The 72,089-nt window shown below is 50.4% G+C and overlaps 1 protein-coding gene and 1 long non-coding RNA gene across 4 annotated transcripts; both read left to right on the top strand.

Moving 5' to 3' along the window:
* Positions 1-30,681: 30,681 nt before the first annotated feature.
* LOC146059263 (uncharacterized) lies at positions 30,682-41,660 on the top strand. The gene is made up of 3 exons (XR_014470209.1): positions 30,682-31,046; positions 37,385-37,499; positions 41,319-41,660. It is a non-coding gene; the product is annotated as an uncharacterized LOC146059263 (long non-coding RNA).
* Positions 41,661-51,268: 9,608 nt separating this feature from the next.
* POLD3 (DNA polymerase delta 3, accessory subunit) lies at positions 51,269-65,969 on the top strand. 3 transcript variants are annotated; one of them, XR_014469845.1, is made up of 13 exons: positions 51,270-51,439; positions 53,114-53,169; positions 55,545-55,647; positions 57,462-57,501; positions 57,602-57,734; positions 57,834-58,080; positions 58,681-58,753; positions 61,024-61,168; positions 61,921-62,033; positions 64,091-64,179; positions 65,089-65,167; positions 65,250-65,540; positions 65,573-65,969. XR_014469845.1 is itself a non-coding variant. In XM_083170510.1 (12 exons), the coding sequence occupies exons 1-12, from the start codon at positions 51,383-51,385 to the stop codon at positions 65,441-65,443; spliced, it is 1,326 nt and encodes a 441-aa protein (XP_083026636.1). In that variant the 5' UTR covers positions 51,269-51,382; the 3' UTR covers positions 65,444-65,969. The 3 variants fall into 3 exon arrangements, 2 of the variants coding, with proteins under 2 accessions (XP_083026636.1, XP_083026635.1); XM_083170510.1 differs by having other exon boundaries at positions 51,269-51,439; positions 61,924-62,033; positions 65,250-65,969; XM_083170509.1 differs by having other exon boundaries at positions 65,250-65,969.
* Positions 65,970-72,089: the final 6,120 nt, after the last annotated feature.

The raw sequence follows: 72,089 nt of genomic DNA, 5'->3' as shown, positions 1-72,089 counted from the left end.
CAGCCAGCCACCGAGCCTTAAGCGCGGCGATCCCCGTGAGGGGACGCGGATTACTTCACGTGTTCCGTGTCCTCTCGCGGGGTGCACTGCGCTCGCCACGCTTCGGGCTCATGTGAGGCGCACGTTCTATTCATTTACTGAGACGCACCTGCGTCTCAGACCGCTGGAGCACCTCTCCGCTGGCGCCCGCATGATCCCCTCTCCACCGGCGTCTGCCAGCAAAGGGGATCTGGTGGTTACTGGCGATGTGTGAGAGGCACTCACTAGGACTCGGAGAACAGAGCTATGGACGCCGGGGACAGAGCCATGGACGTCGGGGACAGAGCCGGGCTGCGGCGGAGTCACTACACTAGGCAGCCGTTGGACTACGCAGACAGCGTAGCTCACCCTACGCCTGCGTACGTATGCTAATTGGGCACCCGGCTAATACACAAGTACCGGTTTTTCTCCTTGTCCCTGGTGCTTGCAGCGGCTGCGGAGCCCAGAACTCACTCTGCAGTTACGAGCAAACCAGCCACAACCATCGGCCAAATTCGGACCTGGCTGAATGGGTCTGAATCGACCCAATGGAAGAACACAGACAAAACACTAATACACCGTATGGAACCATCTAGGCTGGATGTAAAGATAGTGTCGTACTATTTCCCCGCCTGGCCTGCAGCGCGCGATGCTCTCAATGCGCTCGGCATGCTTTACCATTCCCAATTGCAGTCCATGCGTATGCTAAAGCATGAAAAAGCCCAAATAAATCATGAGAAAAGCATGTCGACTTTTTCATGTTAGCCCTTTCCTTGTGTCGAGCTTTTGTCAGTGGCGACCTAGGTCATACTAGGTGTAGTACCGTACTAGACCTAGATTTTAGCTAACTGCCAAGTTCTCACGCATACTTGGATGGGGATTTCTTCCACAGTGACAGCTCAGCAGAGCTCAGCCAATCAGGGGAGCACAACTACTTGCGCTGCCTGATTGGCTCCCGGGTCCTCTAAGTGGCAGAAGTCACCCAGGAACCTGGAACTCAGGGGAAGGGAAACCATGTGAATAAATGGGTTCCCTTAAGCCTGACATGTCCAAACTGTGGCCCTCCTGCTGTTGTGAAACTACACATCCCAGCATGCCTTGCTATAGTTTTAGCATTCTCTAATAGTAAAACTGTGGCAAGGCATGATGGGAGTTGTAGTTTCATAAACAGCTGGAGGGTCATAGTCTGGAAATGCAAGCCTTAAGCTCTGATAGACCAGGTCAGGAGCGGATTGTCCCACAGGGAAACCGGGCCATTTCCCGGGGAGCCGACCCAGATCTCTTAAAAAAGGGTCCGGCAGCGCTCGACCCTGGGCTGGCTGGGCCGCAGGAAGCGGCCGCAGCGCTTTGCCCAAATCAAACATGCGCGCACAGCACCTCCCGCTGCCTGATTCAAGATCCCCGCCGGAGCGGGACACTGGACATCGGGAGGAAGCCGTTCCAGGTGAGCCGACCCCCTGATCCTCCCCCCCCAGCGCTCATCACCATCTCCCCCGGGGCACGCATCGCTACCCCCGTCGCCACCCTCCCGCTCCCGGGCCGGTTTCGGGAGCCAATCCGCCCCTGGACCAGGTAATTTGTGGTTTTTACTTTAACCCCTTGGATGCCTACAGGGAATGGAGCGGACTACATTGGATTTAGGTGAGTATTTTTTTTTTACAGGTACCCTATAGATCTACTGGAGAAGGGAGCAAAGTGCTAGATGGGAATATAGTGGAGTCTATCTCAGTGTGAGTGGAGGGGGGTGCATGTATGTTTATTAAACTTTTACTTTCGTGTGTGTTTGTGTCTTTATTTGAATATTTGTTTGACTGTGGAACTACAGGTACCAGCAGGCCCTTTAATGCCACACATGCTGGTATCTGGACATCTCCAAGTAGCAGCGAGCGGGGGAGGCTTGCTGGGTCTTGTAGGTCATCAGTCAAAGACAACTTTGAATGTATTTTTTTCAACAATAAGCTCTCCACCCGGCACCCACCAACCAGGGGTGCCGGGGATAGCTCTACGCTTCAGCATAGGCCCTTGGGTGTCCCCTAGGGGACCTATATTTGGGGGTCCCCACTCTCATGGCTGACTAGTTGGGGGGTTAATACCATGGCCGCAAGGAAAGGTATAAACCAGGAATGCCGACTTGCACAAGATCCTCTCCGGGAGAAGCCCGGAGAGGAATCTTTCATTACGAGTTCGGGGGCGGGGCTTAACGGTGACGTCATTAAGCCCTGCCCCATTACAGCACATAGCCGAAATATCTGATCTCCATGGAGGGGGCGGGGCTAAAATGACACGATTGTGCCATTTTAGCTCCGCCCCCTCCTCTGAGACCCGCAGATTGCGGCATTTAAATGCCGCGATCGGGGGGGGCTCAGTAGGGGTCCCCTGATTCCGGGAGGGTTGCCCACCCTTCCGGGGGCCGGGAGGGGGGGACCCGATTTTCGGGAGACTCCCGCAAATTCCAGGAGGGTCGGCAACCCTGGTATAAACATGTCCCCCGACTGTGGCATTACCTTATTGACTAATGGGACCCGATGCTAGTTCAAAAAATACTGGGGAACCAATGTTTTTGTCCCCCGTACTTTCCTGTATTTTTAGAACCAGCACCAGCTCAAAGAGCCTGGGGCTAGTTATGCTTAGAAAGGGGGGCCCCACCGGTGGGCTGAGAGAGCCCATCCGCCCCCCACAGGAAGTCCCAGCTCCGGATGAACCCAGCAGCGCCCCCCCCCCAACGGGAAGAACCCCAGGGAAGTATGGCTCCTACATCAGGGGCAGCCAGGGCCGGTGCCACCACTAGGCAGCTTCAGGCATTTGCCTAGGGCGCCGGCCACTGGAGGGCAGTACTGAGCTGCAGCAGCACTCCTGCCTGAGGAGAGCAGAAAGCAGCTGCCAACTAAGGACCCTATTCTGGTTAAGGCGGCCGTGCGTACGTACGTTCCGTATCAGCGTATGTTTGCCGTACGCGGCCGTTGAGCGAAAGTCCACCCACAAAATCAGCCACATACGTACGGGCACAAACACCGACAAAGGGGAGTGGCGTACAATTGAGCATACGCCAACGTACACGGACGGATCACCCCTTAGACTCCGACAACTGGCGTACTACAGAGCGTACGCCACCGTTTACGGACGTCTCTCGTCCGTCTTCCCACTGACTTCTTGCGGCTATCTGGGCGTACGCCACCGTGCACGGACGGGTCTCTATTGTTTTCAATGGAAAACTCAGCGTATGTCACCGCTCGTGAGAGTGAGCGTACGTCCGTGCACGCTGGCATACCCTTCACATATATGGCCCTTATAATCTACCCTTTCAACTATGATTAAGACAATTAAAAGAATTATTCTATTTGTTAATCAATTATTGTTTTCTATTACCTCAATTGTCTACCTTAATGAACAGGCTAAAAATAATACATTTTAACCCCCTTACATGTAAATATTTTATGTTCTAATGTTGCATTTTTAACACTATCTATGTGTCCCCACATTGCAATTTACTTTTAAATAAAGTTATGTTGGTGTTGGTGTGTATGTACTAAATTATGTTCATAATTAGTGTGATCCGAATTTGTACTATGTATACCTACCCTGATGTTATGTGTGATGTTTTAATCTAACAACATTAAACATTCATGCATTTTCACTATGTGTTATTTAACTCAAAAACACACACATTCACACAGCAATCGTTACCCCTCACCTCAAATTAAAAAGTATAACTTACATTACACATCTGTATGTACCTACCCTTACAAACCTGCAAACATATTTTTGATTAACAACACAGGCAACTTTTTGTTAAAACTTAAATGCGGGCCTCCAGTTGGGCAAAAAGGATGTGCAAATACAGGAGGGTCAGGAAGATCTCCTGAATTATCGCTGCCACCTCCTCCTGGTGCTGTTCAGTGTCTGTAGTGAAGGGATAAAAAAAAATATATATATAATATACAGGGCCGTCTTTCCCATTGGGCTTAATGGGCAGTTGCCCAGGGGCCCAAGGATAGTAGGGGCCCACCACAATGGAGAAGATGGCACTGTCCTAGGGAAAGGCGGCAGGCGGTGTGTAGCGGGGATCCTGGCAGCGGCGGGTGGAGGGGACTCAGGCAGCGGGCAAAGTGTGCAGGGGACCTGGGCAGCGGGCGGCGTGTGCAGGGGACCCGGGCAGCGGGAGGCATGTGCAGGGGACCCAGGCAGCGGGCGGCGTGTGCAGGGGACCCAGGCAGCGGGCGGCGTGTGCAGGGGACCCGGGCAGCGGGAGGCATGTGCAGGGGACCCGGGCAGCGGGAGGCATGTGCAGGGGACCCAGGCAGCGGGCGAAGTGTGCAGGGGACCTGGCCAGCGGGCGGCGTGTGCAGGGGACCCGGGCAGCGGGCGGCGTGTGCAGGGGACCCGGGCAGCGGGCGGCGTGTGCAGGGGACCTGGGCAGCAGCGTGTGGCAGGGTCCGTCCAGGAAGCGGAGACCTTGATGTAGTGCCGTCTGCCGCCGGGCAGGAAGCGCTGCTGTGCTGATTTTGAAAAGACTGGCCATATGGTGATTGGCCGGACGCTCAGCCAATCAGCGCCCAGCCATTATTTCCAAAATCTGCAGCGCTTCCCGCACGGCGACAAAAAGCACTACATCAAGGTCTGAGTTGCCGCTTCCTGGACGGATCTTTCCACCCACCGCTGCCCGGATCCCCACCACCCGCTGCTGCTGCACATAGGTGAGGGGAGGGGGTTTGTGAGGGGAGGGGGGTTATGAAAGGAGGGGGGTTGTGAGGGGAGGGGGGCCCTCAAATTATTTTGCCCAGGGGCCCATTATATTCTTAAGACGGCCCTGATAATATACACAAATGTTTGTTGTATTTGTACATAATAAGAAGTTGTGAGTTATGTGTGAAGGCCACATACATTTTTTAACTACATTGAAGATGGGTCTGATGTAAACACAGTACTTAAAAATAATATGTTTACACACACATACTGTACATAGTAAATAACATTAATTCAATTACTCCTTCTTGGATGAATGTATGCTGTATCCCAATTGGTAGTTTTGTTTTGGGGGACTCACCTCTAACCTCACAATTAGGCTGTGCTATTTAAGGGTTCTGACATTGTTGCGGCTTAAGCACTCCTTACTATTTAAAACTTAGGACATTGCTGTTCAAATTATAGGTCTAAAGCTATGTTTGTAAAGCATGCATCCTCATGGCCTCACACACTATTAACAAAACAATCTATAAATTAATGTTGCACATCATGCTGGGAAGTGGAGTTACACAACACCTGGACCCACATAACTACAACACCACTAATGTCGGATATCTCATTGGATGTACTGTTATGTCAATTATTTAAGGGGTGAGGCATGGTCACACTCAAAAAAACCACCAAGGGGACCCTTGTTCGTGGAGAAGAACAGGCCACACCTCATGGTCGACCTGCAGTGATATATTGCAAATAATGATGATGTTGGATACACATATGTGGTTGTTGTGATTGTTTATGTGTAGAAATGTGTAGGTAAACATTAGTCACATTATTTACTTACGGCTAGATGAGACAGCCTGCTTGCCGCTGGTTGGGTGTCCGGTGGTTGGGGGGGTCAGGAGCAAGGGGGATGGGATTGGAGTTTGGATAGAGGTAGTGGGTTGGAGTGGGGATTGGAGAGGTTTGGGGGTGGGTGGTGGGGAGGTGTAGGGGGGTTGGAAATGGGGTGGGGAGGGGGTAGGGGTGTGGGTGGGGGTAGGGGAGTGGCTGGTGGAAGGGGAGGTTGATATGGGGTGGGCTCCAGCAGGCCCCAATGTTTCCTCCTCCTTATCATCATCTTCCTCCTCAGTGCCTTCCTCTGCCTCCTCTTCCTCCTCAGGCCCTTCCTCTGCCTCCTCTTCCTCCTCAGGCCCTTCCTCCGCCTCCACTTCCTCCTCCCGGGCTGCCTCCTCCCGGGCTTCCATGCGTGCCCTTGCGCGTGCTGAAATGTTCATGTTGATGCCATAGCAATGGAAGGTTGGGTTTCATAAATGCGGAGGATAGAAAAACTCACATTAGTCATGCTCATAACCTTACAAATTATCATTGCAGCTATATTTAATAAATGTAACAAGCTAACTAAATGATATGCTACACCGCTAAATGATATGCTATATGCCCGCCGCTTCTCCCTGTTGGAGACATATGGGCCCCTAGGCCCCAGGCGCCGGTCTATCACCTCAACCAAGGCCACCAGCTCCTGGATGGAAAAGGATTTAGCCCTGGTTGAAGACATATTGGCAATGGCGCAGTTATTAATTGCAGGTACATATATAACTTTTGGTGGTTGCTGATTGGTCTATAAACTTGTTTGTTTATTATTAACTTTATTAATCCTTCTTACATTAACAATATGTATGCGAATAGAAACTTACGCGGACCGTTCCGATATACACACCATAACAAACAGTATGCTTTGAATTTATAGAGAGACGTACTGTATATACAGTGTGCGAAAAATAATACATGCAACCATCTACTAATACATACGCTGATAAGGCACATACAACATGCTTTCAATGTAGAGACGTACTGTATATACAGTGTGCTGAAAATAATACACGCAAGCCATCTACTAATACATACGCTGATAACAAGGCACATACAACATGTTGGTGTATGACACATTTATCCTCATAACAAATGTAGGGAAAGCATTGTTATGTTGGTATGTTTATACATTTGTGTTAAAAAGCATACATGTACTCCCAACAGAGACCACCTGAAAACACTCATCATTGGAATAACATGTGCACACATTTCACCATGTAGCACACAATGGTCAACAACCTGTGCATGTGCATGTACAGGTGAATGCTCAGGTGCGTTGAGACTAGCGTAATTTCCGCGGTCATAAACGTGGAAATTATCGGCGGGAAAAACGGTGAAAATTAGCTACTACATTGCGGTAAAAATATACGCCCCCTTGATCCAGGCGGGAAATTACCATATAAATATTCAGTCAGATGCTGGCCATAATTGCTGCAAACATGTCTGATTCAGATGATTCCGCAGCTGAGGACGCCCTACAAAGAGCACAAGAAGAATCCCTGCTTCAAAGTTTGAGGCAGAGGGAGCAGGAGCGGAGAAGGAGGGCCCAAGACCAAGGGGGCCCCTCACTAACAACGCCACCAGCTCCACAAGGGCCAAGCAACCAGCCACAACAACAGGTAGCATCTCTCCTAACATGTGAGACCCAGCAGGTGCATGGTGAGAGAACTGGGGCCACCAGAAAATGACCTGCACCATCTAGGCCGAGTACTGAGCAGGATACCACCACCAAAAAAAAGAAACCCTGCATTTCTAGAGGCAGAATTGAGCATTTTAGTTCCCAGGGCATGAGAATGGATAGAATTGCCAACCAGGAAGCCGGGTGCCAGTGCAAGAAAAAACCTTTGGGAGAAGATCACAGAGGAAGTGAACCAGGTGTCAACAGTGGTCAGAGATATGGCATCAGTAAAGAAAAGGCAAGTGTGTTTCTCCACCTGATAATGTCATATGTGTGTACATATGTTACATGTATGTTTTGATAGTAATAGGAAGGTGTGTTTGTAGATATTGGTACACTTCAATGTCACATGTGAACACAACGATGTCTAATAACCCACATTTATATATGAAACATGCACCATTGGTGTGATGTGAGGTCATGGGCACACTTCTGCTCATGTGATGGGACAACAGAAAGTGTGTAGTTGTTAAAGAGTTGTAGTAACAAGTTCCAGATGATGCTACTGAAACAATGATGTTAAAACTGTGCACATGTAGCTGGTGTGAAACTACACATCCCAGCATGTCTTCCCATAGTTAAATAACTCCATATTATCCACACTGTCAAGCTATGGTGGGATGTGTAGTTTCACACCAGGTGGAGGTGCATAATTTGTCCAGGGATGATGTCATTTCTGCATAGTGATCTATGTATGTGCATTTAGTGGGCTAATGAATTAGATGAGACACTGAAATGCCTCATAATGGAGACATTAATGTGTGTGTGGGAAACATAAGCACCAAAAACATAAGGTCACCCACACTAGGAAATGTAACGTAGTCATGATGTTCACTAGCACAGTGGTGCACATATCTCATGGTGATATTTGTATGTTTTAACTTGTAGGTGGTCAGACTTTAAAACAACACTGAAGAGGAAGATGACTGACCGGTACAAGCGGGATGCAGTTAAGATCCCGGCGGTCGGGATCCCGGCGTTCAGAATCCCGACGCCGGAATCCCGACCGCCGAAATGCCGACACTTTCTCCCTCCTGGGGTGTCCACGACACCCCTGGAGGGAGAATAAAATAGCGTGCCGAGCGTAGCGAGGCACCGGGCCCGCTGCGTGGCGAGCGCAGCGAGCCCGCAAGGGGGGGTGATCCACGTCCCCCCCTTGTCGGCATTTCGGCTGTCGGGATTCCGGCGTCGGGATTCTGAACGCCGGGATCCCGACCGCCGGGATTCAATACTGAATCCGTACAACCACAGCATGTCCACCAGGAGGGGGCCTATCCCAGAGAACTTGGAATATACCCCCTGGAGGAGGAGGCCTTGGATGTAATTGATGTTGCCGACGTCAGGGGGATATCCAATATGGATAGTGAGCTCCCGGTGGAGGTTTTTGCTTCTTTTGTTGGTTAGTCACAGTAATGCATTGTATTTGGTTAGTGAGATTTTTTGTGTATGTGATGGTGACATTGTTTAAAATGGTACTTGTTTCCTAGCACGGCCACACCGATTTACATCGGGGTGGTCGTGTCGGAAAAATCGGGGTCGATCGCATCGCATGCGATTTGGTCGCATGCGATGCGACCGACCGATTTTTGACCCGATTTTTTTTTTTATGAAATGTAAATCGGGTCCCTGGGACCCGATTTTACATTGGATTCAATGTAAAATATTCCCAACCCCCCCAAATGTCACGGCGTACACCCCACCCCACGATAGACGCCATCCCGAAGCGTGGCGAGCGCAGCGAGCCCGCGAGGGGCGGCGGTGCGCGTCCTCCGACCTTTTCATTCCCCTACTATCCACGTCGGCGTGGAGTTGAGAATAGAATAGTGTGGCGAGCGCAGTGAGCCACCGAGCCCGAAGCGTGGCGAGCGCAGAGAGCCCCGCGAGGGGACGCGTATACCTGTGAAGTTATACGCGTCCGCTCGCCACGCTTCGGGCTCGGTGGCTCGCTGCGCTCGCCACACTATTCTATTCTCAACTCCACGCCAACGTGGATAGTAGGGGAATGAAAAGGTCGGAGGACGCGCACCGCCGCCCCTCGCGGGCTCGCTGCGCTCGCCACGCTTCGGGTTGGCGTCTATCGTGGGGTGACGACGGGGACATCTATAATGTGAAATGGGTCATATTGGCCCATTTCACATTTTTCACATTTTTTCACGATTTCAATGTTAAAAAATCTTTTAACATTGAAGCCTATGGAAAAATCGGGGCCATCGCGTCGGGACCATTGTTAATGGTCCCGACCGACGCGATTAACCCGATATTTTACCTTTCCCGACACGATTTCAATGTTAAAATATTTTTTAACATTGAAGCCTATGGGGAAATCGGGGGCATCGCGTCGGTCGCGTCGGGACCATTGTTAATGGTCCCGACCGACGCGATGCCCCCAATATTTTGTCTTAGCCGGCCAAATGGACCTGATTTCAAAAGAAATCGGGTCCATCGCGTTAATCGTGTACCTTAACTTAAGGTACACGATTACTCCCGATTGTGGCCGTGCTAGGAAACAAGTACCTTTAAAATTATTATCCTAATAGAAGCAGAACCAGCTGATCAACCGGCAGCATCTTCCTCTTCAGGGCCACAGGTGGAGCAAGTGGTCCAGCCTCCACCAACACGCCACCTCCCGCCACAGGCCACATCTGATGCCATGTGGATCGAGATGCTGGACCAGATCCAGCAGCAAGGGTTGGAGGCTGCAGGCCGTCACCAGCAGTGTGTGCAATTCATGGGGGATTGGAAGGAGAGCAACACCCAGCATATTGAGGCCATGCAACACCAGACTGACATTCTGGCGGCTGGCATGCAAAGCATTGCCCAACAACTCAGCCGCCAGAATGACATTCTGGCTGAGCTGCTGACCACCGCCAGGTCCCTAAGGGACAATCCCCCATCTGCTGGGCCACCCCAAGCTGCTCCCCAATCTTCCACCTCTGCTGACCCTCCTGTGTCCACTAGGGGAAGAGGCCGCAAGCCTTCAGTGCCAAAGGCCCCTGTCCCCAAGGCCCCATCCAAAAAGGGGAAAAAAGGGCCAAAAGAATGACACCTGGTTCACTTCCTTTGGGTTTGGATCCCAAATTTTTAAATTGCACTGGACATCCACTTCCTGAGTTGGCCATCTATCCATTTTCGTGCCATGGGCATTAAAGTCCTTATTTTGACCTCTAGAAATGCAGGTTTTATTTTTGGTGGTGTGTATCATGCTTAGTATTCACCCTGGTTGTTGCAGGTCATATTCTGGTGTCCACATTTCTTTCACCATTGCATTTGCAGGGTAACACATGTTTGGAGATATGCAACCTGTTGTTGTTGTTGATTGTTATTTTTGACAATATGTTATATTTTATTTTTGACAATATGTTATATTTAATTTTTCGTTCTGATTTTAAATTGTGAACTAAGCTGTGATGCTGAACAGCAAATAAATTTATTTTAAGAATGAAAACACAATTGTTGTATGTGTAATTTCTTGTGTGAAACAAATAATACATTTATGTGTACTTACTGAGCAGGGTATTTTTGAGCATTTCTTGCAGTGTGGTAGAAGTTTCCCATGTGTAACCCTCTTCATGGCCATTCCCATGTTCATATCCAACTTTTCCCAGCTAATTAGTTTGTGTCAGCACATGTGCAGAGCAACTTAATACAGTAGGTGGGAAAGCAGTTTCTGTGCAGGTGAGGTAACTCCTACATTAGTAGGTAAAAGCAGGTCCAGAACAATGATTTCCTCATGGAGTGGGTGAGGCAGACAAACAAGGGTCAAAAGGGACATTTGTGTAGGAATGCATATGTGTCCTCCCTAAAAAACCAGTCAGGTCTTGGTACAGGTATGTTAAGGATGTGTGAGTCGAACAAACATGATGAAATTGCTTGTGAACAAACATGTTAACACATTTTCATAAAAATGATTTCTCAGTGTCATAAGCAGATGTAGGAATCCTTTGTTAGAGAGATGTGAGTGCAATAATGTGATTGGTGGCATCTTACATCCAGAGTGTAGTAAAATTAAATTCATAGCAGAGCAGAAAGTGGTACAGTTCGGTATTTTGGGTGCTATACAAAGATTGTGTGCAAAATAGTGGGCATGGGCTGAAAACATTGCTGAAACATCCTTTGTAGCTGTTAGATGTGGTTTATGTATTTGTATCATAAATACAAAACATATGTTTGTATTAGAGTGAAAAGGTTGACACATGTCGACTTGTGTAGATTGAGTGTGCTGCTGTTTAAAGTATATGAAAATACTTTCTGAATGTGTGTAAATGGTTTCCAAATAACTACCTTGGCATATATAAGCAGGTCTTAAAAAGAATCTTAACTAAAATAAAACCAACCTTTACATGTAGAGAAGTATAGAAAGATAAGCTTCCAATGTGTTTGAGTGCTGTGTGTGGCTTGCATGTAGTGAAATAATGGTTTGGACTTAATAGGCTGCAGCATTGCTTATTACATTCAGGTGTATGTGTTTGAGTAGTAATCAGCGTTAATTAGCAGACACAGGCGTCCGCTCTCATGCGGTATCTGTAGGGGTGGTCTGAGGTGGCGGTTGGCGTCCGCCTGTTTTGTGTCCGAAATGAACGGTGCTTTCTCCGATCGAGCGGTAGTAGCAGCGTACATTTTTTGTGCACACCCCCGTGTACGCCCATGTTTACGCCCAGTTTCCCTCATTATTTTGGCCGCTCCCCTCAACACGCCCCTATGCCGCCCACAGTGACCGTACTCTTTTTCGACCCGTCCGTGAGCGTTGTGAAGTCGTCGCGCCTGCGCATTGAGGAAGGTACGCATGCGCAGATCAAAAAAAAACCAGGAACGTACGCTTACGGCCCAGCCGCACGAACCAGAATAACCTCCTAAGTACCAGCAGCTACTCCCAGCAGGGAACAGGTGAGTGCTGATGCTGGTGGCACCGCGCTGCTTCTTCCTCCTCCTCCAGTCAGCATGGGCTGCAGCCAGTCGTCCTTAGCGGGAGGTAAGGCAGCCGTCATGTTACCGCTGTAATGTGTGTCGGTCCCTATGGCGTATCAGACTCATGTGCCGGGTGTATGCAGGCGGACAGTTACTCAGTAACAGCCCTTGTGATGGGACAGCTGGGTGTGCATGGGACAGGAGCAGTACCCCAGCCTGGGGAAGGGAGGGCTAGATGCCGGATGTTCCCCTGGAGTAACTAGTGTAGTGCAGCGCTGTACCGCTCCGGCTGTGTCACCGGCTACTGCCCCTCATCCTCCTGTCCCTGCAGCCGCCGCTGTGTGACATGCCCACTGTAGTCTCACTGGTCACCTGAAGGAATATCGCAGGCAATGTATGAATGTACTATGCAGGTATGTAATGCACCCTGTGCTATCAGTATGAGCCAGCACCTAGTGGTCTCTTCGCTGCCTTCCCTCTGGCGCACAGTCCGGTGTATGTTTGTTCCATTAACCCTTCACCCCTCCATTGTCTATGGGTGCCCTCGCGGAATAAATAATTGGGGGGGGGGGTGTAGTTGGCAGAGGTTTTGCCTAGGGTGCCAAGGACCCTTGCACCAGCGCTGGGGGCAGCGAGAGTGGACCTCATCCCATTAAGGGCCAACTTCTGTCCCCGGCCTCACTGACTTTTACTGACTGTCTCCCCCCCTCACACAAAGTGCTGCTTTAGGGTCCCTGACACACACCCCTGTGAGATCAAGATGGCGCCGCTGATGGCTGCCAGTCTGAATATGTTCCCCATGTCTCCCCTGTCCTTTCCTTCACCCTCCCCAGGGTACATATCTGTAAGTGTTACATACATCTGTACTGTCACTGTTTACGTGTTCCTACCTGGCTGGCGCACAGCAATCCAAATCTAATTCCTAGTATACGCACATATACCTGGCCAAATAAAGCTGACTCTGATTCTGAGTTGAGATTCGTATTTCGAGCCGAATTATCATCGGACTTTGCCAGGGCCGGCGCCACCACTAGGCAGGTTTAGGCACTTGCCTAGGGCGCCGGCCACTAGAGGGTGGCAGCGCACGCTGCAGATTCATTTTAGTTTTACTACTCCCTGTCCCCGATAGCTCGGTTGAGCTTAATGGCATCCAAGTCAGGCTGGCCAGTTTAGAACTGCTATGTCCTGTGACTGTCACAGCACTCAGATCTGTGGATCAACGCTGAATACCATCAGCCAAACATAGCAGCAGTGGTGGCCGCGCCATGCCTGTGTGAAGCCCGCCCGCAGTCATGCTCGCCTGCCCGCCCGCAGACACGGTCGCCCACCCGCCCGCAGACACGCTCGCCCACCCGCCCACAGACACGGTCGCCCACAGCCATGCTCTGTATGTACACTGCTGGCTGCGGGAGGCACGCAGGCGCGGCCACCACTGCTGCTACGCTTGCTGATGGTATTCAGCAGGAGAGAGCAGTCCGGCCTCCTTACAGCGTTACAGTGAGGACTGGAGCATCCTGGTAGAGCCAGTGGCCACCGCAGCTAGCACATGGGGACAGAAAGTCGGGACTCTGGAGAGGACAGAGGAGCAAACCATGGCCCCTGCACTGTGAGCACTCTTGCCAGTGCAGTTGATGAAAAAAAGTTAGACAAACTTTAAATAATTAAATAGGCATGTGTATTTATTACACACACATTTGCAAATTTTTATGGGGGGGGGGGCGCAGTTGGCAGACTATTTGCCTAGGGTGTCACGAAACCTTGCACCGGCCCTGGACTTTGCTGATATGCAGAGTAAATGATCTGCGTTCTTCTGGTGCCCATGAAAAGTCCCGCTGAGTTTTGGTCTATTGATTTGTACTTTTATGTTCTACCGTGTAATGTCTGGGGGCAGATTGGCGGATTGGGGTATCTTTAAATTAGGATAAGAAATCATGAAATGTGAATAGGCCTCATTATACCCCTTGTACACCAGAAAATGCAGGGATTTACCTGGAATATTGTCCCCGGATCATGCAGGGACATTCCCAGGTTGGTCCCTTTCACACCAGACTAGTCCCTGCATTTTCTGGTGTGAGGGGGAACCCAGCAGTTCCGTGGCTCCAGCAATCAGGCAGCGGCGGAAGGGGGGGGGGCACCAGGTAGCTTCATCTCCAGGTCAGCAACGGTGGGCTGTGGTGGGAGGGGGGGGACGTCTGCTCTGTGCCCAAGTCCCCCCAACAACTGTAGCGGTGGGCTGCGGTGGGAGGGGTTGGCACCAGGCAGCTCTGTCCCCAGCAGTCCACGCAGAAATGGCAGCAGTGGGCTGTGGCGGGAGGGGGGGCGGCCGCACCATCCCCAGAAGTCCCCCCAGCGACAGCAGTGGTGGCATACTTGCCTACTTTTGAAAACTAGTTTCAGGGAGATCAAGGCCGTATTTCAGTGCCATACCGCCCATAGGCACCACATTTTTTGCCGCCCCCCCCCCCCCCCCCAACGAGAGAGAAAGAGAAGAGAAAAAGAAGAGAGAGATACCTTCAGCAGCGCTTCCCGGGTGTTCAGCCCCCTCTGCAGCATCTCCCCGGCGCCGGGTGTTCAGCCCCCACTGCAGCATCTCCCCGGCGCCGGGTGTTCAGCCCCCACTGCAGCACCTCCCCGGCGCCGGGTGTTCAGCCCCCACTGCAGCATTTCCCCGGCGCCGGGTGTTCAGCAGCAGCACTCACTCCCCAGCGCCGCAAGCGCTACGCTTCTGTCATGTCACTGACATGACAGGGCTGCCTCTTTCCGGTGCTGGGTGATCTCCGGCGCCGGTTCACAGAACAGACGCTGCAGGCACAGCTGGGGGAGGGGGCGGCACTTCCCGCACGGCGGAAAAGTATTTTTTTTTCAAGTGACAAAATAAAAAATCACGCCACTGCTTGCCGCATCCAGCAGGTGCCGCCCATAGGCCCGTGCCTCACAGGCCTAGTGGGAAATCTGGTCCTGAGGGAGATTATAGTTGGTAGTAGAATTTTGCACCACGCCCCATTCAGGAGGCATGTCATGCTCCACCCAAAGGGTGTGTTTACTTCCATATATGGGGAGATTGTGAAAAGAGATTGTGAATGTGGCAGCTAGAAGTGTGGGTGTGTACTGCTACATCTGAGAGGAATCTTGTAAAATTACTTATATCCAAATGTAGATGATCCCCAAAGCAGTTAGTAATAGCTACTATACTTGGTAATGTGCTGGGAAATGGTGCTGGTGATCCAATGTAAATGTATCTATCTCTCATTCCTTTTTCCCAAAAAATGTAACAGTGTAATGTAGAGATGTGCGGGCCCGGATTCCTCAGATCCGAGCCAGCACGGACGTCATCAATCCGGGCCCGGATACGAGCAGCGCTCGGCGCTTCCCGCCTGACTCGAATCCGGGCGCATGGGCAAAACGTCATCGCCCGGCGTTGGATTCTCGCGAGATCACGGAACCCTTAAATTCCGCAACCTCGCGCCGCCATCTTCACTCCAATCTCGGAGAAGGGTAGGGTAGGGTGTGCTGCTGCTGTGTGTGGTCTCTGCTGGGGCCCGTGCTGCTGTGTACTGTGTCTCTGCTCAGTGATCAAGACATCACCATTGCAAGGATGACTGGTGCTGTGTTCTGTCTCTCCTTTGTGCTGGGGCCTGCCTCTGCTGAGTCTGCTCCTGTATAGTCAGTCACAGTGTGATAGTCCACTGGTGCTGCTAGTGCCACTGCCTGCCCTGCACTGCCTAGTGTCTGCTGCAGTCTGCTCTCTGCTGTTGCCACTGGCTAGTGCCTACCAGTACCTATTGCAGTATATAATTCCAGTGTGCTGTTGCCCCTGGCTACCAGTACCTATTGCAGTATATAATTCCAGTGTGCTGTTGCCCCTGGCTATCAGTACCTATCACAGTATATAATTCCAGTTTGCTGTTGCCACTGGCAGTGGCTACCAGCTAGGGTTACCACCTCATCCCTTTAATTCCGGACCCATATTAATTACACAGGTTCTGTGGCTGGCTGACTTCAAGACTCCATTTCACCTGGTTCTAAACTGCCACAGAACCTGTGTAATTAATATGTGTCCGGAATTAAAGGCATGAGGTGGTAACCCTACTACCAGCATTTTATTTATTGCAGTATATAATTCTAGTCTGCTGTTGCCACTGGCTACCAGTATTTATCGCAGTATATAATTCCAGTCTGCTGTTGCCGCTGGCTACCAGTATTATTTATCACAGTATATAAATCCAGTCTGCTGTTTCCACTGGCTACCAGTATTTATCGCAGTATATAATTCCAGTCTGCTGTTGCCGCTGGCTACCAGTATTATTTATCACAGTATATAAAAATCCAGTCTGCTGTTTCCACTGGCTACCAGTATTTATCGCAGTATATAATTCTAGTCTTTTGCCACTGGCTACCAGTATTTATTGCAGTATATAATTCCAATCTGCTGTTTCCACTGGCTACCAGTACTATCAGTCCAGGGGTGCCCACATGTGTGCTGTATCCATCCAGGGGTGCCCACATGTGTGCTGTATTTGTCCAGGGGTGCCCCCCTGTGTCCTGTATCAGTCCTGGGGTGCCCGCATGTGTGCCGTATAATTCCAGGGGTGCCCCATGTGTCCCATATCAGACCAGGGGAGATGCCCTTTTTTTAATGAAAATAAAATTAAGGTGTTTTTTTTTTTTTTTACTGCAAGGGCTGTTAAATGCGCTGTAGTCCAGGGGTGAGCCAAGAGTGCTGTATAATTCATGGGGTGTTGCTAAGTTAGGTGTGCTGCTCTTTTTTATAATTAAAAGAATACACATTTTTATTTTTACTGCAGGAATTTGTCTGCCGTATAATTCCATGCCTGCCGCCATGTGTGCCGTAACAGTCCAGGGGTGCCGCCATCTGTGCGGTATAATTCCATGTGTGCTGTATCAGGTCAGGGGTGCCACCATCTGTGCCGTATAATTCCTGGGGTAAGCCAAGTCTGCCGTATAATTCATGGGGTGCTGCCAAGTGTGCTGTATTAGTCCAGGGGTGATGCTAAGCATGCCATATCAGTCCAGGGGTGATGCTAGGTGTGCCGTATCAGACTAGGGGGGATGCTAAGTGTGCCATATCAGTCCAGGGGTGATGCTAAATGTGCCGTATCAGTCCAGGGGTGATGCTACCTGTGCCATATCAGTCCAGGGGTAATTCTAGGTGTGCAGTATCAGCCTAGAGGGGATGCTAAGTGTGCCATATCAGTCTAGTGTTTGTGCCGCACACTTGTGTGGCTTATCATAGTTATTCAGCTACCTCGGTGCAACCTTTTGCCCTAAAAACAATATTGTAAGGTGTGAGCTGTTCAGAATAGACTGGAAATGAGTGGAAATGAATGTTATTGAGGTTAATATAGCGTAGGAGCAAAAATAAAAAAAAAAATTATGCGATTTTAGCAGTTTTATGCTTTTTTAACAAAAAAATCAGAACCCAAAACCCAATAAATCCAAACACAAAACACTTAGGAGGTGTTTTGGCAAAACCCATTAGAACCCAAAACCTCAAGGTAATCAGAACCCAAAACCCGAAAAGTGGCCGGTGCACATCTCTAGTGTAATGTGGGCTAGGTGACATGAGGGAGATTGCTAGTCTAATGAGGGAGAGAAGGAGATTGCTGCTATGTCAGGGAGTCTCCTGCAGAATGCAGGAGGGGTGGTAACTATGATGTAACAGTGTAATGTGGGCTATGTGACATGAGGGAGATTGCTAGACTAATAAGGGAGAGAGGGAGATTGCTGCTATGTCAGGGAGTCTCCTGCAGAATGCAGGAGGGGAGATAGCTGCTATTTCAGGGAGTCTCCTGCAGAATGCAGGAGGCATGTCATGCTCCACCCAAAGGGTGTGTTTACTTCCATATATGGGGAGATTGTGAAAAGAGATTGTGAATGTGGCAGCTAGAAGTGTGGGTGTGTACTGCTACATCTGAGAGGAATCTTGTAAAATTACTTATATCCAAATGTAGATGATCCCCAAAGCAGTTAGTAATAGCTACTATACTTGGTAATGTGCTGGGAAATGGTGCTGGTGATCCAATGTAAATGTATCTATCTCTCATTCCTTTTTCCCAAAAAATGTAACAGTGTAATGTAGAGATGTGCGGGCCCGGATTCCTCAGATCCGAGCCAGCACGGACGTCATCAATCCGGGCCCGGATACGAGCAGCGCTCGGCGCTTCCCGCCTGACTCGAATCCGGGCGCATGGGCAAAACGTCATCGCCCGGCGTTGGATTCTCGCGAGATCACGGAACCCTTAAATTCCGCAACCTCGCGCCGCCATCTTCACTCCAATCTCGGAGAAGGGTAGGGTAGGGTGTGCTGCTGCTGTGTGTGGTCTCTGCTGGGGCCCGTGCTGCTGTGTACTGTGTCTCTGCTCAGTGATCAAGACATCACCATTGCAAGGATGACTGGTGCTGTGTTCTGTCTCTCCTTTGTGCTGGGGCCTGCCTCTGCTGAGTCTGCTCCTGTATAGTCAGTCACAGTGTGATAGTCCACTGGTGCTGCTAGTGCCACTGCCTGCCCTGCACTGCCTAGTGTCTGCTGCAGTCTGCTCTCTGCTGTTGCCACTGGCTAGTGCCTACCAGTACCTATTGCAGTATATAATTCCAGTGTGCTGTTGCCCCTGGCTACCAGTACCTATTGCAGTATATAATTCCAGTGTGCTGTTGCCCCTGGCTATCAGTACCTATCACAGTATATAATTCCAGTTTGCTGTTGCCACTGGCAGTGGCTACCAGCTAGGGTTACCACCTCATCCCTTTAATTCCGGACCCATATTAATTACACAGGTTCTGTGGCTGGCTGACTTCAAGACTCCATTTCACCTGGTTCTAAACTGCCACAGAACCTGTGTAATTAATATGTGTCCGGAATTAAAGGCATGAGGTGGTAACCCTACTACCAGCATTTTATTTATTGCAGTATATAATTCTAGTCTGCTGTTGCCACTGGCTACCAGTATTTATCGCAGTATATAATTCCAGTCTGCTGTTGCCGCTGGCTACCAGTATTATTTATCACAGTATATAAATCCAGTCTGCTGTTTCCACTGGCTACCAGTATTTATCGCAGTATATAATTCCAGTCTGCTGTTGCCGCTGGCTACCAGTATTATTTATCACAGTATATAAAAATCCAGTCTGCTGTTTCCACTGGCTACCAGTATTTATCGCAGTATATAATTCTAGTCTTTTGCCACTGGCTACCAGTATTTATTGCAGTATATAATTCCAATCTGCTGTTTCCACTGGCTACCAGTACTATCAGTCCAGGGGTGCCCACATGTGTGCTGTATCCATCCAGGGGTGCCCACATGTGTGCTGTATTTGTCCAGGGGTGCCCCCCTGTGTCCTGTATCAGTCCTGGGGTGCCCGCATGTGTGCCGTATAATTCCAGGGGTGCCCCATGTGTCCCATATCAGACCAGGGGAGATGCCCTTTTTTTAATGAAAATAAAATTAAGGTGTTTTTTTTTTTTTTTACTGCAAGGGCTGTTAAATGCGCTGTAGTCCAGGGGTGAGCCAAGAGTGCTGTATAATTCATGGGGTGTTGCTAAGTTAGGTGTGCTGCTCTTTTTTATAATTAAAAGAATACACATTTTTATTTTTACTGCAGGAATTTGTCTGCCGTATAATTCCATGCCTGCCGCCATGTGTGCCGTAACAGTCCAGGGGTGCCGCCATCTGTGCGGTATAATTCCATGTGTGCTGTATCAGGTCAGGGGTGCCACCATCTGTGCCGTATAATTCCTGGGGTAAGCCAAGTCTGCCGTATAATTCATGGGGTGCTGCCAAGTGTGCTGTATTAGTCCAGGGGTGATGCTAAGCATGCCATATCAGTCCAGGGGTGATGCTAGGTGTGCCGTATCAGACTAGGGGGGATGCTAAGTGTGCCATATCAGTCCAGGGGTGATGCTAAATGTGCCGTATCAGTCCAGGGGTGATGCTACCTGTGCCATATCAGTCCAGGGGTAATTCTAGGTGTGCAGTATCAGCCTAGAGGGGATGCTAAGTGTGCCATATCAGTCTAGTGTTTGTGCCGCACACTTGTGTGGCTTATCATAGTTATTCAGCTACCTCGGTGCAACCTTTTGCCCTAAAAACAATATTGTAAGGTGTGAGCTGTTCAGAATAGACTGGAAATGAGTGGAAATGAATGTTATTGAGGTTAATATAGCGTAGGAGCAAAAATAAAAAAAAAAATTATGCGATTTTAGCAGTTTTATGCTTTTTTAACAAAAAAATCAGAACCCAAAACCCAATAAATCCAAACACAAAACACTTAGGAGGTGTTTTGGCAAAACCCATTAGAACCCAAAACCTCAAGGTAATCAGAACCCAAAACCCGAAAAGTGGCCGGTGCACATCTCTAGTGTAATGTGGGCTAGGTGACATGAGGGAGATTGCTAGTCTAATGAGGGAGAGAAGGAGATTGCTGCTATGTCAGGGAGTCTCCTGCAGAATGCAGGAGGGGTGGTAACTATGATGTAACAGTGTAATGTGGGCTATGTGACATGAGGGAGATTGCTAGACTAATAAGGGAGAGAGGGAGATTGCTGCTATGTCAGGGAGTCTCCTGCAGAATGCAGGAGGGGAGATAGCTGCTATTTCAGGGAGTCTCCTGCAGAATGCAGGAGGCATGTCATGCTCCACCCAAAGGGTGTGTTTACTTCCATATATGGGGAGATTGTGAAAAGAGATTGTGAATGTGGCAGCTAGAAGTGTGGGTGTGTACTGCTACATCTGAGAGGAATCTTGTAAAATTACTTATATCCAAATGTAGATGATCCCCAAAGCAGTTAGTAATAGCTACTATACTTGGTAATGTGCTGGGAAATGGTGCTGGTGATCCAATGTAAATGTATCTATCTCTCATTCCTTTTTCCCAAAAAATGTAACAGTGTAATGTAGAGATGTGCGGGCCCGGATTCCTCAGATCCGAGCCAGCACGGACGTCATCAATCCGGGCCCGGATACGAGCAGCGCTCGGCGCTTCCCGCCTGACTCGAATCCGGGCGCATGGGCAAAACGTCATCGCCCGGCGTTGGATTCTCGCGAGATCACGGAACCCTTAAATTCCGCAACCTCGCGCCGCCATCTTCACTCCAATCTCGGAGAAGGGTAGGGTAGGGTGTGCTGCTGCTGTGTGTGGTCTCTGCTGGGGCCCGTGCTGCTGTGTACTGTGTCTCTGCTCAGTGATCAAGACATCACCATTGCAAGGATGACTGGTGCTGTGTTCTGTCTCTCCTTTGTGCTGGGGCCTGCCTCTGCTGAGTCTGCTCCTGTATAGTCAGTCACAGTGTGATAGTCCACTGGTGCTGCTAGTGCCACTGCCTGCCCTGCACTGCCTAGTGTCTGCTGCAGTCTGCTCTCTGCTGTTGCCACTGGCTAGTGCCTACCAGTACCTATTGCAGTATATAATTCCAGTGTGCTGTTGCCCCTGGCTACCAGTACCTATTGCAGTATATAATTCCAGTGTGCTGTTGCCCCTGGCTATCAGTACCTATCACAGTATATAATTCCAGTTTGCTGTTGCCACTGGCAGTGGCTACCAGCTAGGGTTACCACCTCATCCCTTTAATTCCGGACCCATATTAATTACACAGGTTCTGTGGCTGGCTGACTTCAAGACTCCATTTCACCTGGTTCTAAACTGCCACAGAACCTGTGTAATTAATATGTGTCCGGAATTAAAGGCATGAGGTGGTAACCCTACTACCAGCATTTTATTTATTGCAGTATATAATTCTAGTCTGCTGTTGCCACTGGCTACCAGTATTTATCGCAGTATATAATTCCAGTCTGCTGTTGCCGCTGGCTACCAGTATTATTTATCACAGTATATAAATCCAGTCTGCTGTTTCCACTGGCTACCAGTATTTATCGCAGTATATAATTCCAGTCTGCTGTTGCCGCTGGCTACCAGTATTATTTATCACAGTATATAAAAATCCAGTCTGCTGTTTCCACTGGCTACCAGTATTTATCGCAGTATATAATTCTAGTCTTTTGCCACTGGCTACCAGTATTTATTGCAGTATATAATTCCAATCTGCTGTTTCCACTGGCTACCAGTACTATCAGTCCAGGGGTGCCCACATGTGTGCTGTATCCATCCAGGGGTGCCCACATGTGTGCTGTATTTGTCCAGGGGTGCCCCCCTGTGTCCTGTATCAGTCCTGGGGTGCCCGCATGTGTGCCGTATAATTCCAGGGGTGCCCCATGTGTCCCATATCAGACCAGGGGAGATGCCCTTTTTTTAATGAAAATAAAATTAAGGTGTTTTTTTTTTTTTTTACTGCAAGGGCTGTTAAATGCGCTGTAGTCCAGGGGTGAGCCAAGAGTGCTGTATAATTCATGGGGTGTTGCTAAGTTAGGTGTGCTGCTCTTTTTTATAATTAAAAGAATACACATTTTTATTTTTACTGCAGGAATTTGTCTGCCGTATAATTCCATGCCTGCCGCCATGTGTGCCGTAACAGTCCAGGGGTGCCGCCATCTGTGCGGTATAATTCCATGTGTGCTGTATCAGGTCAGGGGTGCCACCATCTGTGCCGTATAATTCCTGGGGTAAGCCAAGTCTGCCGTATAATTCATGGGGTGCTGCCAAGTGTGCTGTATTAGTCCAGGGGTGATGCTAAGCATGCCATATCAGTCCAGGGGTGATGCTAGGTGTGCCGTATCAGTCCAGGGGTGATGCTAAATGTGCCGTATCAGTCCAGGGGTGATGCTACCTGTGCCATATCAGTCCAGGGGTAATTCTAGGTGTGCAGTATCAGCCTAGAGGGGATGCTAAGTGTGCCATATCAGTCTAGTGTTTGTGCCGCACACTTGTGTGGCTTATCATAGTTATTCAGCTACCTCGGTGCAACCTTTTGCCCTAAAAACAATATTGTAAGGTGTGAGCTGTTCAGAATAGACTGGAAATGAGTGGAAATGAATGTTATTGAGGTTAATATAGCGTAGGAGCAAAAATAAAAAAAAAAATTATGCGATTTTAGCAGTTTTATGCTTTTTTAACAAAAAAATCAGAACCCAAAACCCAATAAATCCAAACACAAAACACTTAGGAGGTGTTTTGGCAAAACCCATTAGAACCCAAAACCTCAAGGTAATCAGAACCCAAAACCCGAAAAGTGGCCGGTGCACATCTCTAGTGTAATGTGGGCTAGGTGACATGAGGGAGATTGCTAGTCTAATGAGGGAGAGAAGGAGATTGCTGCTATGTCAGGGAGTCTCCTGCAGAATGCAGGAGGGGTGGTAACTATGATGTAACAGTGTAATGTGGGCTATGTGACATGAGGGAGATTGCTAGACTAATAAGGGAGAGAGGGAGATTGCTGCTATGTCAGGGAGTCTCCTGCAGAATGCAGGAGGGGAGATAGCTGCTATTTCAGGGAGTCTCCTGCAGAATGCAGGAGGGGAGGTAACTATGATGTAACAGTGTAATGTGGGCTAGGTGACATGAGGGAGATTGCTAGACTAATGAGGGAGAGAGGGAGATTGCTGTTGTTTCAGGGAGTCTCCTGCAGAATGCAGGAGGGGAGGTAACTATGATGTAACAGTGTAATGTGGGCTAGGTGACATGAGGGAGATTGCTAGACTAATGAGGGAGAGAGGGAGATTGCTGCTATGTCAGGGAGTCTCCTGCAGAATGCAGGAGGGGAGGTAACTATGATGTAACAGTGTAATGTGAGCTAGGAGAAATGAGGGAGATTGCTAGACTAATGAGGGAGAGAGGGAGATTGCTGCTATTTCAGGGAGTCTCCTGCAGAATCCAGGAGGGTAGGCAACTATGAGTGGTGGGCAGCAGCAGAAGGGTGGAGGGGCACCCAGCATTCAAGCCAGGAAGCTGGGTGAGTAGCTTTCACACCAGCCAGCAACCTGTGAAGGTCCCGGGAGCAACCCTGCTAGCTAGCAGGGTTGAAATCCCGGCACCTTGATCCTGGGATTTCGGCCTGGAAACTAGGGATGTGCACCGGCCACTTTTCGCGTTTTGGATTTTAGGTTGTGATTACCTTCTGGTTTTGGGTTCTAATAGGTTTTGGCAAAACACCCCCTCAAGGTTTTGGGTTCTGATTTTTTATTTTTTTTTAAAAAGCATTAAAAACGCTAAAATGGTATTATTTTGTGTTGACCTTAAGCATGTCGACCTATTTCCTGTGTCGACCTAACCCATGTTGACTGAACAACCGTACACCTTTTGAACATGTTTGACTGTCTGCCAATGCTTGTTGGTGTTTTGAATGTCGGAAGATGATTGTGAACCCGTGTAGCACAGCGTACACCAAGCGCGGACCCTTCCCGGAATTCCTGGTCTCACCACTATGTTCCCACTTGTCCTATCCTGAATTATTCCTTGTTGGAGAACAGAGTTGTCATTTAGCTCCACGTCATAGAGGCCTCCTCCGAGTACCAGTACTAGGCGAGGAGTATACCACCATGCATATATCCTGAGGAAGGTGTCGCTGTGTCCCACATTGATACTGACTGTATTTACTATCACTTACATGAGGGAAAGCAGTGTTTCACTCCTAGCAATGGCTATCCACAGGGCCGGACTGGGACCAAAAATTGGCCCTGGCATTTTGTGCACACAGGCCCACCTGCTTGTGACCTCCATTCATATATTGTGGCACATTGATGAGGCAGTGTGGGTAGTTACTGGTGAATCTAGAAACATTGTAATGTGTGGACCAAAATCCAACCACTGTAGGTGGTGGGACCCTTGCGTGGCGAAAGGGGGGAAAGGCCTCATGGAAAGGAGGCATGGCATTGCTAAAAGGGGACATGGTATTACACATTATACCACACACTGTAATGCCCATTACACATAAAGCCACACAGCGTAATGCCCATTACAGAATATGACAATATGTTATGCCCATTACACATTATGGCATTTGCATACACCGTAATGCCCATTACACATTATGACACATAATAGGCAACTAGAACTGACCCAAAGGGACAGAGCTGGGGGGCGCTCACCTAGAGTGGAATTTCCTGCAGCTGCTAAGTACTAGAGATAGTTAGCCCTGTGGAAAAATGCAAACAAATACAGGTGTGGCAGCGCAAAGTTTTGAGAATGAATGAAAAACTCGCAACCCTACCAAAGGTGGTAATTATCTCCACTTAAAATAATCCATTCCCAGGCCCATTACACATTATGACACATACCGTAATGCCCATTACATATAAGGCTACACAATCCGCTATGCCCATTACACATTGGTGGCACACACCGTAATGCATGCCCATTAAACCTTGTGCCTTTGTGCATCTACTTAGGGTAATAATTTCTGATTCATCATGGTTATATATCCTTAATACACATGTGGGTCCTCCCGAATAACACTTTAGGGGACCACAGTCACTCTAGAGAATTTAACATTTTTTATCCCACTGCAGAACTACAAGTCCCATCAGCAGGACCAGGGTCTGCCTGCCATTAGTTAAACCATAGTACCAGACTGGTTCTTACTGTGAATTTACCTAATTTGCTGAGGCCTCCTCTGCAGCAGCCACAGCCAGCCAGACAATAGGGGAAGTCACACTGCATTCAGTCCAGACTCCAGTCCAGGCTGTGCTGCACTTGATGGCGCCCACCCGGCCACTCAGCTCTTCCCATGCAGTTCGGGAACATTGGAAGGCTGGCGGCGGGCAGCGGCTTGCACCATGACGTCGGGGCGCAAATGCCTCTCAGCTCCACCTGCCCTTTCCCTTACACCAATCAGCTCTGCCCTCTGCCCCTCCCTACCCAAGCCGGCGCTGCTCAGTCTGGGAGGCGGAGAGTGGCTCAGTAGTGATCGCGCTATGACGCCATATGCAAATTAAGTGGCCGTCCCTCATCAGTCAGCTCACTGCTGCTGACATATATTATCTCTTCAAGGAAGGAGAAATCAGCCCAGCTGGTCATCAGCCCTTCTGGCATTTGCCAGAAGTGCCAGATGGCCAGTCCGGCCCTGGTCATCCACCTTCGATGATTTTAAATCAATGTTGATGGGGGAGAACCAGATGGTGTCCCTCCATCAATGGCACAGCAAAACCGATGTTTTTTTTCAAGGTACTGGGACACAGAGCATAGCCCTGCCCACGACAACTCTGAAGCACAGCCCCCACGTTCTGATTGGCCCACGGGTCAGTCAGTCAAAGAAAATGAATGACCATTGATAGGTAAAACTATCAATGGTCATCCATCACATAGGCCCTTATTCTGATCGGTTCGGTAACGGCCGCATGCGGCCGTTCCGCCGATGTTTTCGCTCTGCGCATGTGCAGAGGGCACTCTGCGCATGTGCAGGCGAAATCGCCGCACACTTTTTTTGACCGCCGCAAAGGGGGCGGATAGGGGCGTGAGGGGCTACTTAGCCTCATTTCCCTATGCATACGCCCCGCGTTTCATGGGCGTTCCCATGCAAACGCGGGGCGTATGCATGGTAATGAGGCCATGACGCGCGTGTAGGGGGCGGGCAGCTGACATCGCCAGATGTCAGCTGCCCGCCCCAATACAAGATTTCACACGGACAAGTGTCCGTGTGGTCTTGTGTTGCGGGACCTGGTGGAGCGTGCGGCCCTGCATTCGATGGTCTGCGACCATCGAATGCAGGGGCTGCTCCCAAGGTGGAGGAGGCGTATCCCCGTCCACTTTCATACGGATCGCCACATATCCGCGTACGGACGGAGGTGGCGATCCGTACGCAAGGCGGGGATTCGTCTGTGCGGTCGGAGCCGCATATGCGGCTCCGGCCGCACCGATCAGAATAAGGGCCATAGTTTTTACTATCAATGGCTGGTTGCAGTATCGCCATCGATGGCAAATATCAATGGTGACTGCACTGATGCCCATTCCTACCTGCAACCAGGCAGTGAATGGCTGTAACATGCTGATTGGTGGATGATTGGAGCAATGCAACAAGATTGCAGCATTCACCTGCCTCCCAGCCAGCAGCCAGAGAATGAATGGCTTAAGCTATCCACCAATCAGAGCGCACCATTCTCCACCTGCCTCCCAGCCAGCAGCCAGACAGTGAATGGCTGGAGCTCTCCACCAATCAGAGTGCACCATTCTCCACCTGCCTCCCAGCCAGCAGCCAGACAGTGAATGGCTGGAGCTATCCACCAATCAGAGCGCACCATTCTCCACCTGCCTCCCAGCCAGCAGCCAGACAGTGAATGGCTGGAGCTCTCCACCAATCAGAGTGCACCATTCTCCACCTGCCTCCCAGCCAGCAGCCAGACAGTGAATGGCTGGAGCTATCCACCAATCAGAGTGCACCATTCTCCACCTGTCTCCCAGGCAGCAGCCAGACAGGGAATGGCTGGAGCTATCCACCAATCAGAGTGCACCATTCTCCACCTGCCTCCCAGCCAGCAGCCAGAGAATGAATGGCTTGAGCTATCCACCAATCAGAGCGCACTATTCTCCACCTGCCTCCCAGCCAGCAGCCAGACAGTGAATGGCTGGAGCTATCCACCAATCAGAGTGCACCATTCTCCACCTGCCTCCCAGCCAGCAGCCAGACAGTGAATGGCTGGAGCTCTCCACCAATCAGAGTGCACCATTCTCCACCTGCCTCCTGGGCTGCAAGTGAGTGGCTGCCGCAGCTGGTTGGTGGAGGGCTGGTGCTATTTAGCAGAGTGCGGACAGCCAGTCACTGTATGGAAGCATGTAGAGCGACACCAGTGCTCGCCGCAGTCCATGCAGGAGGATGACTAGGTGGTTCTGTATACCCCGATGAACCAGGTTGGAGCTCGTACACTGGACAGGATCTATCCCCGAATCACCATTATTTATCTTATCAGGGAGATGGTCTATGTTGGCCAGGAAATAGACTTCTGCCTCCGCTACATAACTGTGCCCGCTGCGGAGGTGAAGGTGCTTCCGTTCAGCAACAGGCGGATCATTAGAATCTATAAACAGGTTCCTGTGACATCACACGGATAATGCACAGAACAAACAGGCCGCGGCTGATCGGGAAATCTCAGCAACTGTGTACTATTGTCAGGAAACCTTCCACTCATAACAGGAAAGGAACGTGGGAAAAACACAGACGACAGAAAACATGCCCCTGTTGTGTCCAGAAGAGGAATCATAGAGAGCTGGTGATGGGGGGGGGGGGCACTGTAAGACGGAGAGAGGGACTCTGTAAACTTCATCTAGGTCTCGTGCCAAGGACAACAGGGTCTAAGGGCAGGAAACAGTCCGGGTCAATCTAAACAGCGGTAGGAAGAGGATGTGCACAGCTGTGTGGGCATCCAGCAAACGCATCTCTGGTAATCTGCTTGTTTTGATCATTGAGGAAAAGGAATACACATCATACCGCAAGTAAACTGCGTCACGCTCGCCTTGATATCCCCGTGGCCTTGTTTACACAGAATGCAGTGAGGTCAGCCATTTATCCGGTATGCAAATGCCAGCGACAGTGTCCTGCCTGGCAAACCATGTTACATTGCCACTTATATATATATCTCCAATTGTAAAGCGCTACGAGTAAATAAGAAACTAAATAAATATATAAATAATATGGGAATGTTGGCGGCGCTCGCCAACGTTCCCATATTACACCGTTGCTGCAAAGCCCTGGAGGGCACCGCAACTGCTGTACCAGTATTTGTTTGGAGTGCCGACCATTCCCTACTCTTTCTCTCTAGGTGCGTACACACGTACAGATTTATCTGTCCGATCTATCTGGTGGGAGCAAAACCCTGGAAATGTATGGGAGCAAATGACAATAAAAAAATTCCACCCAAATGCAGGAAAACAGCAAAAAAATATCTGCTTTGATAAATTTGTTATATCAGAATGATTAAAAAATTTGTCTGACTGATCACTGTCTGTTGTCAAGTGTTTGGGAACAATTTTTTATTGTCATTTGCTCCCATACATTTCCAGGTGTTTGCTCCCACCAGATAGATCAGACAGATAAATCTATACGTGTGTACGCACCTTCTATATATGTGTGTGTGTATATATATATATATATATATATATATATATATATATATATATATACACACAGTCCTGGTGGAACCGGCGCTCCATGAGTAAACTCATCGCCAGCACCCGCAAGCATGAGGCCGGCTCCATCTGTATAGTGACAAGGATCACAAACATGGGGACTCAGATGAAGACTTTGTTGATTATTGTTATCAGCAGGTCACAGCATAGCAGGTTATAGTCACATGCAGTCGGTATTACAGGCAGTAGTATACAGGCAGACTCAGCATTACAGACCCTTAAAAGGCTCCAATAGTCCCTAATTTAACCCACACACCCCCAGCCTATCCACCATCAAGAGCAAGGTGACTCTGCCCTGGAAACCCTTATATCAGGAAATCCCAGGTGCTGCTGATTACACACCTGGGATTCTGCTACTGCTCCCAAAACCTGGTCTGGATCCTCCGGATTACTTGCTGACTCTGCCACAATGTATGTATACAGTATATGAATAGTGACATGGATCACATAGACCGGGGGTAAAATACAAACAGCGTCTTTATCACAGCAGTCAGGTTACTCATAAGGATACGGCACAGCAGCACACAAGTTATCCGCAGCACAGTTCACGAACTTCTCTCCAGTTGGTACCGCATTCCGATGGCCCTTACCATAGCCTACACCCCCAGCCCATCACCTGGGCCTTGAACTGGTCCACAGTACCCATTTTTCAAAGGCAGCCCACAGGTGCAACTTAGAGATGGCCATCGACCATCGATGATTCAAAATCATCCTTGGTTTATGTCCGATGTTGAATACTTTTGCCATCGATGGGGAAAAAACAAATGGTTTCCCTACTTCAATGGCACAGCAGAAACAATATTTATTTTTGTTTTGTTTTTTCAACGTGCCGGGACATGGATCATAACTCCGACCCCCCCCCCCAACAACCCTGAAGCCCTGCTGCCACTTTTTGAGACTATGGGCCAGTCAGTCAAAGAAAATGGTTGACTATCGATAGATAAAACTATCGATGGTTGTCCATATCACATAGTTTGTTACTTTCGATGGCTGTTTGCAGAATTGCCTTCGATGGCCATCCCTAGTGCAACTCGCCACTTTGCTCGCCACCTACTCACAAAAGGCCAGTGGTTCTCAAACTCGGTCCTTAGGACCCCACACAGTTCACGTTTTCCAGCTCACCCGGCAGCTGCACAGGTGCACTCATTACTCACTGACATGTTTGAAAATATCCACAGGGGGAGTTAATTATCTCACATGTGATTCTGTGAGGAGACCTGGAAAACATGAGCTATGAGGGGCCCTGAGGACCGAGCCTGATAACCTGTGCTAAAGGCAATAGATGGAGTATGGGTCATTGGGTCGACATGTGCCGACACCGTCTGTCGGCACATGTCGGCTATAAGAAAAGGTGAGAAACCCATTTAGACATTTTGACTGTCGAGCTTCCCATTGTCCACCTAATGCCCGTGGTTGTGACGTGCCAGTAGCATATGCAATTTGCAGCAATAGAAATTCTGGGTTTGTGACCCGGGAACCTATCTGCGCAAGAGTCACAATGTTGGTGGAGAACATCCCTGCACATAGGAACATCTCCGGGGTAATCTCAGACCCCCGCAATCTCTGGCCCTGGAAGGTGGCTAATGCCGGTCACATTCCCCCTGATGAGGACGTCCCGTGACTGGTGTCGCAGTCCCATCAGTTGCTGTATAACACAGAGTCCTCTTGTCCTGTCCCCAGCAGTCTCCCTGTGTCAGTAATCAGTCAGTAATGTAATAATCTGCAGAGAATGTGATTACTGGGTAACATGACAGCAGGACGGGCTATAAGACAGCCGGGCGCAGCGAGGCTTATTACTACAGACGTGCGCAGCCCATCATGAAGTACCTCACTGTCATCCTCCTGCTGGTGGCCGTCTGGAGCCTCGGTAAGTAATGGGGCACGCTGATAATGCTGGGTCCGGGGGCGAACATCAATGGGGGGCTGTCTATACACTTTTATCAACGGTAACATGGCGGGGGTGAGGGGGTAGTTGGCGAGGGCGGGTATGTTTCCCAGCCCCTGTTGGGATTTGATTTTGTCAGTCTTCTGTATCCCGACCACCCAACCACGTGACCTTTGCCTCATCTCCAGGCAGTGTTGCCAACTCTGAAACGTAAAACAAGCAACTGATGACCAAAAAACAAGCCCAACCTAATCCTAAAAAGCCCAAAAACAAGCCCAACTTACATTTGATTATAGATAGATATTTTACGTATTATATATACAATCTACAATTAATGTCTTTACAATGATATTTTATCAGCACAAAACTGGCTTTTTGCCTCATTAATGATGCGAAGCAGGAAGGGACATCGACAAGATGTTTTAACATTCTGGGCCAGATTCTCTAAGCTTCAAAATAGAGAGTGATAAACAGCCAGCCAATCAGCTCCTGCCTGACATTTTTCAAACAGTCTGTGACATGGCAGGTAGGAGCTGATTGGCTGACTGTTTATCACTCTCCATTTTATCACTTTTGAAGCTTAGAGAATCTGGCCCCTTGTCTGCCGAAGCGGGCGAGCACAAACTCCCCCCTCCGGCGATTTCCCCTTGAGGAGACAGCGCATCAGTTAACTGCTGCGCTGTCTCCTTCCCCATGGCCGGCTGTACTGGGCATGCGCAAGATCTCGCTATTCACGTGAAATCCCCAGCGCAGCCCGAAGCCAGCAGCAGGGACAGTGACGTCGCTGTTTTGTGTATAGGGCTTCGTCACCCTGCAGCTGTTGAAGCGGTTAGTGGCAGGGGGTGGAATGGTCAGCGCTGTACCGTTCATACATTTGCCTTGCATATCAGCTCCTACTTACATTGGGGAGAAGCAGTATCAGTGCACATAACATGCGCTGATACCCCCTTCTTCCCCATAGCGCGCCTTTATACAACTGCCCCAATATGACATATTTTACTTTCCTTTTTTTCTCTAAAGAAAAATCTTAAGTGAACATTGTCCTTTGTACGCACTGAGAAATATTTACCATACATGGTGCGACAGGCGCTGTACGTTTTGTACTAGATCGCATGCATTTGAATGCAATGAGATGCAATGCAATCAAGTGAGCACATAGTTTTTGTGCTGTGCAATGTGCGCGGGAGCGCACATCGCACCCGTTAAATTGTACCATGTGTGGACAATCTTACTACAAGCATCAGTGTTAAAATCAGATTAGCCCTAATGAATACACACAAGCAGCAACATAGATAATGGGAGTCATTACCTTTTCTATAAGCCTAGTTCTCACCTGTGTTTGTCCCTTATCTCTGTGCTGAATAAGTGAATTACAGAGAAAAACAACACCAAGCCCAAAATAAAACAAGCCCAAAACAAGCTACTAAAAAAAATTATAAGCCCAAAAACAAGCAACAAGCAACCAGCAAAAAAAATAAGCAACTCATGAAAAAAACAAGCCCAAATCCGCTTGTTTCAAGCTGACTTGGCAACTATGTCTCCAGGCTGCACGCGGGAAATCTCAGCATAGGGAGATGGTGGCGGTGGGCGGGGAGAGAAGAGAGACCCACAATGCATCAGCACTAAGCTGGCAGGCAGCGCCGCAGAGGGACACGCCGCCAAATGTGGCTGGTGCTGACAGGTTATGTAGCACTTTCATACATTTACCCCTAGGTCCTATCAGGTTTGTAACGTGTCCGGTTGTCATCCAGGGCACAGTAGATGAGGGGAGGGGCCGGGGCTCTGCGGAACTCACAGGACTCGATCGGATGCGGCAGTCGGACTGGGCACGTAGTGTGTATCGCCTGCCACATTCTGTCAAGTTCCGATACCCGCGGTGAGAATGCTGACACCGGCACCCCGCTCCACCGCCTAAACCTAAGCCCGCAGCCTGCCCCCCCTCCCCCCATCTTAGTACACTGTGTAACATCCATCCGCAGGCCCTGCGAGGGAATCGCCCTAGGGAATGGGCGGCGGCCAGGCCACCATTCGCAAGGCGGGGTTTGATGGACTCGTAGGGCTGCGAATTCGGAGCCTTGCGAATCAACCAGAATCACCCCCATTGTGTAGATGCAGCATCGGGTGCTGGGCGCAGCGTCGTTCCTGTACTGTAGCCGATTACAGGAGAATATTACAACACTTTGGGAGGTCAGAAATCATTTATTTCATAAAAATAATCCACAAAATAACCCGTAACCCCCCTGTCTGATGCTCTCAGGCGTAGACGGTCCTTGTGTCGGCACACTAAAGGTTCACATGCATTGGATCGACCACTGAAAGTTGACATTGATGGAAGGTCGACACAAGCATTAGGTCGACAATGGCTAATGGCTGCGTCGACCTTGTCCCGAATGTCGACACGGTCAACATGGACACCTTATCGGTGCACCGCGTCCCCTCCTATGCTTCGGGCACGGTGCCTCGCTGCGCTCGGCACACTATTATACTCTCCCACCGCGCCCTAGTGGATGGTAGAGCAAGTAATACCGCTGTCGGCACATGTCGGCTCAAAAAAACAGTGAAAAACCCCATGTTGACCTTTGGACTGTCAACCAATACCATGTCGACCTAATGCTTGTTTGGACCTTCCATCCATGTCAACCTACTTCATGTGTTGACTTACAGATGGGGAAGTTCCCATCTTGGCAGGGGATGGCGCTGGCGTCGCCAGCCGCCATCCCCCGCCAGCGCCATGGCGATGGTGAGAAGGGGACGCGCGCGCACGAGAGGCGCGCGCGTCCCCTTCTGACGGCGCTTCCATCCGTTCCCCCGGGGTCCCCGCCGCCTGCCCGCATCCCCCCCTAACCCTGTCCGTCTCCCTGAGGCGGAGACGGACAGGGTTTCCGTCGCACTGGCGACGGAGACTGAGACGCACGCGCGTCTCTGTGTATTCGCTGGCGCGGCTGCTGGCGGGTCGCCAGCGCAGACGTTCTGGCGATCCGCCAGCCAGGATGGGACCTGCCCCATCTGTAAGCCATGTTGACCTTCAGTGGTTGACCTAATGTATGTCGACATTTAGTGTGTCGACCCAACAACGTATACCACTCATGCCCCTTTCAGACCACACTAAAAAAAAATGGTATTTTTCCGATTTTTGTGCGGTCTGAAAGGTGGAGATCCAATTTACCGTTTTAAAAAAGCCGTTTTTGCTAAACGGTTAAAATGCAGGGTCCTACCCGTTTCAGAACGGGAATTTGGGCACCAAAACGGGTCTGAAACGGTATTTAGAACCCAGCCAATAGTGGTCCGCTCTGTGCATATCTAATGAGCGGACCACTATTGGTCCCCCCCAACTTGGGCAGCGCAGGAAGGGAATAATCGCGCTGGGGGCAGGGGGTCCCTGCAGTGTATGTTAGATCAGTGGTGGGGTCCCTAAAGCGGATGGGAACTAGTAGTTACGTACCCCCTGCCCCCAGCACGATCATTCCCTTTCCTGCGCTGCGCTGCCCAGGTGGGGGGGGGGTTGTGCTTTCTGATGTTATATGTTGGCCGGTACCGGGAAGAGGGATGGGGACATTCAAGATAGCGGCGCAGTAGCTGTGCTGTTTCCAGGGAAGCCGCTGCCGCCGTCACTGCATTAGGAGGACTAATGCTACTGCCGCCTCTCTATGGTAAAGCAGTGACTGAGTCGCCGCAGCCGCCGGGATGTGAGTGGAGGACCTGATGCTGGGACAGCATCGAGCATGGCCAGAATAATCAAGAGGCAAATCCTAAAGCACTTGTCAAGGTACTGGGGATGCCTCGCTGCTTTCACACCGCAAACCTACTTTAGACCCGGTATTTACATGCGGTGTGAAAGGGGTTAAACTTGCTCTTACCCGTTTTAACAAACGTTTTAAATATCGGGTCCAAGCAGGTTTTGCGGTGTGAAAGCAGCATTAGAGAGTCAGAAAAGGGGGTTAAGTGTTAAATATAGTCATTACATTTTGTAGCCAGGATTTCTGACCTCACAACAATGATAGTTTTCCAGCTCTGTTCCTATAACAGTGTAACGTTCCCCTAATTATCTCCTGTTATCAGGGAGAGTCCAGCGAGAACAACGCTGCGCGCGTCCCCCAATATACAGCTCTGTTCCTATAACAGTGTAATCCCCTAATTATCTCCTGGGTACTCTTTACCTAGAAGGGCGCCCATCGCGGTGATCGCGGGCATCGCGGGCAGTACATAAACGGCCGCGACGCGATGCCCGCGATCACCGCGATTTCCCATAGGGTTTAATGTTAAATTTAGTGCTGGCCGCGATTTTACATTCAATGCTTCAATGGCCGCGATTTGGCCATAGGAATCAATGTGAAATGGGCTACAGAGCCCAAATAGGCACAATTAACACTTAAATGTCCCCCCAAATTTTTAACGCCACCCCACAACAACCCGAAGCGTGGCGAGCGCAGCGAGCCCGCGAGGGGCGTCGGTACGCGTCCTCCGACCTTTTCATGCCCTACTATCCACGTCGGCGTGGAGTTGAGAATAGAATAGTGTGGCGAGCGCAGCGAGCCACCGAGCCCGAAGCGTGGCGAGCGCAGCAAGCCCCGCGAGGGGACGCGGATACCTTCACAGTTATACGCGTCCCCTCGCGGGCTTCACAGGTGTCCGTGGCGACGCGGACACCTGTGAAGCCCGCGAGGGGACGCGTTTACCTGTGAAGGTATCCGCGTCCGCTCGCCACGCTTCGGGCTCGCTGCGCTCGCCACACTATTCTATTCTCAACTCCACGCCGACGTGGATAGTAGGGCATGAAAAGGTCGGAGGACGCGTACCGCCGCCCCTCGCGGGCTCGCTGCGCTCGCCACGCTTCGGGTTGTCGTGGATCATGGGGTGGCGTTAAAAATTTGGGGGGACATTTAACTGCTAATTGTGCCTATTTGGGCTCTGTAGCCCATTTAACATTGATTCCTATGGCCAAATCGCGGCCATTGAAGCATTGAATGTAAAATCGCGGTCAATCATCCTTTTTAACATTGTTCCCTATGGGAAAATCGCGGTCATCGCGGGCACCCGTTTTTATGTACCCGCGATTTACCCGCGATGACCGCGATTTTTTACTCCCGACGCTTGCGGGCGCCCTTCTAGGTAAAGAGTACCATCTCCTGTAATCAGGGAGAGTCCAGCAAGAATGACGCTACGCGCGTCCCCCGATACAGCTGTACTTATACTGTAGGGGAATGTATCAAACTATGAACCTAGATGGGAGTTCTACTGAAGATACGATGTTTCCCATAGCAACCAATTGGATCCTACGTCTTATTTATTTGGCACCTTTTAGATCAGTGGTTCTCAACCTCGGTCCTCAAGAATCCAGAATCTGGTTGCTAGGGGCAACATCCCATCTTCAATAACACTCCTATCTTAGTAAATGTACCCCTAACTGTCATTTATCAAGCACGGCCTGTAACATGGCAGTGGGGAGCTGATTAGCGCAGACTTTATCTCTCCTTGCTTTGACAGGTAGATTGGCACCCTGCTGCCACCAGTGCTTCTGTAGAGCTTCCTGCCTATACTGAGCGGAACAAAAGACTGGAAAGAGAAAGGATTGTCTCTTTGTTGGCGCACTAAGAAGAAGAAAGAATTATTGTTTTAAAATTGACCTTTTAATTATTTTTGTTAAAAAAGGAAAATTGTTTACGTGAAATTATTCCAAAAAGACATCAATAAAATAAGTATTAAATGACATCAGCTGTGTGTCAGCCGTGTCTGTATCTGACAGTACAGGTGTCTGTATATTAGTATACAGGAATCACTAAAGGCATACACTTGTCATTTCAGTGTCCTGTGATGTGTGACAGTTACAGTATAAGGGATTTACAACTTTGTAACACATCACAGGACACTGAAATGACAAGTGTATGCCTTTAGTGATTCCTGTATATACTAATATACAGACACCTGTACTGTCAGATGACACCATCATAGAGAAATAATACAGACACGACTGACACACAGCTGATGTCATTTAATACTTATTTTATTGATGTCTTTTTGGAATAATTTCACGTAAACAATTTTCCTTTTTTAACAAAAATAATTAAAAGGTCAATTTTAAAACAATAATTCTTTCTTCTTCTTAGTGCGCCAACAAAGAGACAATCCTTTCTCTTTCCAGTCTCTTTCCATACCATTGTCTTTGGCAGCACCCCCAGCATTATAATAATGAATAAACGTTATACAATAAAATTGGGGCTACCCCTGGGTACAGCGAGTAACAACCAGTGCAAAAGAACTCTCCCATGTCCCCTTTCCCTTCGAATTAGTCTATACTGAGTGGAGCCTGTTCTGCTTTGCAGGTAGCGGAGCTGCACCCGCCATCTGGGGATGTGACAGCTTCCTGGGTTACTGCCGCATCGCCTGCTTCGCCCGTGAGTCTTCTGTAGGCCCAAAGGAATGCGCCGAGGGAATGATGTGAGTATCCAGCTGTCATCGTCCTACCTGACCGACGCAACGCCCGTTATCTTCCTACCTGACGACACAACGCCCGTCATCTTCCTACCTGACCGACGCAACGCCCGTCATCGTCCTACCTGACCGACGCAATGCCCGTTATCTTCCTACATGATCGACACAACACCTGTCATCATCCTACCTGACCGACGCAACGCCCGTCATCGTCCTACCTGACGGACGCAACGCCCATTAGCTTCCTACCTGACCGACGCAATGCCCGTCATCTTCCTACCTGACCGACGCAACGCCGTCATCTTCCTACCTGACCGACACAATGCCCGTCATCTTCCTACCTGACCGTCACAACGCCCGTCATCTTCCTACCTGACCGACATAATGCCCGTCATTGTCCTACCTGACCAACGCAACACTGTTATCTTCCTACCTGACTGACACAACACCCGTCATCGTCCTACCTGACCGACGCAACGCCCGTCATCTTCCTACCTGACCGACGCAATGCCCGTCATCTTCCTACCTGACCGACATAATGCCCGTCATTGTCCTACCTGACCAACGCAACACTGTTATCTTCCTACCTGACTGACACAACACCCGTCATCGTCCTACCTGACCGACGCAACGCCCGTCATCTTCCTACCTGACCGACGCAACGCCGTCATCTTCCTACCTGACCGACACAATGCCCGTCATTGTCCTACCTGACCAACGCAACACTGTTATCTTCCTACCTGACTGACACAACACCCGTCATCGTCCTACCTGACCGACGCAACACCCGTCATCGTCCTACCTGACCAACGCAACACCCGTCATCGTCCTACCTGACCGACGCAACGCCCATTAGCATCCTACCTGACCGACGCAACACCTGTCATCTTCCTACCTGACCGACAACACCCGTCATCGTCCTACCTGACCGACGCAACGCCCGTCATCTTCCTACCTAACCGACGCAATGCCCGTCATCTTCCTACCTGACCGACGCAACGCCGTCATCTTCCTACCTGACCGACACAATGCCCGTCATCTTCCTACCTGACCGACACAACGCCCGTCATCTTCCTACCTGACCGACATAATGCCCGTCATTGTCCTACCTGACCAACGCAACACTGTTATCTTCCTACCTGACTGACACAACACCCGTCATCGTCCTACCTGACCGACGCAACGCCCGTCATCTTCCTACCTGACCGACGCAATGCCCGTCATCTTCCTACCTGACCGACATAATGCCCGTCATTGTCCTACCTGACCAACGCAACACTGTTATCTTCCTACCTGACCGACGCAACGCCCGTCATCTTCCTACCTGACCGACACAACACCCGTCATCGTCCTACCTGACCGACGCAACGCCCGTCATCTTCCTACCTGACCGACATAATGCCCGTCATTGTCCTACCTGACCAACGCAACACTGTTATCTTCCTACCTGACTGACACAACACCCGTCATCGTCCTACCTGACCGACGCAACGCCCGTCATCTTCCTACCTGACCGACGCAATGCCCGTCATCTTCCTACCTGACCGACATAATGCCCGTCATTGTCCTACCTGACCAACGCAACACTGTTATCTTCCTACCTGACCGACGCAACGCCCGTCATCTTCCTACCTGACCGACACAACACCCGTCATCGTCCTACCTGACCGACGCAACGCCCGTCATCTTCCTACCTGACCGACATAATGCCCGTCATTGTCCTACCTGACCAACGCAACACTGTTATCTTCCTACCTGACTGACACAACACCCGTCATCGTCCTACCTGACCAACGCAAAACCCGTCATCGTCCTACCTGACCGACACAACTTACTCCCCGTCATTCTTTCTGACACTAGCCTAGAATGTCACATATGAGTTAAAAGTGCATATTTATCAAACCCAGGCGAGAGCTAGGAGGAGATGTATTAAGCCTTGGAGAGTGATAAAGTAGATTATGGGCAATGATGATATCACTAAAAAAACTGGTGCTCCCGCCAGGAATTTCATCCAACAAGAGATAAACACGAGGGTGATAAAAAAAAAAAAAGATGGCAAAGAAATAAGCCCGTAACTGTCATTTAAAAAAAATACAGTCTATAGCGTGACAGTTGGGGGCTTATTAGCTGGATTTGTATCACTGTTTATTACCTTTGCGTTTATCTCTTTTTAGGGCTTAATTCATCTACCCCATTGAAAGAGATAAAGGGGTCTATGTACTAAGCCTTGGGTGGAGATAAAGGGGCGCATTTATCATGATCGAATTTACAATGCGATCTGGGCAGAATATTACCGCCCAGGATCGCATTGTAAAATACGATCATATCACCTGAATTTATCAAGGTTGAGGATGCAGAGACAGGGCTCCGATAGGAGCCCGTCCCTGCGAAGCCCGGAGCCGGAAGCCGGTTATGCGCTGACCCGCGCCGACCCATCTTACCGCACTGCCCTGCTCGGCAGTGCGATGTGTAGCCATAGGCTACAATGGGCTATCGCCACATTACAATGGCGATAGCCCAGGGGTGCGATGCCGGGCTGCCCGATGTTGATACATCGGGCAGCTTCGCATCCCCCATAGAAACCTATGGGGGATGCGGCCAGTGGCGCTTCAGGGGGGGATCGCAGCAGGGATCGGAGATTCCTGCTGCGGTCCCCCTTTAATACATTTGGGGGATACTAAATATTTGCGGTTAACCCCCGAAAACGTGTGTTTTTGGGGATTTAACAGCAAATATTGCTTGATAAATGCGGCCCAAAGTACCAGCCAGCCAATAACTGTTATTTTTAAAACACATGGCACATATATTAAGCCTTAAAAGACATAAATGCGAGTGGTAAATGCCCAGACAATTGACTCCTAACTGTCATTTTCAAACACTGGCATGGCACTTAGGAGCTGATTGGCAGGGTGTTTATCGCTCTGTATCACCCTTGCGTTTATCTCTTGTAAAGTATTAATACCCCTGTCCCGCAGCCTGTAACGTGGCAGTTAAGAGCTGATTGGCTGGTACTTTATGGCCATCCAAGGCTTGGTACAAGAACTCCTTTATATCTCTCCAGGTGTCTCTAGCCAAGGATTGATACATCGCCCCCTAGATATTGGCCCTTATTCAGATCTGATCGCAGTACAAATTTGTTCTCACAATGGCCAAAACCAGGTGTGGCAGATGTACATGTGCAGGGAGAGTTAGATTTGGGTGAGTTATTTTGTTTCTGTGCAGGGTAAATATTGGCTGCATTATTTTTACACTGCAATTTAGATTTCAGTTTCAACACACCCCACCCAAATCTAACTCTCTCTGCACATGTTACATCTGCCCCACCAGCAGTGCCCATGGTTTTGCCCATTGTGAGAATAAATTTGTACTGCGATCAGATCTGAATAAGGACCTTGTACTGAACAGCACATTCCTAATTTCTATCCAGTGTACAGAAAACATTGATCTTCCACCCCAAATGATGGACCTTATTCTGGTTGACTCGCAAGCCCCCCATCCCCCCACACACACACACACACATAACACACCTGGTTCGCCGGCATGGCTGCGAACGGATGTTTTGGTAAAACACCCATTCGCAGCCTATGGGGCGACACCCACATCATACGATGGCAGCCGACTCTCAGGTCACTTATACGCGCACACTCGACAGGAACAGGTGATGTCAGCTGCCCGCCCCCCGCACCCACCACACTCTGTTCACCATGGCCGCCCGCACCCAGCACATGCACAGAAATGCGCATTTATAAAACATTGCATTGGCATGCGAGCGTGTACACCAGAATCACCCCCCTATAACCGTTGTGCTCTTGTATCTTCCCGCAGATGCTGCGTCCCAAACGCCTTTGGCAGTTTCTGGTGAAGGACGAACGAGGAAGATGAGATTACAGCCGGCACAATGCACATAATCTGCCCATTACACAGACAAGTGCCCGGTCCTGCCAGCCACCACGGGGAATCGGGCACGTGTGAAGTATTCCATTATTCCGTACTAGGACTGGGCATATAATGATATCCGTGCCCGGATCCCTCAGACTCTGCTGGCTGCCACGTTTATCGCACACTATGCCGGTGTACTTACAGTGGGGCAATGTGGGATTATCACTGGTGGCGCCCACTCTGACCATCTCTCGTGCACTGTCCCCGGCAGGCCTCAGTCATGTCGCCGGATTAGTGGATTAATCCCCAGCATTCCCGCTTTAGATGCAGAAGGCGGAGTATCGCCTCATAAATAATGACATTTAAAACAAATCTGAGTCTGACTGTTTCTTGGGGTGGGGGTGGATTTTTGGAAATTGTTGGCAAGTTGTCTACCCTGCGGTATTATGCAGACCGTGCTCCTAACTGGCACCCAAACATAAGGACCGGGTATGGGTCATACTGCCGACTCAATGAAGGTCAACATACATTATTTGGTCTGCTGAAGGTCAACATGGCTTAGGTCGATAGTGTCATAAGGTTGACATGACGTTTTCTATGTGACGCTAGACGACACGTATTACATTTAGTTAAAAATCTATTTAATAACAAATATACACCATACACATATATCATACAATGAAAAATAAAGAACAAGAAACACATAAAATTGAAAATAAAATATGTCTCAAAACTTGTTAGTATACAATTGTATCACACACACACACACACGCACGCACGCACACACACACACAAGCTCCCAGGGGTTTCATTTAAAAATATATAAGCATAGCCTGACTCATTGATACGAGTTCCATTTGTTGTATGTATAAATGTAGGCAATCCACCGCCAGATGAGAAGGTATATCCCCCAAAGCCGGCCACTTCCCCCCATAGGTTATGATGTATCAACAATGGGGCAGCAGCACATTGCATCCCTGTGCTACTGCCGTTCTGAAGTGGCGGACACACATGGGCAACACACCGCACTACTGCTGGGTCAGTGCGGTCAGCTCTAATTGCACTTGCGCAGACCCTCCCGATGCAGCACATTGCAGGGAAAGGGCTCCTTTCAGCCCTGCGCGTCATGGATGATAAATTCCTGATAGGATGGCATTTTACAAAGCGATCCGGAGCAGTAACAATCCGCATTGTAAATACAATGGGTGATAAATGGGCCCCTATGTCACACACGTAAATGTGCAGTGGAGTTTAATAATAGTCAGCACATACATATAATTCAGTCTCACTGGACTGGCCCCGGCTCCCAATGTCCTCTGGATAGTTATCCCAACAGGCAACGTTGCCGAATTAGCTTCACAGAGACTGCAGAATAATTAGGTCTCCCTGACTGTGGGCCTTATTCTAGTTCACTCTTTCTGACAAAATCCTTCTTAGATGGACAAAACCATGTGCACTGCAGGTGGGGCAGATGTAACTTGTGCAGAGAGAGTTAGATTTGGGTGGGGTTTTTCTTCAAAGTGAGATCTATATTGCAGTGTAAAAATAAAGCAGCCAGTATTTACCCTGCACAGAAACAAAATAACTCACCCAAATCTAATTCTCTCTGCACATGTTACATCTGCCCCCCTGCAGTGCACATGGTTTTGTCCATCTAAGAAGGATTTTGTCAGAAAGAGTGAACTAGAATAAGGCCCAGTGTCCTGACTCCTGCAGTGTGTCCTGCTCCAGCCAAAGCCACCTCAGGGTGAGGAAGAACGTTAAGGTTGAAACGCGTTGGGGAAGAGATTTGGGATCCTGTCAGTCTTCCAGCCTGTGCACTTCACGATCAGGGGTGTCAATCTGGAACTGACCCCTGAAATCAGTTTAGTGTTTTTTCCATTTACCTTGCAGAGGGTGGTGAATTTCAGTACATCCCTGAATAGACGAGTTAATGTTTTATGTATATATTTTTTATTATTCAAAAAATTAGTTTTTAAGCACCCACCGTAATTCTTATTTTTGGTATCCACATTTGTGCATTGCAAACACCGGGTTGGGTGACATAAAGAAACCGTTACATGTATGGTGTTGCTGTGAAACCCGTAAGTGGGGTACGCCCCATTTCTATTACTTTACACTATTTGCTGGCATAGGCAATCTAGGGGGTGGTCCGGCAGTGCATTATGTAGCTGAGGGATGGGGCTTTCCAACGAGCCCAGCCCCGTGTCTCTAGCCCCCTGGGAACCGGAGATACTGCCAGGCAAATCTGGAATGTTTTCCCTATAGGATAACATGGGACCCGCTAATTCCGACCCCCACCCAGTTCAACGGCTGCCAGTTCCCCCTTCGGCATCACTGAAGCTCGAGGTTGATCTCAGTCGAACCCAAATGGCTGGGCCTTCAATCTGATACCAGGCTGGATCCATATGGGTTAATTGGTTCCAGGGATATTGAGGTTAAACCTTTTTTTTTTTATTTCTTAAATGTAATTTCATGACTGTTTATGTTCTTTGAGGGCAGATTTCTCTGGAACCAAACAGCCCAGTTTCACGGGACCAAAATCATTCGAAGCCAACTCAAAAGTTCTTCAATATGATACTTGTCTCATGTAAATGGGTCAGTTGGTTCTGAAGATATAGCTGGTTGGTTAAAGGGGGGTAGGGAGAGGGGAATGGTTGTCTCTCCCCCTCACACCAGAAAATGCAGGGACTAGGCTGGTGTATAAGGGGTCAGCCTGGGCATGATCCTGGGACCATATTCCCAGGTAAATCCCTGCATTTTCTGTTGTGAAAGGGGTATTATTTCAAACAGCCGTGACCTGCAGTGCTCTGAATACAGCCGGGCAGCCCCCTGCTCTCTGCCCAGCTGTCAATGACTGTCACCCCTGCAGCTTCCGCTCCAATTCTTCTCCCCGTTTTCACCTCAGCCCGCCCCCCCTTTAATCATGTGGTGCCGGCGCCCGGCGTGCTCCCCCGACATCACGCACAACAACAGCGCGCACAATATTTCAAATGTCCACTCGGCTAGAGGGGACACCAGGAGGGGAGTGGGAGCGTGCTCTGCGCTGCGCTCTGCTCCTCTCCCCATAGAAGCAGCTGCACCGCTCTCCATCTCTCCCTGCAGCAGCAGCGAAGGCTCATGTAAAAATTTACAGTAAGTGGCACTTTTGGGGGCATTGCTTAAGGGACGCTACAAGTGGTGGTATGTGGGGGGCATTACGCATAATGTGTGGCTTAATGTGTAAGGGGCATTACGGTGTGCAGCATCATGTGTAAGGGGCATTATGTGTGCAGCATCATGTGTAAGGGACATTATGTGTGCAGCATCATGTGTAAGGGACATTATGTGTGCAGCATCATGTGTAAGGGACATTATGTGTGCAGCATCATGTGTAATGGGTACTATGGTGCGCGGCATCATGTGTAATGGGTACTATGGTGTGCGGCATCATGTGTAATGGGTACTATGGTGTGCGGCATCATGTGTAATGGGTACTATGGTGCGCGGCACCATGTGTAATGAGTTCTATGGTGCCATCAAGCAAGAACCCCCTAGCAATGAGAATGTAGGTAAGCAGCACTTATATGGCAAATATGTAATGGGCATTACGGTTTGTTATATAGTATGTAATGGGCATCATGATGTGTGGCACAATGTGTAATGGGCATTATGGTGTGTGGCCTTATGTGTAATGGGCATTACGGCGTGTGGCTTTATGTGTAATGGGTATTACGGAGTTTGCTAAAATGTGTAATGGGCATTACTGTGTATGGTCTAAAGCAGGGGTCTTCAACCCGTGGCCCGCGGGCCACGAGTGGCCCGCCGAGTTGTTTTAGGTGGCCCGCCAGTGAATTGCATTTTTTTAATTAAATGCCGTGCTGATTAAAAAAAAAAAAATCCTTCCACGCGCTGTCCCCTTAAAATCCTTCTGCGAGCTGTCCCCTTAGCAGTGGGACGCGGCGGAGGTGGATGTGCTGGCTGGGGCGGGCGGGACTGTGCGTGAACATGCGCATTGTGTACTTCCTAACGCCGCGCACCCGTCCCACCAGTGCCCTTTCAGACAGCCGGGAGACTGAGTGAGTGTGACAACCGCAGGCAGCCGCGCACCGGTCCCTGCCTGCTCCTTGGCTGTTAAGGCAGCCAACGCCGCCAGCAGCAGCAGCAGCCCTCTGAAGGAGAACTCTGCAAGGGACACTAAGGCAAGTGTCTCATGAGAGGGTGATGCTGGCTAGCTACTGCGGTACTGACTAGGGGGGAGGGGGGGGCTGGCAGTGCAATGTGGCCCTGTGTATGGGGAGGGTGCTGACTATCGGGGAGGGGGGCTGGCAGTGCAATGTGGCCCTGTGTATGGGGAGGGTGCTGACTATGGGGGAGGGGGGCTGGCAGTGCAATGTGGCCTGTGTATGGGGAGGGTGCTGACTATGGGGGAGGGGGGCTGGCAGTGCAATGTGGCCCTGTGTATGGGGAGGGTGCTGACTATGGGGGAGGGGGGCTGGCAGTGCAATGTGGTGCTGACTAAGGGAGGGCTGGCATGCTGCGCAATTCAGTGCTGACTATGGAGGGCAATACTAGGGCATTTTGTGAGGGACACTACTGGTGGCATTTTATGAGGGACACTACTGGTGGCATTTTGTGAGAGGCACTGCTGGGGGCATCATATGCATAAGCAGGAGTATTTGGGGCCTTATAGTGCAAGGTGCAATGGGCATCATGATGTGAGGCATATGTGCAATGGGTGTCACGGTGTGTGGCATAATGTGCAATGGGCATCACGGTGTGTGGCATATTGTGTAATGGGCATCATGGTGAGTGGCATAATATGTAATGGGCATCATGGTGTAATGGGCCTTCATGTTTATATGTCACTGTGCGGCCTTTGGACAGCCAACTTAAGTGTGGAAGGACAACCACCATTCCTGCGGTAACCAATGTCTGGTCATGCAGGTTGCAAAAGTGAGATGTCAGGTAATTTTTTTCCTGCTAGTTCACACTCTTATAATTAGACCACACCCCAATTAGGTGTGCCATAGGCGCGCACAATTTCTTAAATACCAAATTATGTATGGGGGGGCTGCATTTTTATTCTGTTCGTACTGGGACCCTAATTGTTTAGAAATAGCCCTGGTGCAGACTATATATTGGGGGCAGGGTTTATGTGTATGGGCAGCTGTGCCAACTATCTATGCGGGGGCTGTGCTGTCTATCTATTAACCCCTTCACGACATATGACGTATATATACGTCATATGTCCGTTGCAGGGGAATCAAGCCAGCTCACGGAGTGAGCTGGCTTGAAAGAGAGCAGGTAATGGCTGTATATTACAGCCAGGTACCTGCTCTCACGGCCACGAGCGGCGAGTTCGCCGATCGTGGCCGTTTAACCCTTTAAGCACCGCGGGCAAAGCGCCCGCAGTGCTTAAATAGCTGATCGGAGGGGGGGCGCCCCCCTCCGGCGCCGATCGGGGCCCCCCGCAGCGAGATCGGAGGGTGCCGATCGGTTGCCATGGTAGCCAGGGGTCTAATGTAGACCCCTGTGCTGGCCGTGTATGCATACCTATTACATCCTGCCTCAGGCAGGATGTAATAGGAAGTGCATAAAATCACTACGTTCAGCCATAGAGCTCTAACCTAGGCTGAACCTAGTACAGGCGATCGCGCCCCCTAGTGGTCAAGTACACTAGGGGGCCTTGTAGTAAAAGTAAAAAAAATAAAAAAATAAAGTTTAAAAATAAAAAAAAAAATAAAAAAATATTAAAAGTTCAAATCACCCCCCTTTCCCCATTTCCCAAATAAAAATAAATAAAAAATAAAAAAAATAAACATATTTGGTATCGCCGCGTTCCTAAAAGTCCGATCTATTAAAATATAACATTAGTTATCCCGCACGGTTAAAGGCGTAAACGGAAAATAATCCCCAACTACGTTTTTTGGTCGCATCGCGTACCCAAAAAAAAATAACTAAAAGAGATCAGAAAGTCGCCCATATCCCATAATGGTATTAATTAAAAAGTACACTTCAGCCCGCAAAAAATGAGCCCTCACCCAGGTCCGTAGGTGGAAAAATAAAAAAGTTATAAGCCGCAGAACATGGCGACGCAACGCAAATTAGAAAAACCGTAAAAGTTGCGATTTTTTTTTTTAGTGGTAAAACATAACGAAAACTATATAAGTTTGGTATCGCCAGAATCGTAACGACCCATAGAATAAAGATAACCCATCATTTTAAACGAACTATGAACTCCAAAAAAAACGTAACCAGCGCAAAATTGTGCAATGGCGGTTTTTTTTTTTTTTACCCCACATTGAATTATTTCCTGATTCCCCAGAATATTATACGGTATAGTAAATGGTACCATTACAAAGTACAACTTGTCCCGCAAAAAAAAAGCCCTCATGTGTCTATATAGCCGGAAAATTAAAAAAGTTACGCTTATTTGAACGCAAGGAGGAAAAAAAAAAAAAAAATACCTTAAAAGGCAATGTCGTGAAGGGGTTAAGAGCTGTGCTAAATACCACAGTAGAGCTTAGTGGCCCTCGGGCTTCGTTGAATTTTTTAATGTGGCCCACACTGTCTTAAAGGTTGAAGACCCCTGCCCTATATGTACAGGTTGCACATTGAATAGAAAATCAAATGGTTTTTCTATATTTGATGCAGATTCGATCCCAATGTGCGCTCCCGTGTAGTGTAAATCGTATAGAAGGATATTCTTGTCAGGCAAGGCAGATCTGTACTATAGTCAAATCAAATGCATTTTGCAATCGAATCGGGATCGAATCGCAAGCAAAATCACACCGTGTGCCAGTCCACCCACAAACATGGCGCTGATGGACGAAGAAAAGATACCTGGATCCTCTCTGAGTAAAGGGGTGACTTGTCTCCGTGGGTGTTTATGTACATTCCTAAAAAGTATAGATTCCTGCTGTGGTCCTTCCTTCATACATTCGGGTGATACCTAATATTTGCGGCTAACCCCTGAAAGCGGGAGTGTACGCAGAAATAGTATTGCTTGATAAATGGGCCCCAAACTGTGAGACCAGCACAAGTAAACTTCACACCATGAGGGATTGACGAGGTTCTGGAAGAGAGAACACTTTCCCAACAGAGACCAGACAGCAATAGCATAAGATATGGCGCCACCTGCTGTTCAGTTCTAGTAATACTACAGTACTAAGGCAGTCATTTCTCACCTGTACTGTACGGAATGGGATCATTCGTCAGACTGCATTTAGGTCTACAGTCATTAGGTCGACCCCACAAGGTCGACTGGCAGGAAGGTCGACCTGACTTAAGGTCGACATGGGCCAAGGTCGACATGACTTAAGGTCGAATTTGCATAAAGGTCGACATGAGGAAGGTCGACTGGTCATAAGGTCGACATGGGTTTTTCACTGTTTTTTGATCCGAATGTCGACACAGTCGACATGGACACAGTTGGCAATGAGAATCGGACCCTCGCATCGCTCGCAATGCTTCGGGCACACTATTTTATTCTCCCACCACGCCCTAGTGGATGGTAGGGCATGAAATACTGCCTGTCGGCACATGTCGGCTCAAAAAACAGTGAAAAACCCATGTCGACCTTATGACCAGTCGACCTTCCTCATGTCGACCTTTATGCAAATTCGACCTTAAGTCATGTCGACCTTGGCCCATGTCGACCTTAAGTCAGGTCGACCTTCCTGCCAGTCGACCTAGTGGGGTCGACCTAATGACTGTAGACCTAAATGCAGTCTGACGAATGACCGCATCCCTACTGTACGGGTGTAAGGGGCACCTCAGTCAGTCTGCACTACATGCTCATGGCTGCGGATTATTATCATTATTACCTGTTATTTATATAGTGCACACATTGGCCCTTATTCTGGTTGGCTCGCAAGGCTGTGAGATGGCAATAGACCATTGTAGCCTACGGGTGGCAGTGCGGTCAGCAGCGCTAACTGCGCATATCCCCCCCCGCTTGTGGCTCTGTGCATGGCAGGGACGGGCAGAAATGGCAGCAGTGGATGCATTCACCCCATGTCCTCACATTCTGCAATGCAAAATATCATCACCATATACCACGCGGAGCCAGGCAGCTCACCGTATACCGCGCGGAGCCACGCAGCTCACCGTATACCGCGCGGAGCCAGGCAGCTCACCGTATACCGCGCTGAGCCAGGCAGCTCACCGTATACCGCGCGGAGCCAGGCAGCTCACCGTATACCGCGCGGAGCCAGGCAGCTCACCGTATACCGCGCGGAGCCAGGCAGCTCACCGTATACCGCGCGGAGCCAGACAGCTCACCGTATACCGCGCGGAGCCAGGCAGCTCACCTTATACCGCGCGGAGCCAGGCAGCTCACCGTATACCGCGCGGAGCCAGGCAGCTCACCGTATACCGCGCGGAGCCAGGCAGCTCACCGAATACCGCGCGGAGCCAGGCAGCTCACCGTATACCGCGCGGAGCCAGGCAGCTCACCGTATACCGCGCGGAGCCAGGCAGCTCACCGTATACCGCGCGGAGCCACGCAGCTCACCGTATACCGCGCGGAGCCACGCAGCTCACCGCATACCGCGCGGAGCCAGGCAGCTCACCGCATACCGCGCGGAGCCAGGCAGCTCACCGCATACCGCGCGGAGCCAGGCAGCTCACCGTATACCGCGCGGAGCCACGCAGCTCACCGTATACCGCGCGGAGCCACGCAGCTCACCGTATACCGCGCGCAGCCAGGCAGCTCACCGTATACCGCGCAGAGCCCGGCAGCTCACCGTATACCGCGCGGAGCCAGGCAGCTCACCGAATACCGCGCGGAGCCAGGCAGCTCACCGTATACCGCGCGGAGCCAGGCAGCTCACCGTATACCGCGCGGAGCCAGGCAGCTCACCGTATACCGCGCGGAGCCACGCAGCTCACCGCATACCGCGCGGAGCCACGCAGCTCACCGCATACCGCGCGGAGCCACGCAGCTCACCGCATACCGCGCGGAGCCAGGCAGCTCACCGCATACCGCGCGGAGCCAGGCAGCTCACCGCATACCGCGCGGAGCCAGGCAGCTCACCGTATACCGCGCGGAGCCACGCAGCTCACCGTATACCGCGCGGAGCCACGCAGCTCACCGTATACCGCGCGCAGCCAGGCAGCTCACCGTATACCGCGCAGAGCCCGGAAGCTCACCGTATACCGCGCGGAGCCAGGCAGCTCACCGTATACCGCGCGGAGCCAGGCAGCTCACCGTATACCGCGCGGAGCCAGGCAGCTCACCGTATACCGCGCGGAGCCAGGCAGCTCACCGTATACCGCGCGGAGCCAGGCAGCTCACCGTATACCGCGCGGAGCCAGGCAGCTCACCGTATACCGCGCGGAGCCAGGCAGCTCACCGTATACCGCGCGGAGCCAGGCAGCTCACCGTATACCGCGCGGAGCCAGGCAGCTCACCGTATACCGCGCGGAGCCGGCAGCTCACCGTATACCGCGCGGAGCCCCGCAGCTCACCATATACCGCGCGGAGCCCCGCAGCTCACCATATACCGCGCTGAGCCAGGCAGCTCACCATATACCGCGCTGAGCCAGGCAGCTCACCATATACCGCCGCAGATTAACATATACCATTTAGGAGCCACGCCACTTACAGTCCCAGTCCTCATAGGACCCTGACAGGCCAGGCATTAGGGGTAACCCTGCTCTAGCACACATGGCTGCATCACGTCACTGACTGAGGCAATGAGCCGGGACTGTGGCGGGTGCCGTACCGTGGCCATGATGAGGGCGGAGCCTGGGATATGCGACACACAGGACTCTGCCTCCCGGGCCGGCACCGAGAGAGTTAATCCCACCGTCAGCTCCTCCCGCCAGCAGCAATCACACGGGAAGGGGCGTGGCCAGAGCGGTGCACGTGTGCTGCGGCCGGAGCTCATTGGACAGCTGTTCTGCCCGGGCTTCCTCTCAGCCAATCGGAGGGGAGATGGCGCGCATGCGTGTTCCCCAGCTCCGTACCCTGATGGACGGCTAATGATCGTCTCTCCCGCCTGTCACCCCGAGATCCCGGCAACATGGACGAGCTGTACCTGGAGAACATCGACGAGCTCATCACCGACCACAACAAGATCGTGAGAGCTTCCTCCCGTCATCCTCTGCTCCTACTCCCATCATCCCCTGTCCCTATCCACCTACTCCCATCATCCCCTGTCCCAGCCCCTACTACTCCCATCATCCCCTGTCCCAGCCCCTACTACTCCCATCATCCCCTGTCCCAGCCCCTACTACTCCCATCATCCCCTGTCCCTATCCACCTACTCCCATCATCCCCTGTCCCTATCCACCTACTCCCATCATCCCCTGTCACAGCCCCTACTCCCATCATCCCCTGCCCCTAACCTCCTACTCCCATCATCCCCTGTCCCAGCCCCCACTACTCCCATCATCCCCTGTCCCAGCCCCCACTACTCCCATCATCCCCTGCCCCTAACCCCCTACTCCCATCATCCACTGTCCCAGCCCCTACTACTCCCATCATCCCCTAACCCCCTACTCCCATCATCCCCTGTCCCAGCCCCTACTACTCCCATCATCCGCTGCCCCTAACCCCCTACTCCCATCATCCTCTGTCCCTAACCCCACACTCCCGTCATCCCCTGCCCCTAACCCCCTACTCCCATCATCCTCTGTCCCTACTCCCATCATCCCCTGTCCCAGCCCCTACTCCCATCATCCCCTGTTTCAGCTCCTACTCCCATCATCCCCTGCCCCTAACCCCCTACTCCCATCATCCCCTGTCCCAGCCCCTACTACTCCCATCATCCTCTGTCCCTAACCCCCTACTCCCATCATCCCCTGCCCCTAACCCCCTACTCCCATCATCCTCTGTCCCTATCCCCCACTCCCATCATCCCCTGCCCCTAACCCCACACTCCCGTCATCCCCTAACCTCCTACTCCCATCATCCCCTATCCCTGCACCCATCATCCCCTCCCCTGTCCCTAGTCCCCTCCCCCCGAAATCCCATGTCCCAGCCCCTACTCCTATCATTCCCTACTCCCATCATCCCCTGTCCCAGCCCCTACTCCCATCATCCCCTACTCCCATCATCCCCTACTCCCGTCATCCTCTGCTCCTACTCCCATCATCCCCTGTCCCTATCCACCTACTCCCATCATCCCCTGTCCCTATCCACCTACTCCCATCATCCCCTGTCCCTATCCACCTACTCCCATCATCCCCTGTCCCAGCCCCTACTCCTATCATTCCCTACTCCCATCATCCCTTGTCCCTACTCCCATCATCCCCTGCTCCCATCATCCCCTGTCACTAGCCCCCTACTCCCATTATCCCCTCCCCCCTACTCCTATCATTCCCTACTCCCATCATCCCTTGTCCCTACTCCCATCATCCCCTGCCCCTGCTCCCATCATCCCCTGTCACTATCCCCCTACTCCCATCATCCCCTCCCCCCTACTCCTATCATTCCCTACTCCCATCATCCCTTGTCCCTACTCCCATCATCCCCTGCCCCCATATCCCCTGTCACTATCCCCCTACTTCCATCATCCCCTCCCCCCTACTCCCCTTGTCCCCCGTCTCGGCCCCCTGCTCCCCTCACCCCCGTATCGACCCTTGCTACCCTTGCCGCAGCTCCAGGTTCTTTGACTGTGGTAACAATCCCGTTACCTTGGCGCCCGCAGCACGGTCGCGGTGCACAGCGCTGCGGAGCCTTCCGCACCTAGTTAGTGATGCATGCGTATCCCCATTGTCTTATACATCTCCCACATTGTGTCTCCTCCCAGGTGACCTACAAATGGCTGAGCCACACGCTGGGCGTCCACGTCAACCAAGCTAAGCAGTGAGTAGACCTCAGTACATGCAGCACATCACAGTACGTGGTTCCGTGGCTCGGTCACAGCCGGCACCCGTGTCGCCTATGCAGTATAACGTATACATGGAGGTTATTGATAATCAGATGGGGACCTGTGTCATTACCATTCTCCAGTCGCCCAGCGGAACACTCCGGCCCCCCGATGTCCTCTGAGATAAACGGGATAGGGTTTCTAGGTCGACACTTTGAATGTCCACAGGGCTAAGGTCAACAGTCAAAAGGTCAACATGGTTTCATGATACGTTGTCCATGTAGACTTACGGCCAAATTTGGGACAAAACCGTGAAAAACTTGTGTCGACCTAATACTTTTGTTGACCTTCCAACCCCGTCAACCTTAGCTATGTCGACCTATTTCATGTGTCGACATAAGCCATGTCGACTGTTTTGATCCACAGAATGTGTCGACACTATGACCCATACCCAGATAAATCCCTACTCAGACTATCCAGAGATCACTTTTCTGTATTGTCTCGTACAGTCGGCATTTCAGGGGAACCGGTCTGTCCGATAAGGGCGTACCCCAATATCACAGGAGCATGTAATCACCAACAAACTCCTAATATAATATATATTGTACAAAAAGCTGCTGGGAAATCTGACGACACGTCGTAATTAATGCATTTTATGCCCATACTTATATTTTTATGTTTTCAAACATAGACTCATAACAATGATTTATTATCTTACTGTAAAGTTTTATCACCCTTGTGTCACTGTCGTAGTGGATAGCATTGCTCTCGTACAACATTGAGGTCAGGAGTTCCATTCTCACTCGTGGCAAACATCTCAGGGACTTCCCGCGGCCAGGCTGCAGCTGCTATCCTCTACACAGCTTCAATGTCTCAGGGACTTCCCCTGGCCAGGCTGCTGCAGCTGCTATCCCCTACACAGCTGCAATGTCTCAGGGACTTCCCCCGGCCAGGTTGCAGCTGCTATCCCCTACACAGCTGCAATGTCTCAGGGACTTTCCCCGGCCAGGCTGCAGCTGCTATTCCCTTCACAGCTTCAATGTCTCGGGGACTTCCCGCGGGCCAGGCTGCTATCCCCTACGCAGCTGCAAAATCCTCAAGACTTCCTGCACCCAGACTGCGACTGCTATCCCCTGCACAGCTGTAACATCTCAGGGACTTCCCGCGGCCAGGCTGCAGCTGCCATCCCCTACTCGGCTACAAGGTCTCTGGGACTTTCTGGTGGCCAGGCTGCAGCTGCTATCCCCTACACAGTTGCAACGTCTCAGGGACTTTCTCGTGGCCAGGCTGCAGCTGCTGTCCCCTACACAGTTGCAACGTCTCAGGGACTTCCCGCGGCCAGGCTGCAGCTGCTATCCGTTACACAGCTGCAACGTCTCAGGGACTTCACGCGGCCAGGCTGCAGCTGCCATCCCCTACACAGCTGCAATATCTCAGGAACTCCCCTCGGCCAGGCTGCAGCTGCTTTCCCCTACACAGCTGCAACATCTCAGTGACTTACCGTGGCCAGGCTGCAGCTACTATCCCCTGCACAGCTGCAATGTCTCAAGGACTTGCCACTCCCAGGCTGTGGCTGCTATCCCCTGCACAGCTGCAACGTCTCAAGGACTTCCGTGGCCAGGCTGCGGCTGCTATCCCCTGCACAGCTTCAATGTCTCAGGGACTTCTCACGCCCACGCTGCAGCTGCTATTACTAAACTGGGCCTATTCAGGTTGGATCACAAAATCACTCTAATCACCAAAACATGCTGCACTGCAGATGGGGCAGATGTAACATGTGCAGCGAGAGTTAGATTTTGGTTCTGTGCAGTGTATATACTGGCTGCTTTATTTTTACACTGTAATATAGATATCAGTTTGAAGTACACAAAATGGGTTTGGGGTCGTTTGGTATACAGCAAGTTGGTCGACAGGTCGACACAAACATTAGGTCGACAGTCAAAAGGTCGACATGGGGTTTTTCACTGTTTTTTTACCCGAATGTCGACATGGACACCAGTTTCCAGTGCACCGCATCCCTTCGCTTTGCTCGCTATGCTTCGGGCACACTATTTTATTCTTCACCCTAATGGATGAAATCCCACCTGTCGGCTCAAAAAAACCCATGTCGACCTAGAGCCATGTCGACTCAATGCTTGTCGACCAACTTGCTGTAGACCCAATGACCATATCCCGCCCAGATCTACTGTACCTCTCTCTGCATATGTTACATCTGCCCCACCTGCAGCATGGTTTTGCCCATTACAGAAGAAGTTTGCTTTTGCGATCCGTGCTGAGTCACCCCCACTGTGTGCTGGAGACCCGTATGTTCTGCATGAAGCCCTTGACCATTGCCAGGGACAGCCAGCTGTAACGCTCTGTGTCCCCGCAGGATGCTGTACGATTACGTCACCCGGAAGAGGAAGGAGAATGTCAGCGCACAGGTGCACGTGACCTATCTGGTGACCGGGAAATGTGTGCAGGACGGGTACTCTGTAAGTATGGGGAACCTGGCTCTATTTGCAGGGTGTCACTTAGGCTTCTCGCTCACAATGTGACTCTATGGGTTGAGTTCTGTTACATGGGTAGGGGACAAGCCACCATTGCATCGTCAGCCAGACTCACAGCCCGATTTCTGACCTTATTAGGATACACTGTATGCCGCAATTACTCGCCAAGGCTCGCAGGGGCCAGTGATTAGAACCTGTTCTGTGCATCCTTCCACCTGCAGCTGGTGGCACAGAGAGTGGGGGTATGTCACTCCTGGGGTGCAGAGCACCGTGGGAATATAGCCAGTGAAGGGAAGTCCTGCTCCCTTTCTGGGGATGTCATAAGCCAGACTTCACTGGAATTGGGGGTCACAGTGATTATTGAGAAGCCGTGATATTGAGAATTCTTTAACCTTGTGCATGTGGGAAAACTTAGATTGTCGGTACCAAAAAATGTTGGGGTGAAGGCTGCAGTGATGCAGAACTCCTGAGGTACCGTCTAATCCAGGGGTGGGGAACCTCAGGCCCGGTGGCCGTATGCGGCCCCCGTAGTGGTCTGAGTGGCCCGCCCGGCGGCTTTGCCCGGAGTCAAGTACAGGGGAATTCTCGTGAGAGGTCGGTAGTTCTCGCGAGATTCCTCTTAATCAGCAGCAGCCGGAGACTGTCAGTCCTATTCAGCGGCAGCCACCGGAGCGTGGGACAGCTGCAGCAGGACAATATGTAGGAGAAATTTTTCCATATGGCCCCCGAAGGATTTTTTTCCCCATACAAACGGCCCTTGGCACAAAAAAGGTTCCCCACCCCTGCTCTAATCTCACCTTACAGGTATAAGTAAGGTTAATATGATTTTCTGATCATAGAATGACCTTAGTTCAACAATTGCCTGGCATATGAGTGCTGCGCGATGTGTGGAGAGCCGCGTCCCATTCTCTCAGTGTGTCTCTGCCTTGAGCGTTTTTTTCTCGGCAGCCTTGGCTCATTCCACATTGTAAATGGAGATCTTGGGCGAAATGTTATAGGGTGCGATTTATCATTTTTTTTAAACCACTGAAATCACGAATGTAGTAATGTGCGTATTGCGGTAATTTTCACATTTTCACCTGTCTAAACAATGGTACATTTTAAAATCGCATTGAGATGTTTTCTCAAAGAAAATATCAAACTCAAATTTAATAGGATGTCAATTTCCAATTCGCACCCAAAAATCGCTAAACGAATAAACCAGGTCCAGCCTGGCGAGTTTGACAGAATGAAAAACACAATGACACAACCTCCCGAGCATAACCAGCCCCAGGCTCATTGAGCCGGTCCTGGTTTCCCCCAATACGGGTGGAGAAATTGGTAGGCATCTCCATAATTTAAGAAACCACCACCGGGATCTTGGACTGGTCCTGATTCTAAAACTATGGAGGGAACTAAAAAACTGGGGGTCTCAAATATTTTTGAGCCCGGTACTGGTTTCTTAAATACGGGAGATCCCCACAATTTTTTTTTCTCCACCCTGTATGGGGTTGGTTATGCTTGGGTGGGGAACCACTGCCTTTTTTATTTGTTTTAAAATTGTTGCACACATCCGCACTCTCCTGCAGTTGTCTAAAAATGTGCACATTTTTGTTACTAAAATTTGCCAGAAATCGCGTGCGAATTATGACTTTGGCAAAAAGTTGTGCCCTATTACAATTACGCCCCTTATGTGAATGAGCCTGGGTCAGTGTTAACCCCTTCAGTGCCGGCCATGTCCCATAGTAAGATAACTCGCCTTGTGTCCTATGACCAATGCTCAGCTGTGTGTCACTATCCTCTGATTATTGTCGTTTCAGTACCACAAGGTGGCGGTAGTGAGAGAAGAAAAGCTGGAAGGTATAACCGCACTTTATTTTCTGTCCTTTCTGTTCTTTACGCCAAATCCATAACTTGTCCGCTGCTTTTTTAATGCTTCTCTTTTGCTGTTTCCCGCCAGCCGCTAAATCCAAGCTGGCGGTGGTGGCTAACGTCCACGTCTACAGCATCCAAAAAGCCACGTTAAAGGACAGCGCCCCGCTATTCAGTACAGACTATGACATCATCAAGAACAATCTCCAGAACTGCAACAAGTAAGTTGGGCGCAGACGAGGGCACCTGGGGTTTGGCGGGTAGGTGTCTAGAGAGAGGATGCCGTCTGAGAGTTCCTGATCGTTCCCTTCCTCTGTCAGGTTCAGCGCCATCCAGTGCGCAGCTGCTGTACCCAGATCCCCCGAGGAGCTCGCACAGCTCCAGAGGAACAATTACCCAGACACCGAGCAAGTGACCGCACCCAGCAAGCCAAAGGTCAACGGCCATGCCTTGCCACCGACTGCCAAAGCTGCTCCCCAGCAGCCCAAGGGCATCATGGGAATGTTTTCACGCCAGGCCGCCAAGCCCCAGGAAGCGCAGAGACCTGCAGAGGCCAAAGCAGCTGCGGTAAGTGGCATCTGGAGCAGTTTTCTGCCCCCCTACTCTACATCCTCCTGAGAAAGGGGGAGGCAGATTATACGGAGCCGGGCAGAATATGGGGTTGTGTTTCCCCCTATACAGTGTGTTCCTCATCACCAAAGCTTTGTGGCGTCTGACTGTGTTAAAGAACCTCCGTGCTTCTAGCTGAGCCTCAGTATTGGGGACGGACGGAGGTGGGGAGAGGGCCGGGCTAAATATGTGTTATTGGTGGGAAATCAGATAGTACATGGGGTCACCGCAAAATGTGACTAGCAACCTCAGAGCAGAGGGGGCCCACCTATGGCTTTCCAGCTGTTGTGGAACTACACATCCCAGCATGCAGTGCTACAGTTTTGCTATTAGGGAGCGCTTAAATTTGCAAGGCATGCTGGGATGTGTAGTTTCACAGAAGCTGGAGGGCCACAGGTTGACCAGGCTTGTTGTAGAGCGATCAATAGTTCTGGGAATGAGGATTCTTACCTCTCCTTAGCACAGTGACGGAGCTGTCCGTGTGTGTATAACCCGTCATGTCTAATTGCTGAGTACGTTCCCTGCTTTATACTATCCCGGGTTCCCCCCTCTCTCCAGGCCCCAGAAACGAGCAGCAAGACCTCCGCCAAATCCAGTGCTAAGGACAACTTCTTCGGGAAAGCGTCTCTGAGTAAGTATAGAAGGTTCTGTCTGTTGTCCTCGGCACTATGCCGGTACCGGTCCTCGGCACTATGCCGGTACCGTTCCTCTGCGATCGAGTCCGTTCCTCAGAATAAACCTCTTTTTTTGCGATCATGAAGATTGGTCCATGGTCTTCCATGGATGCAAGAAGATCATAGACCCATCTTTTGTGAAGTGTATGAAATCATTCCGTGTGTATGCACCTGTAGTCCTTCTGCCCAAGGGGACAGACCTCACCTTTATGAATTCAAGTACTACTAGAACAGTGGTTCTCATCCTCGGGACAAAACTGGTAAACTCACGCGGACCTTTTGGCGGTGCTGACTTAGTGCATGTCGACTTTTAATTAGTGTTGACCTAAGATCAAGATCCAGCTTCCATCCGCTCCGATCTCTGTGCTGCAGTGAGGGCTTCGATAGGGGCTGTTTTCAGCGCGTTCAGCACAGAAACATGCCTCAGCTCTTTGGATTTCATTTACTCCCATACAAGTTTGATTGGTCAGGAATGTCTCCAGCAGACTGGGGAAGACGTATGGATTGCTGTAATGGGATCCTCGCAGCTGTGCCCCCCACTGGTATTCTGCGGAGTAGCGATGAAGCCCATGTCCACCTTTCTGGCAGAGGAACAAACTAAATTTCAGCTACGGGGCTGCTAAAAACCCTTGAGCACTCCAACACGACCTCTTCACAGCCCAAAAGTGACCGTTTGGTGTGCGGCGTCATCTATAGGTGTCATCGGGACTTACTTTCTTGAAGAGGGTGGAGTCAGTTACTGTGAATTCCAATGGATACTGCGACATGTTGGAGAATTTGTTTGTGCCTGGAAACTGAAGAGTCTGGGGAAGAACACAACCTAGGGGACCTCTGGTTCCAACAGGAGGGAGCAACGGCCCATACAGCATGTCGTCCGCGCAAAGTTTTTGGGAGATGTTCCCAGGCCGAGTGGTCTACGTGGCGGTTCCGTGGCAACCGCACTCGCCTGATTTTAGGTCCATGTGACTTTTTTCCTGTGGAGTTTCCTCAAGGCTGAGGTTTTCAAACATCGTCCTCGGTCCTTGGATCAACTAAAGGAGAAAGGAATTGAAGGAATTTCGCCCGATTCTGCTAGTGGGAGTGATGGAAAACTTCCAAGAACGGCTCCAAATGTGTATCAGCCGTCAAGCCCACCATTTGGACGATATCATTTAAAAAAAAAAAAAAAAATTTTATTTCTGACGCACCCTGTATGTAGTACAAATTCCAGGGTGACGGGCAACATTGTGTTTCTCATACCCCGTTCACACCAGCCTAAATTCCCGGGTTCCCCAACCTGCTACTAGCGCTGGTGTGAAAGATTCCCTGGTATATTTGCGGGGATGTTAACCCTGCTAGCTAGCAGGGTTGCTTCCGCGACCAGCCCGGGTTACTGGCTGGTGTGAAAGGGGCCAACTCAGTTTCTATCACCGCAGCCGCTTCAGAAAATGCAGAAACTTTTGGCCTAGGGGGTGCCGTGAAAAAAACTCCAGGGATTCTCCAGGGAGCTGTGATTCCAGAAAGTTTGGGAACAACTGGTCTAAAGACTCCTGTATCCATGCTGCCTCTGTAATGCAGAGGTGATGGGTATGTGAACATTCATTAGAGTCTAGATAACAGTCCGTCAATGTGATGGCCTTGTAGCACACGAGTCATTGGTCTGTTAGGCGCCATCTAGTGGCCGCGGGCACATATAACAATGCATAGAGGTGAGGAGCAGCATTTTATTGTATTCGAATAGATTTTTTTACAAGAACGTTCCGTTGTGAAGAGATTCTCCTTTACACTTGGCACAGAGGCAGCGTTCCTAGGGGGTTATTCAGCAAGGATCGCTAATGAGAGATCTATTTATCAAATCGAATCACTTCTGGAATGACGTACGTGGCGTTCACATTGTACGAGTGAAAATGCATATCATTAGCAATTGCAATGCAGCCGCGGTGTGACTGACAGGGCGCTGACGGTGTTTGGGGCTGTATTGTGGGTGTGAGAATAATACATGGTTCCCCAGCACACCGAGTGATCTCAGTAACCAGATATAAATACTACACGGTAATAGGATTCACAGATCTTGGTTACGTCCATTTGCGCAAATATATGAATAAGCCCTAAAACCGTCCTCAAGGCTTCTCTGTGTATTGGGGGCCTTCACAATGGGCATTTATGACATTGTGTGTATTTAATATTAATAATATTTTCTCTGTATGATGGGAATTTTGTGTCTTACGTATATTAATTTGCATTTCAGATAAATTTAAAGAATCCTCTTCCTCAAATGAGCTCGTCAATGCTAATAAACCCGCAGAGCCGCCGGCTGAAACGCCACCGCCGCCTCCGGTGAAAGCGGTCAAAGAACGTGAACCTCCGAAACCAGCCGCTAAAGAGGTGAAAAGGTAATTGGTCCATAACGGCCATATTGTCCCCGTAATCTCTCATTTACAGGCCCCCCCCCCCCCGATCTACCGCTTTGTGTCAGTGGTTTAGAGTCAGTATGACGTCCGATATGTCGGCTGCTCTCAGACTTTGCTCTATGTGTAATGTAGGGTACACAGCAGAACGATTTTCCTCAAAACACTCAATTTAGATACAATCTTGACCAATTATATGTAAATTGGGCATGTTTTGGGCCATTTCTAATCCGGTTCCGATCTGCTGCGCGGTCCCACGGGTCATTTGGTCGTTTTTCAGATCCTACCTGCAGCAGGTAGGATTTGAAAACAACCCCTTCAACTGGGTATCGATCAGAATCCGATCTGGAGCAGACCGTGCGCAGATTGTGTGCTTCAACATATCGCGAGACGATCGTACGATCGTCTTACAATCTGCTACCGATCTGAATCGTTCTGGTGTGTACCGGGCATAACCATCAGAAATGGTTGGAAACGTATCCACAGCGCTAGTCCATCCAGGAAACCACTGCAGCGTCCTGTCCTGTCTTCCCCTGTAGCCTCTGTACATGACCTGCCAGCAGAGGGCGCCACATTAACTGAGACCAAGTGAGCGATGCCACCCCTTTAATGTACCAGTGTGAGGGATCCGCAGGAATCTTAAAGGCTGCTGCTTTTTATGTAGTTTGTGGTTTTGTCTCTGCTTGTAAACCAAGGATGCGCAGCGACTGACTCCATGTTTTCTTCCTCTACTCCAGCAGGAATAAGAGGGTGGAAATGTCTGACGACGAGCAGGATAAACCGGCGAAGTCGACGACGAAGAGGAGGAGAATCAAGAAGCCCCGAGCTGACAGCAGCGACGAGGAAGACGGTAAGCGAGCGCGTAACCTGCGTTACGTCCGCAGCCTTCTCGTTTCCCTCCCACACACTGTTTACTGCGCTCTCTGTAATTTCCCGCTGCGCCGTCTGCCAAAACAAAGCCATTCATCCCATCAAAGGGTAAGTGGCCGCTTCTCTCGGTCACCCAGCTCTGTCCACGTCAGGGTACCACGCAGACTTGTGTCGCCTGCTAGGAGTCCTCGCACCAGCTCCCCCGTTTGATGTGCCTGCTTTCCTCGCTGTCCCACCGGGCTGTAGGATTAAGTCACAGGCGGAGGCACATGCTGCGATAATCAGAGCTGGCAGCGGCTGCTGTGCTAGGGTAAGGCGTGCATTAGATAGCGTTGTTACGGGCCTCCCTGCACAGCCGGAGTTCTGGGACAGGGTCGTATTATCTCTGCTCTCGTCCCTGTTGCTCCCCGCGTAACGGTCAGAGTGTCACTTCTTACTAAGCTGGAAAAGGTCACTGCATCACCGCTTGTGACAAGTCGTTTGCTGGGAACGCTCGGCAGTGCCAGAGAGGCTGTCACTACTCGTGTGACTGCTAACGTTCTATGGCTCAGTGTCGCTGTGTGTGTCTGCACATCTCTGAGCTGTCTGCGTGTGTACCTGTCTGTGTACAACAGTGATTTATTATTTATTTATTAACAGTTTCTTATATAGCGCACACATATTCCGCAGCGCTGTACGAGGATATTTGAACACTCACATCAGTCCCTGCACCAGGAGCTTACAATCTATATTCCCTACCACATGTACACGCACACAGACATTCTAGGGTTAATTTGTTAGGAGCCAATTAACCTATCAGTATATTTTTGGATTGTGGGAGGAAACCGGAGGAAACCCACGCAAGTACGGGGAGAATATACAAACTCCGCACAATTAGGGATGGCTAACCTTGGCATTCCAGCTGTTGTTGAACTACACATCCCAGCATGCCCTGCATCAGTTTTAGATTGGCCAAATAGTAAAACTGTAGCCGGGCATGCTGGGATGTGTAGTTCAACAGCTGGAGTGTCAAGGTCAGCCATCACTGGTGTAGAACAATGGTTAGTTAAGGCCAGCTCACCCGACCAGACGTGTTTTTTGGATTTCACGTACGGGGTCAGTGATTACCCCACCTGTTGGGCGTTACTTGAGGACTGGAGTTGGGAACCACTGGCACAGAAAATAGAGGGGGTAATTCAGGACTGAGAAGCGGTTGTTCGCTGCTTAACGCGGCCCACCACTCAGCAGAACGTCCACCCCCCGCGATGCCGAATCCCCCTGGTACCATGTGAGGGGTTGTACACGAACACATCCCCTCACATTCGGCTGTAGGGGAGAGAAATAATTCGGTGGTCACCGGCAATCTAATTCCTTTCACCTTCAGATATAAGCCAGTCTAAACCGACCTTTATTTCCTTTGGAGTCCACCGCTGACCTCAGCCGCCCGCCCCAGCCAGGGAACTACCCAGCGTTGTCATGGCGATGACCATAAACACTGGGTGATAAAGGTGTCCGCTGTGCAAGGTTCCCCACTCAGTCTGTACCATCGCTGCTGATGGTAGCGAGCCGCAGGATTTGTCTGGCCATAGTAGATACAGAACGGTGTGACCCGGGCTGCATAAAGGTTGTTTCCGCAGGAGAATGGTATTCACACCGTGACCTCCCAGCAGCTGCGGCCTCATGATATGGCGTCCGTGATTGGGGCTTATTAATAAACTGTAACATCCTTTTACATTCCCAGTTCTGCGCAGGTTCTCCGCTGCATCAGTCACCTACTTTCTCTGCGCTTTACAATTGTCCGGCCTGGGAGGCTTCAGCCTATAATATAAGAGATCTGTTCCTACACTGCCTCCTGCTGGTGGGGCTTATCCCCGTAGCCGTGCCTGTACCTCCTCTCCCAGGAAATGGGTCTATGGGGAATGACTCCCTCTCCACCTAGCGTGGTGCGTCGGGTTGTGTAGCGGCATTTCCCGGAGAGGCGCTGATACTCCAGGCTGCCGCGTCGGAGCTGGAGATACTTACTGACACCGTGCACTTTGTTACTTATGTCACCTGCAGCGGTTCCCATTCCGCCAGAAGTGAAGACCCCATCTCCCCCGCCTGCCCCGGAGCCTGATGTGAAGATGGAAACAGAATCCGAACCACAGGTGAGAGGAATAGGCAGATGCTGACGGTCCTGACATGGAGGTAGGCTGTAATATGTAGGGGGAAACCTCGGCAGTGACTGTCAGGACTGACCAGGAGAGTGTAATGTGGCCTTTGTAACAGGCGGCAGCAGCAGGGACTCCGGGGGCTGCAGTGTGGTGGAGGCATATACTCCAGGGTGGTCATAGCTGTGCATTGCTTTATAGTGTGGGACAGAACAACCTGTGGTGCCAGCAGCCCCTTATTCTACAACTTCCGGGTCATGTCCCTCTGAGGACCAGGATATTGTAATTTGGTTGTAGAGGATAAACTGCTCATGACCTCACTGAGCTCACAAGTGTACGGTGCCAGGTGCCGATCTGTCAGTGTGCTGCCCGGGAATTGGTGGGAAAGTGGTCTGTCTGGTGGGAGATCTCTACAGTCTGGGACTAAAGCTGCATACTCACCTTGCAATACCCTAACTACACCACTAGATGGTGATCTTCTCCACAGAGAATTCCGTTGTCTAGTGCAGTGTTTCTCAAATCAAGTCCTCGGGACACATAACCAGGGCATGTTTTCCACCTCTCCTGGCTGGAGCACATGCTTACATGACACTCCAGCTGTTGTTGAACTACACATCCCAGCATGCCCTGCATCTGCATGGCCAGATAGTAAAACTTCAGCAGGGCTGGGATTTGTAGTTCAAAAACACCTGGAGTGTCAAGGTTTGCCATCTCTGAGATAAGGAGTTCTAAAGTACCACCAACGGGTCACGTTTTGTGGATCGCTTTTATCATGCACAGATGAGGTCATCTATTTTACTGTCAGTAATCCCACCCACTGCCACAGACAGAAATCCTTAAATGACCTGTTAGGGGTAAGTTCTCAGACTGATAGATGGTAATGCTCATCCTCTCTCCATTTATTAGACGCAGTCCGGGGAAAAGAGGAGGAAGCGGAAACGTGTTCTGAAATCCAAAACCTTCCTGGACGAGGAAGGCTGTATGGGTGAGGTGTTCTCTAATCCTTATGCCCCTGCAGTACTATGGTGTTGCCGCGGTTTGCTAACCCGCTTCTCCGTGTTCTGTAGTGACAGAGAAGGTGTACGAGAGCGAGTCCTGCACAGATAGCGGAGAGGAAGTTCCGGCTTCCAGGCCGGCAGCAGCAAAACCATCAAGCGCCAAAGCCGAGCCAAAAGCGGAACCTAAAGTCTCCAAGAAAATGGCTGCCGCCAGCAAAGGGACCAAGCAGCCGTCCATAATGGGATTCTTCCAGAAGAAGTAAGCGGGGTGCAGAATGGCTCCCTCTAGGGCATTACGGTGGAAGAGACTGACTTATAGCGTGGTGCGGTCCCAGGCTGTCTCATTGGGGAGGCACAAAGGTCCCAGGCTGTCTCATTGGGGAGGCACAAAGGTCCCAGGCTGTCACATTGGGGAGGCACATCTGGGCGCATACACCAGAGACTTATTCCCCGATGACTCACGCCAGCAGCGACGTTCCGCTCACCCGAGGTCATTTCTATTGAGGGTTTGGAATCAACTTTGTACATAAATATATTTCTTGTCTGTATCCCGTGTAAAGTACAAATTCTGACATTCGCTGGTTATAAAGGTTTGTATTATGTATTCCGTTTACAGAGGTCGGCGGACTGAGAGATTCCGTTATATATCGCTGTATTGTCATTGTTCACTATAACTGTGCCGCGTCTTACGGTCAAGATGTGCGGCAGAGGTACCGTAGTCCGGTTCCTGGTGTATAGTGATTGCTGTACACCAAGGTCTGACTATTAAAGTACTTTATTTGAGAGGTGCAGATTAGTGTGAACCTTGTTTCTACATCCAGCTTCTTATCTCTCATTTCCCCATCTAGTATCATGTCACTGCCCCCGTCACATGCAGCCCTGTACTCAGTATCGTAACCCTCACCTCCAGATATACTCTGTGCTGCTGGGGATCCTGCTCCTCCCACTATATAACTCTCAGCCTGTGGCTTCCTGCTGCCCCCATTCCCCTCCTCACATCATGTCACTGCCCTTGTCACATGGAGCCCTGTCCTCACTGACGCATCACTCATCTCCTGATATACTCTGTGCTGCTGGGGACCCTGCTTCTCCCACTATATAACTCTCAGTCTGTGGCTTCCTGCTGCCTCTTCCCCTCCTCACATCAAGGTACTGTGTATACGCTGTCCTGGGGAGTCGGTCACCCCTGTACAGAAGCCCTGCAATAGGTGATGACTGAGCACAACATCCTCTGTATGATTATAGCAGCATGTCTCTGGTAATGACTCCTGTGTGCACTAGAGGGCAGCAGACTCACATGCCTGTATAAGCAGCAGGCCGGCTGCAGTACAATATACATAGAGAATGTATATCGCAGCGTGACACTAAGCTGACTCGCCGTCCGTGTGTCTTATTTTAGTCCCATCACTAAAGATTAATGACGTGATGGGGTAACCCTGTACCCGCTCAGTGTCTCCGGTTACACGTGAGTCCTATGTAACATACAGCGCTCCGTGTGAGCACGTTCCCAGCTGTTATATCTGCTCCAGTTATTGTGTGACTAGGACGTCTGTGCTATACAAGTGCCATTGCTACTAGGCGTGTACTGCGCTACGGCGCATGCTGGCGCTATATAACTGTGTGTCATAGGTAATGGACAGATCCAGGCTGCTTTTGAAGCATATACAGTATATACTGGCAGTGATGGAAGCTTTCAGTGTATGGCGTCTGGCCGACTGTGTCTGGAGGCAGATTTCTGACTTTATACACTTATGCGATTGCTGAGGCACGAGGTGATTTATAGCTCTCGGGCAATGGAATGGAGGCATCTTCTGACCCCAGGTGGCAGCGCTGTACTATCTGAAGGAAATCAGTTGGGAAATAAACAGTAATAAAACAATACTGGGCGATGGCGGAGAGGTGGAATACGTGCACATAGCTGGGGTACTCCTGCTGTCTCCTGTGCCTCCCTTACCCGCCTGCTGTCTTCTGTGCCTCCCTTACCCGCCTGCTGTCTCCTGTGCCTCCCTTACCCGCCTGCTGTCTCCTGTGCCTCCCTTACCCGCCTGCTGTCTCCTGTGCCACCCTTACCCGCCTGCTGTCTCCTGTGCCACCCTTACCCGCCTGCTGTCTCCTGTGCCTCCCTTACCCGCCTGCTGTCTCCTGGGCCACCCTTACCCGCCTGCTGTCTCCTGGGCCACCCTTACCCGCCTGCTGTCTCCTGGGCCACCCTTACCCGCCTGCTGTCTCCTGGGCCACCCTTACCCGCCTGCTGTCTCCTGGGCCACCCTTACCCGCCTGCTGTCTCCTGGGCCACCCTTACCCGCCTGCTGTCTCCTGGGCCACCCTTACCCGCCTGCTGTCTCCTGGGCCACCCTTACCCGCCTGCTGTCTCCTGGGCCACCCTTACCCGCCTGCTGTCTCCTGGGCCACCCTTACCCGCCTGCTGTCTCCTGTGCCTCCCTTACCCGCCTGCTGTCTCCTGTGCCTCCCTTACTCGCCTGATTTCTCCTGTGCCTCCCTTACCCTCCTGCTGTCTCCTGTGCCTCCCTTACCCTCCTGCTGTCTCCTGTGCCTCCCTTATCCGCCTGATGTCTCCTGTGCCTCCCTTACCCGCCTGTGCCACCCTTACCCGCCTGCTGTCTCCTGTGCCTCCCTTACCCGCCTGCTGTCTCCTGTGCCACCCTTACCCGCCTGCTGTCTCCTGGGCCTCCCTTACCCGCCTGCTGTCTCCTGGGCCTCCCTTACCCGCCTGCTGTCTCCTGGGCCACCCTTACCCGCCTGCTGTCTCCTGGGCCACCCTTACCCGCCTGCTGTCTCCTGGGCCACCCTTACCCGCCTGCTGTCTCCTGGGCCACCCTTACCCGCCTGCTGTCTCCTGGGCCACCCTTACCCGCCTGCTGTCTCCTGGGCCACCCTTACCCGCCTGCTGTCTCCTGGGCCACCCTTACCCGCCTGCTGTCTCCTGGGCCACCCTTACCCGCCTGCTGTCTCCTGGGCCACCCTTACCCGCCTGCTGTCTCCTGGGCCACCCTTACCCGCCTGCTGTCTCCTGGGCCACCCTTACCCGCCTGCTGTCTCCTGGGCCACCCTTACCCGCCTGCTGTCTCCTGGGCCACCCTTACCCGCCTGCTGTCTCCTGTGCCTCCCTTACTCGCCTGATGTCTCCTGTGCCTCCCTTACTCGCCTGATGTCTCCTGTGCCTCCCTTACCCTCCTGCTGTCTCCTGTGCCTCCCTTATCCGCCTGATGTCTCCTGTGCCTCCCTTACCCGCCTGTGCCACCCTTACCCGCCTGCTGTCTCCTGTGCCTCCCTTACCCGCCTGCTGTCTCCTGTGCCACCCTTACCCGCCTGCTGTCTCCTGTGCCTCCCTTACCCGGCTGCTGTCTCCTGTGCCTCCCTTACCCGGCTGCTGTCTCCTGTGCCTCCCTTACCCGGCTGCTGTCTCCTGTGCCTCCCTTATCCGCCTGATGTCTCCTGTGCCTCCCTTACCCGCCTGTGCCACCCTTACCCGCCTGATGTCTCCTGTGCCACCCTTACCCGCCTGCTGTCTCCTGTGCCACCCTTACCCGCCTGCTGTCTCCTGTGCCATCCCTACCCGCCTGCTGTCTCCTGTGCCATCCCTACCCGCCTGCTGTCTCCTGTGCCACCCTTACCCGCCTGCTGTCTCCTGTGCCACCCTTACCCGCCTGCTGTCTCCTGTGCCACCCTTACCAGCTCCCTCTTATACCGTGTCACTTCCCCTCTCCCTCACTCTCCAGCACAGGAGGAGTACAGGGCCGAGTACATGTTCCACTTATCTGCCCGGGTATGTTATAAATGATAGATTCACTCTTGGTCAACAGTCATGAGGTCAACCATTAATGGACGACAGAGGGTACGTCGACAAAAGCAAAAGGTCGAAAAGACATGGTTGACACTGAAAAGGTTGAAGTTTTACATGTTTTTTTTTTTATGTCCATGTCAACAAGGACAGAGTAAAAGTGTACCTCGCCCGCTCACAATGCTTTTGGCACACTTATATTCCCCCCGCCACGCCCTGGTGGATGGTAAAAAATAAACCTAGTCGGTCTAAACCAAAAAACCATGATGAACCTGTGTCGACCATGTCCACGTTGACCGTTTACAGGTTTCAACCATTAGTGGTGGAATTAACGATGCCGCGAATTGCTCTGCACTGAACCTGACCACTGGTACTGAACCCTGCGCTATTGTAGGACGGCAGTGTGGGGTGGAGTCAGATGCTGCACCATTATAGGGACGGCTCCTAGACCGGATTCCTTATATAATGAGTATTGCTATGCTGAGACTGAGCTCATACACACTAGAAGATTATCTCTCCATTCTGGCTGCTTGAAATGAAAATCTGGAAATTTTTAGGAGAAAATTAAAATTGACCATTTGCTCCTAAACATGGAAAACAGACACGAATTGGTCCTACAGACAAATTGGTCAATTTAAGGCCCATACACACTAGAAGATATGAAAGACGAAAGATATTGATGAACAATTTCCCCTGAGCTGATCATGAAAGATATTGTCCATCCACACTGAACGATGGGTGCAAACGGCATAAGCAATAGATTGTCAGATTGACCTGGCATTGTTATCGATATTAGGCATACACACTAGAAGATATTGCCATCAATATCATTCAGAAGCCCCTTTCTGAATGAGATTGGTGCCAATATCTTCTAGTGTGTATGGGCCTTTATGCAGATGACTGCTTTTGTCCATTTTTCAGCATTTGGGAGCAAACGGTCGATTGTAATTTGTTCCCAGAAAGTTCCAGATCTTCATTCCAAGCAGCCAGATTGGAAAGATAATCTTCTAGTGTGTATAGGTCTTTATAGTGCAACACAGCAAAAAAAAAAAGGTGCAGGTGCACTCTTCAAACTGGGCTGGTTTTGGTGGGGGTCCTACGCTCTAGACCAGGGGTGGCCAAACCTGTCCTCAAGATCTACCAACAGTTCATGTTTTCCAGGCACCCTGTGGATCTATAGTAGGAATCAATGCAGCAGGTTTTAAAATATGACAGTTAGTAATGACTACAGCTGTGCACCAGCTAGGTGATCTGGGAAATGTGACAGTTAGTAATGACTACAACTGTGCACCAGCTAGGTGATCTGGGAAATATGACAGTTACTAATGACTACAGCTGTGCACCAGCTAGGTGACCTGGAAAACGTGGACCGTTTGTAGATCTCGAGGACCGGTTTGGCCACCCCTGATCTAGACTTCAACCCTTACAATGTTAGGGAGAGCAAGTGTATATTCTACTAGAGAATATATGGAGGGCGCCTTTAGTATGAGTTGTCTCCCTTATGCAGCTGCTTGGTAACGGGTAGTTACAGGGATCAATCCATAAAAGAGGTTTGGGCATACCACAGCTCACCTATATCCTATAGGAGTGTAGGTATCTGCACATGGAAACCTTATATGGTTCATTTGGATAACTGTTAATGCGAAACACGTGCAGTAAAGGGAGATCTCAGACATTGCTCTCTGAGCCTGCGAGAAGTGAAGACTAGACTTTGACTAGCTGAGTCCATGCAACAAGCAGTTACCAGCTTTGCTACTGAAATCTGGCTATATATCGTTGGCTGGTCATTGTTGGGTGTGTAGGTGGTTGAATTGGCTTCACATTGCACTTTTTCTGCCCAAAATAGGTTACAAGCCTGTAGAAGCCCAGATATGATTGCAACAGGTGTTCTGGTCTTTTCCACCTTAAAACCAGATTCTCTCGTACAAAACAGGACAATTTTTTTTTAAATCGGCCAACACTTAACTGCGCTATACCCAATCCGAACAAAGTGTTCATTAAGGGTCAAGAGCCACCCTAAACTCTCCTCCCCTCGGGCCAACTACAAGTGGTTAATTGTACAGTTGCCAAGTTAGACTCAGTGGTTAGGAAAAATAATTATTGGGCCCAACTGATAACATTAAAGAGGGAGAAAAGAAAAAAAAATTTGGAGAGATTTAATGAAAAAATTCTCCCTGGACCCCAACAATCCCAGAGCGGTTATATTTCCCCAGGAGCCGCATCCAGCCGCCTCCATTACTGTTATCGCACAGTAAATACCGACCGTCTGCTGTACGGCGAGGTGGGAATTGAGAAGGTTACGGCTTCCTAGAACAGGAGAGGACCCAGCATGTGGCTGTCACCGGTTTATGAGACGAGGAGCTTTCCTTTAAAAATCTGTTTCCATATCTTCCGCAAAGTTATTTTCTCCTATGACCAAATGATGTTAGGAGATGTTCCCTGGTTTCAGAAATGTCCTAGAGAGTTCATCTGTTAAACAATCGGTGAACTCATACTTGATTTTGAGGAGCGTTAATCCACTACTAAATGAGATGGAAGTTAATGTCGCTCAATAAAAAAGCTCAACGTATAAAGACCTATAGTGTCATTTACTTGGCTTACAGGCCAGCGCACTGCATGGAGACGCGATGTTGTCGGAGAGACCAGAAAAGTTGCTATGCTTAGGAGAGCTGGTAGTCCACGGACATTGGAGGATATCCGCAATGATTGTCAAGAACTAGACTTTGTTTTTTTGGTAAAAGATATTTTCCTGAATCAAGTATCAGGAAAAGTTCTTGACTTAACAGGAGTTCATGGAACCTTCCTACCCATGCAAACAAGCAAGGATTTTCTATCACAGACGTTGGTGAGTTTGCCACGCAACCATGGGGTACTTTGGTAATCATCTGTACTGCTGTACTGGAATAAGAGTCCATAGGAAGATCATCCATGTACTGCAGACATGGCAGTGGCCTAGTACGGGAGTTGTCACCGCATTTGGTGGCCACAGCATTGGGATGACTTCCTCCCTTCTTGGTCTGGCAAGACTTTGGCAGTGTGGTGGAAACCAAATCTCCAGTCTTTGATACCTACAGCTCTGTCAGTAGGTTCTCTGGTGTGGTTAAGGT

The sequence above is a fragment of the Crinia signifera genome, chromosome 2 (assembly GCF_055691185.1).
Source record: "Crinia signifera chromosome 2, ASM5569118v1, whole genome shotgun sequence".
Lineage (NCBI taxonomy): Eukaryota > Metazoa > Chordata > Amphibia > Anura > Myobatrachidae > Crinia > Crinia signifera.
The sequence above is the reverse complement of the archived record's forward strand: the minus strand, read 5'-3'. Positions and strand labels throughout refer to the sequence as shown.

What these genes read in the sequence shown, in the direction of transcription:
- POLD3 (XM_083170509.1), top strand. Translation starts at nt 51,383, where the DNA reads ATGGACGAGCTGTACCTGGAGAACATCGACGAGCTCATCACCGACCAC. An exon ending in CTTCGGGAAAGCGTCTCTGA is followed by an intron (nt 58,754 to 61,023) that starts GTAAGTATAGAA and finishes TTTGCATTTCAG; the next exon opens with ATAAATTTAAAGAATCCTCT. An exon ending in CAGCAGCGACGAGGAAGACG is followed by an intron (nt 62,034 to 64,090) that starts GTAAGCGAGCGC and finishes TGTCACCTGCAG; the next exon opens with CGGTTCCCATTCCGCCAGAA.